The sequence below is a fragment of the Oncorhynchus nerka genome, linkage group LG19 (genome assembly GCF_034236695.1).
Source record: "Oncorhynchus nerka isolate Pitt River linkage group LG19, Oner_Uvic_2.0, whole genome shotgun sequence".
NCBI lineage: Eukaryota > Metazoa > Chordata > Actinopteri > Salmoniformes > Salmonidae > Oncorhynchus > Oncorhynchus nerka.
Window position 1 is genome coordinate 48121272 of NC_088414.1, and position 72089 is coordinate 48193360.

At 44.3% G+C, this 72089-nt stretch overlaps 1 protein-coding gene across 1 annotated transcript; it reads right to left on the reverse strand.

Annotated features, from left to right (window-relative positions):
- Positions 1–12553: 12553 nt before the first annotated feature.
- Positions 12554–44531, reverse strand: smpd1 (sphingomyelin phosphodiesterase 1). The gene is made up of 9 exons (XM_029655036.2): positions 43885–44531; positions 37122–37240; positions 36676–36877; positions 33617–33897; positions 33369–33539; positions 19827–19998; positions 18712–18788; positions 14593–14738; positions 12554–14352 (listed from the first exon to the last, which is right to left on the reverse strand). The coding sequence occupies exons 1-9, from the start codon at positions 44101–44103 to the stop codon at positions 13898–13900; spliced, it is 1842 nt and encodes a 613-aa protein (XP_029510896.1). The 5' UTR covers positions 44104–44531; the 3' UTR covers positions 12554–13897.
- Positions 44532–72089: the final 27558 nt, after the last annotated feature.

Here is a 72089-nt window from a genome sequence, read left to right on the forward strand (position 1 = left end):
GTGTTGTGTTCTGTCTGATTCTACAGGTCAGAGAGACGTGTTGTGTTAGCTGTCTGATTCTACAGGTCAGAGAGACGTGTTGTGTTAGCTGTCTGATTCTACAGGTCAGAGAGACGTGTTGTGTTTGCTGTCTGATTCTACAGGTCAGAGACGTGTTGTGTTGTGTCTGATTCTACAGGTCAGAGAGACGTGTTGTGTCTGATTCTACAGGTCAGAGAGACGTGTTGTGTCTGATTCTACAGGTCAGAGAGACGTGTTGTGTTAGCTGTCTGATTCTACAGGTCAGAGAGACGTGTTGTGTCTGTACAGGTTAGCGTGTTGTGTCTGATTCTACAGGTCAGAGAGACGTGTTGTGTCTGATTCTACAGGTCAGAGAGACGTGTTGTGTCTGATTCTACAGGTCAGAGAGACGTGTTGTGTCTGATTCTACAGGTCAGAGAGACGTGTTGTGTTAGCTGTCTGATTCTACAGGTCAGAGAGACGTGTTGTGTTAGCTGTCTGATTCTACAGGTCAGAGAGACGTGTTGTGTCTGATTCTACAGGTCAGAGAGACGTGTTGTGTCTGATTCTACAGGTCAGAGAGACGTGTTGTGTACAGGTCAGAGCTGTCTGATTCTACAGGTCAGGTCAGAGACGTGTTGTGTTGCTGTCTGATTCTACAGGTCAGAGAGACGTGTTGTGTTAGCTGTCTGATTCTACAGGTCAGAGAGACGTGTTGTGTTAGCTGTCTGATTCTACAGGTCAGAGAGACGTGTTGTCTGATTCTACAGGTCAGAGACGTGTTGTGTCTGATTCTACAGGTCAGAGACGTGTTGTGTCTGATTCTACAGGTCAGAGACGTGTTGTGTCTGATTCTACAGGTCAGAGACGTGTTGTGTCTGATTCTACAGGTCAGAGACGTGTTGTGTCTGATTCTACAGGTCAGAGACGTGTTGTGTTAACTGTCTGATTCTACAGGTCAGAGAGACGTGTTGTGTTAACTGTCTGATTCTACAGGTCAGAGAGACGTGTTGTGTCTGATTCTACAGGTCAGAGACGTGTTGTGTCTGATTCTACAGGTCAGAGACGTGTTGTGTCTGATTCTACAGGTCAGAGACGTGATTCTACAGGTCAGAGAGACGTGTTGTGTTAACTGTCTGATTCTACAGGTCAGAGACGTGTTTGTCTGATTCTACAGGTCAGAGAGACGTGTTGTTAACTGTCTGATTCTACAGGTCAGAGACGTGTTGTGTTAACTGTCTGATTCTACAGGTCAGAGACGTGTTGTGTCTGATTCTACAGGTCAGAGACGTGTTGTGTCTGATTCTACAGGTCAGAGACGTGTTGTGTCTGATTCTACAGGTCAGAGACGTGTTGTGTCTGATTCTACAGGTCAGAGACGTGTTGTGTTAGTGTCTGATTCTACAGGTCAGAGAGACGTGTTGTGTTAACTGTCTGATTCTACAGGTCAGAGAGACGTGTTGTGTTAGCTGTCTGATTCTACAGGTCAGAGAGACGTGTTGTGTTAGCTGTCTGATTCTACAGGTCAGAGAGACGTGTTGTGTTAGCTGTCTGATTCTACAGGTCAGAGAGACGTGTTGTGTTAGCTGTCTGATTCTACAGGTCAGAGAGACGTGTTGTGTCTGATTCTACAGGTCAGAGAGACGTGTTGTGTCTGATTCTACAGGTCAGAGAGACGTGTTGTGTCTGATTCTACAGGTCAGAGAGACGTGTTGTGTTAGCTGTCTGATTCTACAGGTCAGAGAGACGTGTTGTGTTAACTGTCTGATTCTACAGGTCAGAGAGACGTGTTGTGTTAGCTGTCTGATTCTACAGGTCAGAGAGACGTGTTGTGTTAGCTGTCTGATTCTACAGGTCAGAGAGACGTGTTGTGTTAGCTGTCTGATTCTACAGGTCAGAGAGACGTGTTGTGTTAGCTGTCTGATTCTACAGGTCAGAGAGACGTGTTGTGTCTGATTCTACAGGTCGTGATGTCTGATTCTACAGGTCAGAGAGACGTGTTGTGTCTGATTCTACAGGTCAGAGAGACGTGTTGTGTCTGATTCTACAGGTCAGAGAGACGTGTTGTGTCTGATTCTACAGGTCAGAGACGTGTTGTGTCTGATTCTACAGGTCAGAGACGTGTTGTGTCTGATTCTACAGGTCAGAGAGACGTGTTGTGTCTGATTCTACAGGTCAGAGAGACGTGTTGTGTCTGATTCTACAGGTCAGAGAGACGTGTTGTGTCTGATTCTACAGGTCAGAGACGTGTTGTGTCTGATTCTACAGGTCAGAGAGACGTGTTGTGTTAGCTGTCTGATTCTACAGGTCAGAGAGACGTGTTGTGTCTGATTCTACAGGTCAGAGAGACGTGTTGTGTCTGATTCTACAGGTCAGAGAGACGTGTTGTGTCTGATTCTACAGGTCAGAGAGACGTGTTGTGTTAACTGTCTGATTCTACAGGTCAGAGAGACGTGTTGTGTTAGCTGTCTGATTCTACAGGTCAGAGACGTGTTGTGTCTGATTCTACAGGTCAGAGAGACGTGTTGTGTCTGATTCTACAGGTCAGAGAGACGTGTTGTGTCTGATTCTACAGGTCAGAGAGACGTGTTGTGTCTGATTCTACAGGTCAGAGAGACGTGTTGTGTTAGCTGTCTGATTCTACAGGTCAGAGACGTGTTGTGTTAACTGTCTGATTCTACAGGTCAGAGAGACGTGTTGTGTTAACTGTCTGATTCTACAGGTCAGAGAGACGTGTTGTGTTAGCTGTCTGATTCTACAGGTCAGAGAGACGTGTTGTGTTAGCTGTCTGATTCTACAGGTCAGAGAGACGTGTTGTGTTAGCTGTCTGATTCTACAGGTCAGAGAGACGTGTTGTGTTTGCTGTCTGATTCTACAGGTCAGAGAGACGTGTTGTGTCTGATTCTACAGGTCAGAGACGTGTTGTGTCTGATTCTACAGGTCAGAGAGACGTGTTGTGTTAGCTGTCTGATTCTACAGGTCAGAGAGACGTGTTGTGTTAACTGTCTGATTCTACAGGTCAGAGACGTGTTGTGTTAGCTGTCTGATTCTACAGGTCAGAGAGACGTGTTGTGTTAACTGTCTGATTCTACAGGTCAGAGAGACGTGTTGTGTTAGCTGTCTGATTCTACAGGTCAGAGAGACGTGTTGTGTCTGATTCTACAGGTCAGAGAGACGTGTTGTGTTAACTGTCTGATTCTACAGGTCAGAGAGACGTGTTGTGTCTGATTCTACAGGTCAGAGAGACGTGTTGTGTCTGATTCTACAGGTCAGAGAGACGTGTTGTGTCTGATTCTACAGGTCAGAGAGACGTGTTGTGTCTGATTCTACAGGTCAGAGAGACGTGTTGTGTTAACTGTCTGATTCTACAGGTCAGAGAGACGTGTTGTGTCTGATTCTACAGGTCAGAGAGACGTGTTGTGTTAACTGTCTGATTCTACAGGTCAGAGAGACGTGTTGTGTCTGAACAGGTCAGAGAGGTGTCTGATTCTACAGGTGTCTGATTCTACAGGTCAGAGACAGGACGTGTTGTGTCTGATTCTACAGGTCAGAGAGACGTGTTGTGTCTGTTAGACGTGTTGTGTCTGATTCTACAGGTCACGTGTTGTGGATTCTACAGGTCAGAGAGCGTGTTGTTGTGTCTGATTCTACAGGTCAGAGACGTGTTGTGTCTGATTCTACAGGTTGTTGTGTCTGATTCTACAGGTCAGAGAGGACGTGTTTTGTCTGATTCTACAGGTAACGTGTTGTGTCTGATTCTACAGGTCAGAGAGACGTGTTGTGTCTGATTCTACAGGTCAGAGAGACGTGTTGTGTCTGATTCTACAGGTCAGAGAGACGTGTTGTGTCTGATTCTACAGGTCAGAGAGACGTTTTGTGTTGTGTCTGATTCTACAGGTCAGAGAGACGTGTTGTGTTAACTGTCTGATTCTACAGGTCAGAGAGACGTGTTGTGTTAGCTGTCTGATTCTACAGGTCAGAGAGACGTGTTGTGTTAGCTGTCTGATTCTACAGGTCAGAGAGACGTGTTGTGTTAACTGTCTGATTCTACAGGTCAGAGAGATGTGTTTTGTTAGCAGATTTCTGTCTGAATATTTCAAAACATTGTGTCCTGCTGAACAACCTCAGTGAGGTTCAGTGAGCCTGACAGTACACTTCACAAAATGGCCTCCTGTTCCCTTCGTAGTGCCACAGGGCCCTGGTCAAATGACATCCTATCCTGGGCCTCTTTAAAGTCACATAGATCACATCATTACTCTTTGTTTACAAAGACCTGCTCTACAAGCTTCTGACGTACCTGACGTCACTGTTAACAACCCCTAGCGGAGTATGTATGTCTGGTGGGCTATGTATGTACAGTTGAAGTCGGAAGCCAAATACATTTATTCAGTTTTTCACAATTCCTGACATTTAATCAGAGTAAAAATCCCTGTCTTAGGTCAGTTAGGATCACCACTTTATTTTAAGAATGTGAAATGTCAGAATAATAGTAGAGAGAATTATTTATTTCAGCTTTTATTTCTTTAATCACATTCCCAGTGGGTCAGAAGTTTACATACACTCAATTAGTATTTGGTAGCATTGCCTTTTTAAATTGTTTAACTTGGGTCAAACGTTTTGGGTAGACTTCCACAAGCTTCCCACAATAAGTTGGGTGAATTTTGGCCCATTCCTCCTGACAGAGCTGGTGTAACTGAGTCAAGTTTGTAGGCCTCCTTGCTCGTACACACTTTTCCAGTTCTGCCCATGTAACAGGGTTGATTATGTTATAGAAAGGTGTATTTAATGTTCAAGCATTCTTATTGGTTGGTTCAACTCTGACAATAAGGTGTGTTGTGATTGGCTTTTTCACACCTTCAATTGACTCTAATGATGGTAAGGATAACTCTTCTATATACACGGGGTACCAGGTAATAACATGGTTATATACAGGAAGTACCAGGTAATAACATGGCTATATACAGGGAGTACCAGGTAATAACATGGTTATATACAGGGAGGTAATAACATGGTTATATACAGGGAGTACCAGGTAATAACATGGTTATATACAGGAAGTACCAGGTAATAACATGGTTATATACAGGGAGTACCAGGTAATAACATGGTTATATACAGGGAGGTAATAACATGGTTATATACAGGGAGTACCAGGTAATAACATGGTTATATACAGGAAGTACCAGGTAATACCATGGCTATATACAGGGAGTACCAGTACTGAGTCGATGTGCACATATAAGTAGCGATAAAGTCACTTGACAACAGGATAGATAGTAGACCGTAACAGCAGTATACTGTAGGTAGGGGTAAAGGATAGATAATAGACAGTAACAGCAGTATACTGTAGGTAGGGGTAAAGGATAGATAATAGACAGTAACAGCAGTAGGTAGGAGTAAAGTGACGAGACAAATTGATTTTTGATACTATCGCAAATGTAAGCAGCATTCCCCAAGAGAACTTCAGCAGTAATACATTCATGAACTTCTTTGAGGAAAAGATCATGATTATTAGAAAGCAAATTACGGACTCCTCTTTAAATCTGCGTATTCCTTCAAAGCTCAGTTGTCTGCACAACTCTGCCAGGACCTAGGATCAAGAGAGACGCTGAAGTGTTTTAGTACTATATCCCTTGACACAATGATGAAAATAATCATGGCCTCTAAACCTTCAAGCTGCATACTGGACCCTATTCCAACTAAACTACTGAAAGAGCTGCTTCCTGTGCTTGGCCCTCCTATGTTGAACATAATAAATGGCTCTCTATCCACCGGATGTGTACCAAACTCACTAAAAGTGGCAGTAATAAAGCCTCTCTTGAAAAAGCCAAACCTTGACCAGAAAATATAAAAAACTATCGGCCTACATCGAATCTTCCATTCCTCTCTACATTTTTAGAAAAGGCTGTTGCGCAGCAACTCACTGCCTTCCTGTAAACAAAAAATGTATACGAAATGCTTCAGTCTGGTTTTAGACCCCGTCATAGCACTGAGATGGCACTTGTGAAGGTGGTAAATTACCTTTTAATGGCATCAGACCGAGGCTCTGCATCTGTCCTCGTGCTCCTAAACCTTAGTGCTGCTTTTGATACCATCGATCACCAGATTCTTTTGGAGAGATATCTGTCGGAACGATATCAGTTTGTCTCTGTGAATGGTTTGTCCTCTGACAAATCAACTGTAAATTTCGGGGTTCCTCAAGGTTCCGTTTTAGGAAAACTATTGTTTTCACTATATATTTTACCTCTTGGGGATGTTATTCGAAAACATATTGTTGACTTTCACTGCTATGTGGATGACACACAGCTGTACATTTCAATGAAACATGGTGAAGCCCCAAAATTGCCCTCGCTAGAAGCATGTGTTTCAGACATAACGAAGTGGATGGCTGCAAACTTTCTACTTTTAAACTCGGACAAAACAGAGATGCTAGTTCAGGGTCCCAAGAAACAAAGAGATCTTCTGTTGAATCTGACAATTACTCTTAATGGTTGTACAGTCGTCTCAAATAAAACTGTCAAGGACCTCGGCATTACTCTGGACCCTGATCTCTCTTTTGACGAACATATCAAGACTGTTTCAAGGACAGTTTTTTTTTTTTTTTCCATCTACGTAACATTGCAAAAATCAGAAACTTTCCATCCAAAAATGAGGCAGAAAAATTCATCCATGCTTTTGTTACTTCTAGGTTAAACTACTGCAATGCTCTACTTTCCGGCTACCCGGATAAAGCACTAAATAAACTTCAGTTAGTGCTAAATACGGCTGCTAGAATCCTGACTAGAACCAAAAAATTTGATCATATTACTCCAGTGCTAGCCTCTCTACACTGGCTTCCTGTCAAAGCAAGGGCTGATTTAAGGTTTTACTGCTAACCTACAAAGCATTACATGGGCTTGCTCCTACCTATCTCTCTGATTTGGTCCTGCCGTACATACCTACACGTACGCTACGGTCACAAGACGCAGGCCTCCTAATTGTCCCTAGAATTTCTAAGCAAACAGCTGGAGGCAGGGCTTTCTCCTATAGAGCTCCATTATTATGGAACGGTCTGCCTACCCATGTGAGAGACGCAGATCCGGTCTCACCCTTTAAGTCTTTACTGAAGACTCATCTCTTCAGTGGGTCATATGATTGAGTGTAGTCTGGCCCAGGAGTGTGAAGGTGAACGGAAAGGCTCTGGAGCAACGAACTGCCCTTGCTGTCTCTGCCTGGCCGGTTCCCCTCTTTCCACTGGGATTCTCTGCCTCTAACCCTATTACAGGGGCTGAGTCACTGGCTTACTGGGGCTCTTTCATGCCGTCCCTAGGAGGGGTGCGTCACTCGAGTGGGTAGTCACTGATGTGATCTTCCTGTCTGGGTTGGCACCCCCCCTTGGGTTGTGCCGTGGCGGAGATCTTTGTGGGCTATACTCGGCCTTGTCTCAGGATGGTAAGTTGGTGGTTAAAGATATCCCTCTAGCGGTGTGGGGGCTGTGCTTTGGCAAAGTGGGTGGGGTTATATCCTTCCTGTTTGGCCCTGTCCGGGGGTATCATCGGATGGGGCCACAGTGTCTCCTGACCCCTCCTGTCTCAGCCTCCAGTATTTATGCTGCAGTAGTTTGTGTCGGGGGGCTAGGGTCAGTTTGTTTTATCTGGAGTTCTTATCCGGTGTCCTGTGTGAATTTAAGTATGCTCTCTCTCGGAGGACCTGAGCCCTAGGACCATGCCTCCGGGACTACCTGGCCTGATGACTCCTTGCTGTCCCCAGTCCACCTGGCCGTGCTGCTGCTCCAGTTTCAACTGTTCTGCCTGCAGCTATGGAACTCTGACCTGTTCACCGGACGTGCTACCTGTCCCAGACCTATTATTTGACCATGCTGGTCATTTATGAACATTTGAACATCTTGGCCATGTTCTGTTATAATCTCTACCCGGCACAGCCAGAAGAGGACTGGCCACCCCTCATAGCCAGGTTTCTTCCTAGGTTTTGGCCTTTCTAGGGAGTTTTTCCTAGCCACCGTGCTTCTACACCTGCATTGCTTGCTGTTTGGGGGGTTTTAGGCTGGGTTTCTGTACAGCACTTTGAGATATCAGCTGATGTACAAAGGGCTATATATAGTGATTTTCATGGTGTCCAAAAGCCTTTAGAATTTTTCCATCTGTGTTCATTAATAATCCTTCAATTCACGAGAGGCCGAATATTCTCTCTCACCGGAGAATGCATCAGAGAGAACACAACAGCACCTCTGTCTCAGTCTGTAGAGAACACAACAGCACCTCAGTCTGTAGAGAACACAACAGCGTCTCAGTCTGTAGAGAACACAACAGCACCTCTGTCTGTCTGTAGAGAACACAACAGCACCTCTGTCTGTCTGTAGAGAACACAACAGCACCTCTGTCTGTCTGTAGAGAACACAACAGCACCTCTGTCTCAGTCTGTCGAGAACACAACAGCACCTCTGTCTGTCTGTAGAGAACACAACAGCACCTCTGTCTGTCTGTAGAGAACACAACAGCACCTCTGTCTGTCTGTAGAGAACACAACAGCACCTCTGTCTGTCTGTAGAGAACACAACAGCACCTCTGTCTGTCTGTAGAGAACACAACAGCACTCTGTCTGTCTGTAGAGAACACAACAGCACCTCTGTCTGTCTGTAGAGAACACAACAGCACCTCTGTCTGTCTGTAGAGAACACAACAGCACTCTGTCTGTCTAGAGAACACAACAGCACCTCTGTCTGTCTGTAGAGAACACAACAGCACTCTGTCTGTCTGTAGAGAACACAACAGCACCTCTGTCTGTCTGTCTGTCTGTCGAGAACACAACAGCACCTCTGTCTGTCTGTCGAGAACACAACAGCACCTCTGTCTGTCTGTAGAGAACACTCAGCACCTCTGTCTGTCTGTAGAGAACACAACAGCACCTCTGTCTGTCTGTAGAGAACACAACAGCACCTCTGTCTGTCTGTAGAGAACACAACAGCACCTCTGTCTGTCTGTAGAGAACACAACAGCACCTCTGTCTGTCTGTAGAGAACACAACAGCACCTCTGTCTGTCTGTAGAGAACACAACAGCACCTCTGTCTCAGTAGAGAACACAACAGCACCTCTGTCTCAGTAGAGAACACAACAGCACCTCTGTCTGTCTGTAGAGAACACAACAGCACCTCTGTCTGTCTGTAGAGAACACAACAGCACCTCTGTCTGTCTGTAGAGAACACAACAGCACCTCTGTCTGTCTGTAGAGAACACAACAGCACCTCTGTCTGTCTGTAGAGAACACAACAGCACCTCTGTCTGTCTGTAGAGAACACAACAGCACCTCTGTCTGTCTGTAGAGAACACAACAGCACCTCTGTCTGTCTGTAGAGAACACAACAGCACCTCTGTCTGTCTGTAGAGAACACAACAGCACCTCTGTCTGTCTGTCGAGAACACAACAGCACCTCTGTCTGTCTGTCGAGAACACAACAGCACCTCTGTCTGTCTGTCGAGAACACAACAGCACCTCTGTCTGTCTGTCGAGAACACAACAGCACCTCTGTCTGTCTGTAGAGAACACAACAGCACCTCTGTCTGTCTGTAGAGAACACAACAGCACCTCTGTCTGTCTGTAGAGAACACAACAGTCTGTCTTAGAGAACACAACAGCACCTCTGTCTGTCTGTAGAGAACACAACAGCACCTCTGTCTGTCTGTAGAGAACACAACAGCACCTCTGTCTGTCTGTAGAGAACAAACAGCACCTCTGTCTGTCTGTAGAGAACACAACAGCACCTCTGTCTGTCTGTAAGAACACAACAGCACCTCTGTCTGTCTGTAGAAACAACAGCACCTCTGTCTGTCTGTCGAGAACACAACAGCACCTCTGTCTGTCTGTCGAGAACACAACAGCACCTCTGTCTGTCTGTAGAGAACACAACAGCACCTCTGTCTGTCTGTAGAGAACACAACAGCACCTCTGTCTGTCTGTAGAGAACACAACAGCACCTCTGTCTGTCTGTAGAGAACACAACAGCACCTCTGTCTGTCTGTAGAGAACACAACAGCACCTCTGTCTGTCTGTAGAGAACACAACAGCACCTCTGTCTGTCTGTAGGAACACAACAGCACTCTGTCTGTCTGTAGAGAACACAACAGCACCTCTGTCTGTCTGTAGAGAACACAACAGCACCTCTGTCTGTCTTAGAGAACACAACAGCACCTCTGTCTGTCTGTAGAGAACACAACAGCACCTCTGTCTGTCTGTAGAGAACACAACAGCACCTCTGTCTGTCTGTAGAGAACACAACAGCACCTCTGTCTGTCTGTAGAGAACACAACAGCACCTCTGTCTGTCTGTAGAGAACACAACAGCACCTCTGTCTGTCTGTAGAGAACACAACAGCACCTCTGTCTGTCTGTAGAGAACACAACAGCACCTCTGTCTGTCTGTAGAGAACACAACAGCACCTCTGTCTGTCTGTAGAGAACACAACAGCACCTCTGTCTGTCTGTAGAGAACACAACAGCACCTCTGTCTGTCTGTAGAGAACACAACAGCACCTCTGTCTGTCTGTAGAGAACACAACAGCACCTCTGTCTGTCTGTAGAGAACACAACAGCACCTCTGTCTGTCTGTAGAGAACACAACAGCACCTCTGTCTGTCTGTAGAGAACACAACAGCACCTCTGTCTGTCTGTAGAGAACACAACAGCAGCTCTGTCTGTCTGTAGAGAACACAACAGCACCTCTGTCTGTCTGTAGAGAACACAACAGCACCTCTGTCTGTCTGTAGAGAACACAACAGCACCTCTGTCTGTCTGTAGAGAACACAACAGCACCTCTGTCTGTCTGTAGAGAACACAACAGCACCTCTGTCTCAGTAGAGAACACAACAGCACCTCTGTCTCAGTAGAGAACACAACAGCACCTCTGTCTCAGTAGAGAACACAACAGCACCTCTGTCTCAGTAGAGAACACAACAGCACCTCTGTCTCAGTAGAGAACACAACAGCACCTCTGTCTCAGTAGAGAACACAACAGCACCTCTGTCTCAGTAGAGAACACAACAGCACCTCTGTCTCAGTAGAGAACACAACAGCACCTCTGTCTCAGTAGAGAACACAACAGCACCTCTGTCTCAGTAGAGAACACAACAGCACCTCTGTCTCAGTAGAGAACACAACAGCACCTCTGTCTCAGTAGAGAACACAACAGCACCTCTGTCTCAGTAGAGAACACAACAGCACCTCTGTCTCAGTAGAGAACACAACAGCACCTCTGTCTCAGTAGAGAACACAACAGCACCTCTGTCTCAGTAGAGAACACAACAGCACCTCTGTCTCAGTAGAGAACACAACAGCACCTCTGTCTCAGTAGAGAACACAACAGCACCTCTGTCTTAGAGAACACAACAGCACCTCTGTCTCAGTAGAGAACACAACAGCACCTCTGTCTCAGTAGAGAACACAACAGCACCTCTGTCTCAGTAGAGAACACAACAGCACCTCTGTCTCAGTAGAGAACACAACAGCACCTCTGTCTCAGTAGAGAACACAACAGCACCTCTGTCTCAGTAGAGAACACAACAGCACCTCTGTCTCAGTCTGTATCTGATGCGGTCCCCCATAGCATTGAATGCAAGGCAAGCATCTGGCCTGTTAAAATAAGAGTGAACTCAGCTGTGGATGGTCCTGGCACTCACAAAAAAGAAAAGGAAGCCAGTTTAGATTTGGCTTCAGACTAATCGCCTCAGAAACCAAACATTACTGACTGAAAAAAATAATAACTGAATTGTTTCATCTTGTTAGCTAGCTAAAAATCATCCCTTTCCTAAATTAGCCATGGATGGAGATAGGGATTTGGACTTGTGGTTTTCCTTAATTCTCCGTACTGGCCAATGATTATAAAGGCGATTCTGATCCAGCCATTAATTCATACATTGTTGTGCTCCTGGCCTGAGAGGATGGAAGGTCAATATGTAGCTAGATGTAGAAGGCTAGATGTTAACTAGCCGGCCTGGTGTATTGTTGCCCATTAGGCTAGCGAGCATTTTAGCCAGGTAGCCTAGGACAACATAAAACGCTTGTACTATATGACAGTGTCACCATGGCATTGGCTTGAGCCAATTATTATTTACACAAAGCAATACGATATTTAGCTCATGTTGAGTGGACTGAATTGTTTTGTGTGTTTTAGTTAGGGTCAGTCGAATGAAGTTGAAATGGTGCTGGAATAGTGGAGGCAGCTCCTGTTTTCTTTGCGACTTTGTTCTTTTCTGGTAGTCTGAAACATTACCTTGCTTGACCATGCAACATGCTTTGTGAACTCCACAGGACAGAGGTTTCTCTCCGGTCCCAGCCTTTACATCTCTCAGCGTCGAGACCGATATGAACTAGCCACTATTTTACTCACAAGTTCTGATTAAGGCCGAAACGTCAACCATAATAGTTGTATCAATAAAAACAATGGTGAGCTTTGCACCCTTTCAATGATAATCTCTTTTAAATGCACCTCGATTCACATCGGTTGAGCGCCCGCCACTTCTTTCCACTGACTGGGCCAGAAAGATAAGGGCAACGAATTAAGTAAATCTCAAAATGCATCTTTATTCACAATGTTTTCATCTTTTTAATAATTACAGACATGTTACACACACAGGACAATCCACACCAGAAATTAAAGTGCTGAATGAGAGTGGAAGGTATTGGTGTAGTAGACTCTGAAAATCACCAGTATATTCATTTCACAACATATGCAAACAACTCACTGAAGACAAACACAGACCTGAAAATGGTTCAAGAATAAAATCTGGACACCAAGGTGAGTTAGCCGTTTTAAGAACTGCTTTCACAAAACCAGAAAATGAAGACCCGAGATTCTGATCATACTGTCAGTTATGCACCTTTTCAGAAAACGGCAATGTTCCCGTGTTCAGAGAGAGACAGCATTGATCATAAAACTCTGTATTTCTCAGCTCAAAAATCAGAAAATTACCTTTTTTTTTTTTTTAATGGCACATAGCCAACAATGGATTGAATCCTGGCCTTAATCTAAGTAACCAGTTCATCAATGTAAACTGGTTGCTAAGCAACTAGTGGATGCGACAGGCAACAACTGAAGTCGAATCAATCTCATTCTGGGGAAAACTTCACACCAAAATACTGACTTGATTTCAACACCAGCTGCTGCTCTCCCCCCTTCGGTCATTCCCGAAAACGCCCCGGGCTCAGCCGGTCATTCCCGAAAACGCCCCGGGCTCAGCCGGTCATTCCCGAAAACGCCCCGGGCTCAGCCGGTCATTCCCAAAAACGCCCCGGGCTCAGCCGGTCATTCCCAAAAACGCCCCGGGCTCAGCCGGTCATTCCCAAAAACGCCCCGGGCTCAGCCGGTCATTCCCAAAAACGCCCCGGGCTCAGCCGGTCATTCCCGAAAACGCCCCGGGCTCAGCCGGTCATTCCCAAAAACGCCCCGGGCTCAGCCGGTCATTCCCAAAAACGGCCCGGGCTCAGCCGGTCATTCCCGAAAACGCCCCGGGCTCAGCAAGCAGACACCTTCAACTCTCAACTCTGTCGCAACGTGAATGAAATCTATTAGGCTAAATGAATGCAGTAACACTATCAATGCAACCCAATGCAAGACTTCACTATGAACACTTCAGGACTCCTCAGTGAAGAGACTCAACGTTCTGTCTTTGTAAAAACAACTTGAAAACATTGTTTTTCCCCCCTCCCATTATTTTCACTAGCAGTAAAATGTCCTCTGACAACGCAGATACTGATTGGACAGACTGGTTGATGGTCTGGTTCAACCTGTGTTCCATGACATTTCACTTACCCAGAATCACATTCAATGTCTTGGAACAGTTGGTGACAACATGACCGACATTCAAAGTTACCAACCCCCCCCCCCCCCCCACCCCCATATCTCTGTTCAACACAGTGTCTTCCTAACAGCTGAAACCATATCTCCCCCGAACTCCAACAGGTCACACTGCTCCAGCTCGTCATATCTGCCGGAACGTAGGAAACAGACAACGGTTGTCTTACAGGCGTCTATACAGGGCTCTGACACATGGCCTTTATGTCTGAGGTACCAGAACCGCTGAAACACACGGTCGTCCTGGAGGAAGGTCCTGATCAGCCCGTCCCAGTCCGCCGGGAACAGGGATGAGACGCCGTAGGCTTCCGAAGCACGGTAGAGGAGGGTCCATTTGGGGTTTGGGTCAGGGTGGAAGACGGCGTGTTGTGAGGTGGTGGGGAGCAGGGAGGAGACCCCCCCTTCAGGCTGTCGGTTAGCCTCTGTAAGGTTTAAGATATACGTCTCGTGGTCCAGAACAAACCGGGAACTGCCCTTGTAGTTACCGTCGACCAGGTAGACCCGGTAACCTGGCAACCGGAGACAACATTTAGAGAAGCTCTATGATTTGTTTTCTGTCTCTAGTACATGACTAACAGTTTGAGACAGTTTCTTGTCCTCGCTCGTGACAGAGTAGAAGAGACCATACATTCTGATTGAGAGGCAACAAATTCAAGTGTGGGTGAGGGGATGTTAGGGCAGGGGTCTGGCAATCGGTGGCTATAGAGTCTGACCCGGGTTGAGGTGTGTGTGTGTGTGCGCGCATGTACCTGGGTTGAGGTTGACATAGGTGGTGATGGAGGGAGCGATGAAGGCCACGCCCACAGCCCTAGTCATCGTCGCCTCATCATAAAACATCTGAAACTCATCCATGTGCGTGTGGCCGAAGAACTGACCAGTGACCGTACCCTCATACCTAGACACAGACGGATACACACATTAAAACCACCCACAGCAGAACAAATGTGATCCAGAACTACAGTCAGCAAGAACTAGTTCATAAACCTCTCCCTCAGGAAAAGACTATTTTGTTGAAGCCCTGAACTAGCTCACCGGGGTTAATCTAGTCAAGGGCTTGCTGGTTAGTTGGTGTTCTCAGGAACGGGTCCCTGAGGAGAGGTGTGAGAACCAGTGACAGAACTGAATGTGGTCTGGAGTCCACATGACTATATAAAATAAATTATCTGACAGATTGGTACCAGTCTGGGATTTTTAATATATATATATATATATTTATTATCTCGCTCTCAACACGAGTTATTATATAGTAGATTATATAACCCCTGGCTGGAACACACTGAACAGAACAAAAAAAATTAAAAAACATGTTAAGTTGTGCACAACATTTGAGAGAAATTAGCTTTTTCTGCACATGGAACATTGCTGGAATGTTTTATTTCAGCTCATGAAACCAACACTTTACATGTTTAGTTTATATTTTAGTTCAGTTTATATTGGTATTGTAATGTAACCTAACATACTAAATGGAGTGGCACGGATGTTTTTTTGTAATACATAATACGTTTTGCTCTGAGACCAGGTTGTCCCTCTGCAGTATTCTGTGGGAATGAGCTGAACACACTGAACAAAACAAATTTAAAAAAACCATGTTAAGTGTTGGTCCCATGTTTTCTGAGACAAAATAAATAAGATCAGACATGTTCCAGACGTACAACAAGCTTCTCATTTACTGCACAAAATGTGTTTACATCCCTGTTAGTGAGCATTTCTCCATTTACCAAGATAATCCATCCACCTGACAGGTGTGGCATATCAATATGATTAAACAGCATGATCATTACACAGGTGCACTTTGTGCCGGGGGTCAATAAAAAGCCACTCTAAAAATGTGCAGTTTTGTCACACAACACAATGCCACAGATGTCTCAAGTTTTTGAGGGAGCGTGCAATTGGCACGCTGACTGCAGGAATGTCCACCAGAGCTGTTTCCAGAATTTTGAACATAGGCCAATTTAGGTCATTTTAGAGAATTTTGCAGGACATCCAACCGGCCTCACAACCACCTTCTTCACATGTGGGATCGTCTGAGACCAGCCACACTGACAGCTGATGAAACTGAGGAATATTTCTGTATGTAATAGAAAGTCCTTTTGTGGGGAAAAAAAAAAAACTCATTCTGATTGGCTCCAAAGTAGATGGGCCTATGCCCACCCATGGCGGTGCCTCTGCATGCAGTGGCTACCAAGGATAGGAGGACTGTTACATGAACACGCAGACAGTGATGGTGAGGGGCCAAAATGGTGATACAAAACAAATCCCTGCTAGGGGGAAATACAGGGTTTAACTAAGTAAAACAAAAGACTAATCTACATGATCAGTCTGTCAAATTTTAGTTAATATGAACCTAACTCACAGCTAAAAAAAAATGTAAAGAAAGCCAATGTTATGGGCTGATTAATTGGGTCTGATTTTAAGTTCATGCAGCAGGAGCCAAGGTAAGTTGCTAGCTAGCATTAAACTTACGTTAACATAATCACTAGTTAAACTAGTAATATCAACCATGTGTAGTTAACTAGCTTTGTCCTGTGTTGCAAATAATAAATGCGGTGCCTGTTAAATTTATCATCGAGCCTACGTCGCCAAACGGGTGATTTAACAAGCGCATTCGCTAAAAAAAAAACAACCACTGTCGTTGCACCAACGTACCTAACCATAAACATCAACGCCTTTCTTAAAATCAATACTCAAGTATATATTTTTTTTACCTGCATATTTAGTTAAGAAATTCATGTTAGCAGGCAATATTAACTAGGGAAATTGTGTCACTTCTCTTGCGTTCTGTGCAAGCAGAGTCAGGGTGTATGCAGCAGTTTGGGCCGCCTGGCTTGTTGCGAACGGTGTGAAGACCAAGAACGGTTCCATATTTCACTGAAAGAATAAATGTTTTGTTTTTCAAAATGATCGCTTCTGGATTTGACCACATTAATGACCAATGTCTCGTATTTCTGTGTGTTTATTATATTATAATTAAGTCTATGATCTGATAGAGCAGTCTGACTGAGCGGGGGTAAGCACCAGCAGGCTCGTGAGCATTCATTCAAACAGCACTTTTGTGCATTTGTCAGAAGCTCTTCGCAATACTTGAACAGTGCGGTTTATATGACTTCAAGCCTATCAACTCCCGAGATTAGGCTGGCAATACTCTAGTGCCTATAAGAACATCCAATAGTCAAAGGTTAATGAAATACAAAATGGTATAGAGAGAAATAGTGCTGTAATAACTACAACCTAAAACTTCTTACCTGGGAATATTGAAGACTCATGTTAGAAGGAACCACCAGCTTTCATATGTTCTGAGCAAGGAACTTAAACAGCTTCTTTTTTTTTTTCTTCATGGCACATATTGCACTTTTACTTTCTCCAGTGTTTTTGCATTACTTAAACATGTTTCATTGGAGACTAAATTGATTATGTATTATATTAAGTTAATTCGGTATAGTTGTAATTGTCATCATTACAAATAGACATAAATAAATTCATCCGATTAATCGGTATTGTCTTTTTTTGGTCCTCCAATAAGCGGTATCGCTGTTGAAGTTCAACACAACAAAAGCAATATCTTTGGGGCTACACTGAACATATTTACATAGTACACGTTCTGCCTGTGGACATCTGTTGTACAATGTGCCAGCAGAGCATGAGACCAGTCGTTGGTATAATTGATCTCTTTCAGGCAGGTAGTCACCTGGCATAGCCCTTTATACCACTGTATTGTAGAGGGAAAGAGTGTGGTCTTTCACCTCTATAGTGGCATCCAGTTTAAGACAGGCTCAGCTACACTTAACAACGCCTCAACGCCTCTCATTCAAAAATAATCTACAGCTACACTTAACGGTTTAACAAACAACGCATCATTTTCACCTAATTCTCTCATTCTGAAAATGTACCACATACTGTAGAGGGATTGTCAACTTCAGATTCAGGTAAACTACTAACGTTAACGCGTTATAACTTGAGGAACGGCAAGGAGTCGTACCGTTACCAGTTAGTAACCTAACCAATTCGTTATTGTATTAACGTTACCTTACCTTACGTAACACGTCAGCTGCCTGACAATCAGCCAGCTAATTTTTCACACCATAAACTAAATGATTTGATCAGTTAAATTGGCTAATGTTGCTCAACATTTCTCTGGATTATCTAACGGAGAAACCGATCCAGCTAACCAGATACTTAACGATGCTAATCATACTTGTTCACCACTTTCTCCTTCAGCTCAAACTCTCCAAAAGCCGGTTGTTTTTCGGTTACAGCTCATGAAGTCCGCTTCATCACCTTCTCGCCCCGGTCTCTCACCCACCCGCTACCTCGCCCCGGTCTCTCACCCACCCGCTACCTCGCCCCGGTCTCTCACCCACCCGCTACCTCGCCCCGGTCTCTCACCCACCCGCTACCTCGCCCCGGTCTCTCACCCACCCGCTACCTCGCCCCGGTCTCTCACCCACCCGCTACCTCGCCCCGGTCTCTCACCCACCCGCTACCTCGCCCCGGTCTCTCACCTACAGTTACCTCGCCCAGTTACCTCGCCCCGGTCTCTCCTACCGTCTCTCCTACCGTCTCTCCTACAGTTACCTCACCCCGGTCCCACCTACCGTTACCTCAGTTACCGTTAAGGGAGACACGCTGCTGTAACGGGACAAGTCTCTTCTTTCAGTCGGGCGCTGCGTTCTGTTGTCATGTGAAAGACTGGCTGAGCCTTGGAAACAGCGGGGATTGGTCCAAACGCACTTCACTCATTCACTGACAGCCAATAGTGATTCAAAGACCCCAGCCCCCCAAACTTCCCATCGGGATCTACATGAATCACTTAGGTCCCCTATATTGGATTCAAAATGGCGAATTTCGCATCCCTGACCATCTCTTCCTACCGGTTGATGATGTGGTAGTAGTTCCAACTCCAGCTGCTCAAACAGAGACCAGGGGGGATGTGACCGATGATGTGGACCTGAGACAGAGACAAGGGGGGGGAGGGGGACCAGTGAGACGAGGTAGGGAGGGGGACCAGTGAGACGAGGGGGACCAGTGAGACGAGGGGAGGGGGGGCAGTGAGACGAGGGGGAGGGGGCAGTGAGACGAGGGGGGGGGGGGGGCGGCGGCGGCCAGTGAGACGAGGGGAGGGGGGCAGTGAGACGAGGGGAGGGGGCAGTGAGACGAGGGGAGGGGGGGCAGTGAGACGAGGGGAGGGGGACCAGTGAGACGAGGGGAGGGGACCAGTGAGACAAGGGGGAGGGGGACCAGTGAGACAAGGGGGAGGGGGACCAGTGAGAGCCATGAGAGAGAGAAAGATACAATGGTTACAGGTTAGTTACACCCCTATTCTCAACCCTCACTCCCTCCTTCCCAAATCCTCCTCCCGTCTGTAGCCTGCAGTATATTGACCAGACCGTGGAGTAGGTTATCACTCTCTCCTCACCCTCTCTCCCTTCTACTCACTGGTCTACAGTATTTTGACCAGACAGTGGAGTGGGTTATCACTCTCTCCTCACTGGCCTGTAGTATATTGACCAGACAGTGGAGTGGGTTATCACTCTCTCCTCACTGGCCTGTAGTATATTGACCAGACAGTGGAGTGGGTTATCACTCTCTCCCCACTGGCCTGTAGTATATTGACCAGACAGTGGAGTGGGTTATCACTCTCTCCTCACTGGCCTGTAGTATATTGACCAGACAGTGGAGTAGGTTATCACTCTCTCCTCACCCTCTCTCCCTTCTACTCACTGGTCTACAGTATTTTGACCAGACAGTGGAGTGGGTTATCACTCTCTCCTCACTGGCCTGTAGTATATTGACCAGACAGTGGAGTGGGTTATCACTCTCTCCTCACTGGCCTGTAGTATATTGACCAGACAGTGGAGTGGGTTATCACTCTCTCCTCACTGGCCTGTAGTATATTGACCAGACAGTGGAGTGGGTTATCACTCTCTCCTCACTGGCCTGTAGTATATTGACCAGACAGTGGAGTGGGTTATCACTCTCTCCTCACCCTCTCTCCCTTCTCTTCACTGTCCTGTAGTATGTGGATCAGCCACTGGAGCTGGTTAGCAGGGTCAGTAGAGTTGACCATCAGCCAGTAATTTTCCCTGGCACAGAAGTTCATGTTCAGAGACACCACTCGAAGACCTGGCTGGACCTCTACCGTGTAGAACCCACCATGCCTGGAGAGAGGAGAGAGGGGGGGGGGAAGAGGGAAATTCATTTTAGAATAAGGCTGTAACGTAACAAGATGTGGAAGAGTAGGGGTCTGAACACTATGTATGAGTTCTGCTGGTCCAGGGATTGTTAGATCTGGCATATGTCTGAAATGCAGTCGGGGAGGGGGAAGGAGATACCTAGTCAGTTGTACAACTATATGCATTCAACTGAAATGTGTCTTCCACAGTTTTCCCCACATATCGGCTAACCTCATCATGAGGGTTTAACATATCGGCTAACCTCATCATGAGGGTTTAACAGATCGGCTAACCTCATCATGAGGGTTTAACAGATCGGCTAACCTCATCATGACCTCATCATGAGGGTTTAACAGATCGGCTAACCTCATCATGAGGGTTTAACAGATCGGCTAACCTCATCATGAGGGTTTAACAGATCGGCTAACCTCATCATGACCTCATCATGAGGGTTTAACAGATCGGCTAACCTCATCATGAGGGTTTAACAGATCGGCTAACCTCATCATGAGGGTTCAACAGATCGGCTAACCTCATCATGAGGGTTCAACAGATCGGCTAACCTCATCATGAGGGTTCAACAGATCAGCTAACCTCATCATGAGGGTTCAACATATCGGCTAACCTCATCATGAGGGTTCAACATATCGGCTAACCTCATCATGAGGGTTTAACAGATCAACTAACCTCATGAGGGTTTAACAGATCAGCTAACCTCATCATGAGGGTTTAACAGATCAGCTAACCTCATAATGACCTCATCATGAGGGTTCAACAGATCAGCTAACCTCATCATGAGGGTTTAACAGATCAGCTAACCTCATCATGAGGGTTTAACATATCGGCTAACCTCATCATGAGGGTTTAACAGATCAGCTAACCTCATCATGACCTCATCATGAGGGTTTAACAGATCAGCTAACCTCATCAGGGTTTAACAGATCAGCTAACCTCATCATGAGGGTTTAACAGATCGGCTAACCTCATCATGAGGGTTTAACAGATCAGCTAACCTCATCATGACCTCATCATGAGGGTTTAACAGATCAGCTAACCTCATCATGAGGGTTTAACAGATCGGCTAACCTCATCATGAGGGTTTAACAGATCGGCTAACCTCATCATGAGGGTTTAACAGATCGGCTAACCTCATCATGAGGGTTTAACAGATCGGCTAACCTCATCATGAGGGTTTAACAGAGCTAACCTCATGAGGGGCTAACCTCATCATGAGGGTTTAACAGATCGGCTAACCTCATCATGAGGGTTTAACAGATCGGCTAACCTCATCATGAGGGTTTAACAGATCGGCTAACCTCATCATGAGGGTTTAACAGATCGGCTAACCTCATCATGAGGGTTTAACAGATCGGCTAACCTCATCCTCATCATCATGAGGGTTTAACAGATCGGCTAACCTCATCATGAGGGTTTAACAGATCGGCTAACCTCATCATGAGGGTTTAACAGATCGGCTAACCTCATCATGAGGGTTTAACAGATCGGCTAACCTCATCATGAGGGTTTAACAGATCGGCTAACCTCATCATGAGGGTTTAACAGATCGGCTAACCTCATCATGAGGGTTTAACAGATCGGCTAACCTCTCATGAGGGTTTCAGATGCTAACCTCATCATGAGGGTTTAACAGATCGCTAACCTCTAACCTCATCATGATGAGGGTTTAACAGATCGGCTAACCTCATCATGAGGGTTTAACAGATCGGCTAACCTCATCATGAGGGTTTAACAGATCGGCTAACCTCATCATGAGGGTTTAAGGGTTTAACAGATCGGCTAACCTAACCTCATCATGAGGGTTTAACAGATCGGCTAACCTCATCATGAGGGTTTAACAGATCGGCTAACCTCATCATGAGGGTTTAACAGATCGGCTAATCATGAGGGTTTCATCGGCTAACCTCATCATGAGGGTTTAACAGATCGGCTAACCTCATCATGAGGGTTTAACAGATCGGCTAACCTCATCATGAGGGTTTAACAGATCGGCTAACCTCATCATGAGGGTTTAACAGATCGGCTAACCTCATCATGAGGGTTTAACAGATCGGCTAACCTCATCATGAGGGTTTAACAGATCGGCTAACCTCATCATGAGGGTTTAACAGATCGGCTAACCTCATCATGAGGGTTTAACAGATCGGCTAACCTCATCATGAGGGTTTAACAGATCGGCTAACCTCATCATGACCTCATCATGAGGGTTTAACAGATCGGCTAACCTCATCATGAGGGTTTAACAGATCGGCTAACCTCATCATGAGGGTTTAACAGATCGGCTAACCTCATCATGAGGGTTTAACAGATCGGCTAACCTCATCATGAGGGTTTAACAGAGGGTTTAACAGATCGGCTAACCTCATCATGAGGGTTTAACAGATCGGCTAACCTCATCATGAGGGTTTAACAGATCGGCTAACCTCATCATGAGGGTTTAACAGATCGGCTAACCTCATCATGAGGGTTTAACAGATCGGCTAACCTCATCATGAGGGTTTAACATCGGCTAACCTCATCGGTTTAACAGATCGGCTAACCTCATCATCATGAGGGTTTAACAGATCGGCTAACCTCATCATGAGGGTTTAACAGATCGGCTAACCTCATCATGAGGGTTTAACAGATCGGCTAACCTCATCATGAGGGTTTAACAGATCGGCTAACCTCATCATGACCTCATCATGAGGGTTTAACAGATCGGCTAACCTCATCATGACCTCATCATGAGGGTTTAACAGATCGGCTAACCTCATCAGGGTTTAACAGATCGGCTAACCTCACCATGAGGGTTTAACAGATCAGCTAACCTCATCATGAGGGTTTAACAGATCATCATCATGAGGGTTTAACAGATCAGCTAACCTCATCATGAGGGTTTAACAGATCAGCTAACCTCATCATGAGGGGTTTAACAGATCGGCTAACCTCTAACCTCATCATGAGGGTTTAACAGATCGGCTAACCTCATCATGAGGGTTTAACAGATCGGCTAACCTCATCATGAGGGTTTAACAGATCGGCTAACCTCATCATGAGGGTTTAACAGATCGGCTAACCTCATCATGAGGGTTTAACAGATCAGCTAACCTCATCATGACCTCATCATGAGGGTTCAACAGATCAGCTAACCTCATCATGAGGGTTTAACAGATCAGCTAACCTCATCATGAGGGTTTAACAGATCGGCTAACCTCATCATGAGGGTTTTTAACAGGGATCGGCTAACCTCATCATGAGGGTTTCTAACCTCATCATGAGGGTTTAACAGATCAACCTAACCTCATCATGAGGGTTTAACAGATCGGCTAACCTCATCATGAGGGTTTAACAGTCATCATGAGGGTTTAACAGATAGCTAACCTCATCATGAGGTTTAACAGATGGTTTAACAGATCGCTAACCTCATCATGACCTCATCATGGGTTTAACAGATCAGCTCAACCTCATCATGACCTCATCATGAGGGTTTCAACAGATCAGGGTTTAACTAACCTCACTCATGAGGGTTTAACAGATTGGCTAAACAGATCAGCTAACCTCATCATGAGGGTTTAACAGATCGGCTAACCTCATCAGACTACCTAACAGATCAGCTAACCTCATCATGACCTCATCATGAGGGTTCAACAGATCAGCTAACCTCTCATCAGCTAACCTCATCATGAGGGTTTAACAGATCAGCTAACCTCATCATGACCTCATCATGAGGGTTTAACAGATCAGCTGACCTCATCATGAGAGTTTAACAGATCAGCTGACCTCATCATGAGGGTTCAACAGATCGGCTAACCTCATCATGAGGGTTTAACAGATCAGCTAACCTCATCATGAGGGTTTAACAGATCAGCTAACCTCATCATGACCTCATCATGAGGGTTCAACATATCGGCTAACCTCATCATGAGGGTTTAACAGATCAGCTAACCTCATCATGAGGGTTTAACAGATCAGCTAACCTCATCATGAGGGTTTAACATATCAGCTAACCTCATCATAGGATACAACAACCTGATACCTGGATAGGTGTGTAACATAAACTACGTCAATCTAGTGCCCAAATGCAGTCATTGACATAGCACACAACCATTGGTTGACGCATACAACGACTGAGCAGGGGAATACAACCACTACCTCAGAACTACAGAGGACTGTCTGGATCCTACCAACCACTACCTCAGAACTACCTCACCACTACAGAGGACTGTCTGGATCCTACCAACCACTACCTCACCACTACAGAGGACTGTCTGGATCCTACCAACCACTACCTCAGAACTACCTCACCACTACAGAGGACTGTCTGGATCCTACCTCACCACTACAGAGGACTGTCTGGATCCTACCAACCACTACCTCAGAACTACCTCAGAACTACCTCACCACTACAGAGGACTGTCTGGACCCTACCAACCACTACCTCAGAACTACCTCACCACTACAGAGGACTGTCTGGATCCTACCAACAGCTACCTCAGAACTACCTCACCACTACAGAGGACTGTCTGGATCCTACCAACAGCTACCTCAGAACTACCTCACCACTACAGAGGACTGTCTGGATCCTACCAACCACTACCTCACCACTACAGAGGACTGTCTGGATCCTACCAACCACTACCTCACCACTACAGAGGACTGTCTGGATCCTACCAACCACTACCTCACCACTACAGAGGACTGTCTGGATCCTACCAACCACTACCTCACCACTACAGAGGACTGTCTGGATCCTACCAACCACTACCTCACCACTACAGAGGACTGTCTGGATCCTACCAACCACTACCTCACCACTACAGAGGACTGTCTGGATCCTACCAACCACTACCTCAGAACTACAGAGGACTGTCTGGATCCTACCAACCACTACCTCACCACTACAGAGGACTGTCTGGATCCTACCAACCACTACCTCACCACTACAGAGGACTGTCTGGATCCTACCAACCACTACATCACCACTACAGAGGACTGTCTGGATCCTACCAACCACTACCTCACCACTACAGAGGACTGTCTGGATCCTACCAACCACTACAGAGGACTGTCTGGATCCTACCAACCACTACCTCACCACTACAGAGGACTGTCTGGATCCTACCAACCACTACCTCAGAACTACAGAGGACTGTCTGGATCCTACCAACCACTACCTCAGAACTACCTCAGAACTACCTCACCACTACAGAGGACTGTCTGGACCCTACCAACCACTACCTCAGAACTACCTCACCACTACAGAGGACTGTCTGGATCCTACCAACAGCTACCTCAGAACTACCTCACCACTACAGAGGACTGTCTGGATCCTACCAACCACTACCTCACCACTAGAGGACTGTCTGGATCCTACCAACCACTACAGAGGACTGTCTGGATCCTACCAACCACTACCTCACCACTACAGAGGACTGTCTGGACCCTACCAACCACTACAGAGGACTGTCTGGATCCTACCAACCACTACAGAGGACTGTCTGGATCCTACCAACCACTACCTCAGAACTACCTCACCACTACAGAGGACTGTCTGGATCCTACCAACCACTACCTCAGAACTACAGAGGACTGTCTGGATCCTACCAACCACTACCTCACCACTACAGAGGACTGTCTGGATCCTACCAACCACTACAGAGGACTGTCTGGATCCTACCAACCACTACCTCACCACTACAGAGGACTGTCTGGATCCTACCAACCACTACCTCACCACTACAGAGGACTGTCTGGATCCTACCAACCACTACCTCACCACTACAGAGGACTGTCTGGATCCTACCAACCACTACCTCAGAACTACAGAGGACTGTCTGGATCCTACCAACCACTACCTCACCACTACAGAGGACTTTCTGGATCCTACCAACCACTACCTCACCACTACAGAGGACTGTCTGGATCCTACCAACCACTACATCACCACTACAGAGGACTGTCTGGATCCTACCAACCACTACAGAGGACTGTCTGGATCCTACCAACCACTACCTCACCACTACAGAGGACTGTCTGGATCCTACCAACCACTACCTCACCACTACAGAGGACTGTCTGGATCCTACCAACCACTACCTCAGAACTACAGAGGACTGTCTGGATCCTACCAACCACTACCTCAGAACTACCTCACCACTACAGAGGACTGTCTGGATCCTACCAACCACTACCTCACCACTACAGAGGACTGTCTGGATCCTACCAACCACTACCTCACCACTACAGAGGACTGTCTGGATCCTACCAACCACTACAGAGGACTGTCTGGATCCTACCAACCACTACCTCAGAACTACCTCAGAACTACCTCACCACTACAGAGGACTGTCTGGATCCTACCAACCACTACCTCAGAACTACCTCACCACTACAGAGGACTGTCTGGACCCTACCAACCACTACCTCAGAACTACCTCACCACTACAGAGGACTGTCTGGATCCTACCAACCACTACCTCAGAACTACCTCACCACTACAGAGGACTGTCTGGATCCTACCAACCACTACCTCAGAACTACCTCACCACTACAGAGGACTGTCTGGATCCTACCAACCACTACCTCACCACTACAGAGGACTGTCTGGATCCTACCAACCACTACCTCACCACTACAGAGGACTGTCTGGACCCTACCAACCACTACAGAGGACTGTCTGGATCCTACCAACCACTACAGAGGACTGTCTGGATCCTACCAACCACTACCTCACCACTACAGAGGACTGTCTGGATCCTACCAACCACTACAGAGGACTGTCTGGATCCTACCAACCACTACCTCAGAACTACCTCACCACTACAGAGGACTGTCTGGATCCTACCAACCACTACCTCACCACTACAGAGGACTGTCTGGATCCTACCAACCACTACCTCACCACTACAGAGGACTGTCTGGATCCAACCACCAACCACTACCTACCAACCACTACCTCACCACTACAGAGGACTGTCTGGATCCTACCAACCACTACCTCACCACTACAGAGGACTGTCTGGATCCTACCAACCACTACCTCACCACTACAGAGGACTGTCTGGATCCTACCTCACCACTACAGAGGACTGTCTGGATCCTACCAACCACTACCTCAGAACTACCTCAGAACTACCTCACCACTACAGAGGACTGTCTGGATCCTACCAACCACTACCTCAGAACTACCTCACCACTACAGAGGACTGTCTGGATCCTACCAACCACTACCTCAGAACTACCTCACCACTACAGAGGACTGTCTGGATCCTACCAACCACTACCTCACCACTACAGAGGACTGTCTGGATCCTACCAACCACTACCTCACCACTACAGAGGACTGTCTGGATCCTACCAACCACTACCTCAGAACTACCTCACCACTACAGAGGACTGTCTGGATCCTACCAACCACTACCTCACCACTACAGAGGACTGTCTGGATCCTACCAACCACTACCTCACCACTACAGAGGACTGTCTGGATCCTACCAACCACTACAGAGGACTGTCTGGATCCTACCAACCACTACCTCACCACTACAGAGGACTGTCTGGATCCTACCAACCACTACAGAGGACTGTCTGGATCCTACCAACCACTACAGAGGACCTCAGAACTACCTCACCACTACAGAGGACTGTCTGGATCCTACCAACCACTACCTCAGAACTACCTCACCACTACAGAGGACTGTCTGGATCCTACCAACCACTACCTCCCCACTACAGAGGACTGTCTGGATCCTACCAACCACTACCTCACCACTACAGAGGACTGTCTGGATCCTACCAACCACTACCTCACCACTACAGAGGACTGTCTGGATCCTACCAACCACTACCTCAGAACTACCTCACCACTACAGAGGACTGTCTGGATCCTACCAACCACTACCTCACCACTACAGAGGACTGTCTGGATCCTACCAACCACTACCTCAGAACTACCTCACCACTACAGAGGACTGTCTGGATCCTACCTCACCACTACAGAGGACTGTCTGGATCCTACCAACCACTACCTCAGAACTACCTCAGAACTACCTCACCACTACAGAGGACTGTCTGGATCCTACCAACCACTACCTCAGAACTACCTCACCACTACCTCACCACTACAGAGGACTGTCTGGACCCTACCAACCACTACCTCAGAACTACCTCACCACTACAGAGGACTGTCTGGACCCTACCAACCACTACCTCACCACTACAGAGGACTGTCTGGATCCTACCAACCACTACCTCACCACTACAGAGGACTGTCTGGACCCTACCAACCACTACAGAGGACTGTCTGGATCCTACCAACCACTACAGAGGACTGTCTGGATCCTACCAACCACTACAGAGGACTGTCTGGATCCTACCAACCACTACCTCACCACTACAGAGGACTGTCTGGATCCTACCAACCACTACAGAGGACTGTCTGGATCCTACCAACCACTACCTCAGAACTACCTCACCACTACAGAGGACTGTCTGGATCCTACCAACCACTACCTCACCACTACAGAGGACTGTCTGGATCCTACCAACCACTACCTCACCACTACAGAGGACTGTCTGGATCCTACCAACCACTACCTCAGAACTACAGAGGACTGTCTGGATCCTACCAACCACTACCTCACCACTACAGAGGACTGTCTGGATCCTACCAACCACTACCTCAGAACTACAGAGGACTGTCTGGATCCTACCAACCACTACCTCAGAACTACCTCAGAACTACCTCACCACTACAGAGGACTGTCTGGACCCTACCAACCACTACCTCAGAACTACCTCACCACTACAGAGGACTGTCTGGATCCTACCAACAGCTACCCAGAACTACCTCACCACTACAGAGGACTGTCTGGATCCTACCAACCACTACCTCACCACTACAGAGGACTGTCTGGATCCTACCAACCACTACAGAGGACTGTCTGGATCCTACCAACCACTACCTCACCACTACAGAGGACTGTCTGGATCCTACCAACCACTACAGAGGACTGTCTGGATCCTACCTCACCACTACAGAGGACTGTCTGGATCCTACCAACCAACCTCAGAACTACCTCAGAACTACCTCACCACTACAGAGGACTGTCTGGATCCTACCAACCACTACCTCACCACTACAGAGGACTGTCTGGATCCTACCAACCACTACCTCAGAACTACCTCACCACTACAGAGGACTGTCTGGATCCTACCAACCACTACCTCACCACTACAGAGGACTGTCTGGATCCTACCAACCACTACCTCACCACTACAGAGGACTGTCTGGATCCTACCAACCACTACCTCACCACTACAGAGGACTGTCTGGATCCTACCAACCACTACCTCAGAACTACCTCACCACTACAGAGGACTGTCTGGATCCTACCAACCACTACCTCACCACTACAGAGGACTGTCTGGATCCTACCAACCACTACCTCACCACTACAGAGGACTGTCTGGATCCTACCAACCACTACCTCAGAACTACCTCACCACTACAGAGGACTGTCTGGATCCTACCAACCACTACCTCACCACTACAGAGGACTGTCTGGATCCTACCAACCACTACCTCACCACTACAGAGGACTGTCTGGATCCTACCAACCACTACAGAGGACTGTCTGGATCCTACCAACCACTACCTCACCACTACAGAGGACTGTCTGGATCCTACCAACCACTACAGAGGACTGTCTGGATCCTACCAACCACTACCTCAGAACTACCTCACCACTACAGAGGACTGTCTGGATCCTACCAACCACTACCTCAGAACTACCTCACCACTACAGAGGACTGTCTGGATCCTACCAACCACTACCTCACCACTACAGAGGACTGTCTGGATCCTACCAACCACTACCTCACCACTACAGAGGACTGTCTGGATCCTACCAACCACTACCTCACCACTACAGAGGACTGTCTGGATCCTACCAACCACTACCTCAGAACTACCTCACCACTACAGAGGACTGTCTGGATCCTACCAACCACTACCTCACCACTACAGAGGACTGTCTGGATCCTACCAACCACTACCTCAGAACTACCTCACCACTACAGAGGACTGTCTGGATACCAACCCTACCTCACCACTACAGAGGACTGTCTGGATCCTACCAACCACTACCTCAGAACTACCTCAGAACTCACCACTACAGAGGACTGTCTGGATCCTACCAACCACTACCTCAGAACTACCTCACCACACTCACCACTACAGAGGACTGTCTGGATCCTACCAACCACTACCTCAGAACTACCTCACCACTACAGAGGACTGTCTGGATCCTACCAACCACTACCTCACCACTACAGAGGACTGTCTGGATCCTACCAACCACTACCTCACCACTACAGAGGACTGTCTGGACCCTACCAACCACTACAGAGGACTGTCTGGATCCTACCAACCACTACAGAGGACTGTCTGGATCCTACCAACCACTACCTCACCACTACAGAGGACTGTCTGGATCCTACCAACCACTACAGAGGACTGTCTGGATCCTACCAACCACTACCTCAGAACTACCTCACCACTACAGAGGACTGTCTGGATCCTACCAACCACTACCTCACCACTACAGAGGACTGTCTGGATCCTACCAACCACTACCTCACCACTACAGAGGACTGTCTGGATCCTACCAACCACTACCTCAGAACTACAGAGGACTGTCTGGATCCTACCAACCACTACCTCAGAACTACAGAGGACTGTCTGGATCCTACCAACCACTACCTCAGAACTACAGAGGACTGTCTGGATCCTACCAACCACTACCTCAGAACTACCTCAGAACTACCTCACCACTACAGAGGACTGTCTGGACCCTACCAACCACTACCTCAGAACTACCTCACCACTACAGAGGACTGTCTGGATCCTACCAACAGCTACCTCAGAACTACCTCACCACTACAGAGGACTGTCTGGATCCTACCAACCACTACCTCACCACTACAGAGGACTGTCTGGATCCTACCAACCACTACAGAGGACTGTCTGGATCCTACCAACCACTACCTCACCACTACAGAGGACTGTCTGGATCCTACCTCACCACTACAGAGGACTGTCTGGATCCTACCTCACCACTACAGAGGACTGTCTGGATCCTACCAACCACTACCTCAGAACTACCTCAGAACTACCTCACCACTACAGAGGACTGTCTGGATCCTACCAACCACTACCTCAGAACTACCTCACCACTACAGAGGACTGTCTGGATCCTACCAACCACTACCTCAGAACTACCTCACCACTACAGAGGACTGTTTGGATCCTACCAACCACTACCTCACCACTACAGAGGACTGTCTGGATCCTACCAACCACTACCTCACCACTACAGAGGACTGTCTGGATCCTACCAACCACTACCTCAGAACTACCTCACCACTACAGAGGACTGTCTGGATCCTACCAACCACTACCTCACCACTACAGAGGACTGTCTGGATCCTACCAACCACTACCTCACCACTACAGAGGACTGTCTGGACCCTACCAACCACTACAGAGGACTGTCTGGATCCTACCAACCACTACAGAGGACTGTCTGGATCCTACCAACCACTACCTCACCACTACAGAGGACTGTCTGGATCCTACCAACCACTACAGAGGACTGTCTGGATCCTACCAACCACTACCTCAGAACTACCTCACCACTACAGAGGACTGTCTGGATCCTACCAACCACTACCTCAGAACTACCTCACCACTACAGAGGACTGTCTGGATCCTACCAACCACTACCTCCCCACTACAGAGGACTGTCTGGATCCTACCAACCACTACCTCACCACTACAGAGGACTGTCTGGATCCTACCAACCACTACCTCACCACTACAGAGGACTGTCTGGATCCTACCAACCACTACCTCAGAACTACCTCACCACTACAGAGGACTGTCTGGATCCTACCAACCACTACCTCACCACTACAGAGGACTGTCTGGATCCTACCAACCACTACCTCAGAACTACCTCACCACTACAGAGGACTGTCTGGATCCTACCTCACCACTACAGAGGACTGTCTGGATCCTACCAACCACTACCTCAGAACTACCTCAGAACTACCTCACCACTACAGAGGACTGTCTGGATCCTACCAACCACTACCACTACAGAGGACTGTCTGGATCCACTACCTCACCACTACAGAGGACTGTCTGGACCCTACCAACCACTACCTCAGAACTACCTCACCACTACAGAGGACTGTCTGGATCCTACCAACCACTACCTCAGAACTACCTCACCACTACAGAGGACTGTCTGGATCCTACCAACCACTACCTCACCACTACAGAGGACTGTCTGGATCCTACCAACCACTACCTCAGAACTACCTCACCACTACAGAGGACTGTCTGGATCCTACCAACCACTACCTCACCACTACAGAGGACTGTCTGGATCCTACCAACCACTACCTCACCACTACAGAGGACTGTCTGGACCCTACCAACCACTACAGAGGACTGTCTGGATCCTACCAACCACTACCTCACCACTACAGAGGACTGTCTGGATCCTACCAACCACTACCTCACCACTACAGAGGACTGTCTGGATCCTACCAACCACTACATCACCACTACAGAGGACTGTCTGGATCCTACCAACCACTACCTCAGAACTACCTCCACTACAGAGGACTGTCTGGATCCTACCAACCACTACAGAGGACTGTCTGGATCCTACCAACCACTACCTCACCACTACAGAGGACTGTCTGGATCCTAACAACCACTACCTCATAACTACCTCCACTACAGAGGACTGTCTGGATCCTACCAACCACTACCTCAGAACTACCTCACCACTACAGAGGACTGTCTGGATCCTACCAACCACTTACCTCAGAACTACCTCACCACTACAGAGGACTGTCTGGATCCTACCAACCACTTACCTCAGAACTACCTCACCACTACAGAGGACTGTCTGGATCCTACCAACCACTACCTCACCACTACAGAGGACTGTCTGGATCCTACCAACCACTACCTCAGAACTACAGAGGACTGTCTGGATCCTACCAACCACTACCTCAGAACTACCTCACCACTACAGAGGACTGTCTGGATCCTACCAACCACTACCTCACCACTACAGAGGACTGTCTGGATCCTACCAACCACTACCTACAGAGGACTGTCTGGATCCTACCAACCAACCTGGGATCAGTTTCCGATAAGTACAAATCTGGGATCAGTTTGATGTTTTTGTCTAGTTAAATAAAGGTTAAATAAAATAAAATTCTAAATGAAGAACTATGGTGAACTAGAAGATTCTCTAGTTAAATCATTATCAGACCTAAGAGTCTTCAGGGCCTGTTCTGGTAACCATGGCGCCCACTCCTCGGCCATGGTGTCATAGAGCCAGCGTGACGACCGGTTGCCATGGACGAACGGCGGGGGGAAACTGTTGACCGGGGTGCTCTCATGATTACCGATCGCCGGGTACACCTTCAAGTTACCTAGGTGACTACAGAGAGTAAAATAAGGTGGTCAGTTACCATTCAACACACACACACACCACACACATACAGAGAGATTGTGTACCTGTGTATCAGTCTGGTGATTACGGTGAGTTCAGACAGTTGCTGCTTCCTGGTTTGAGACCAGATGTTATGAGCAGGTATGTCTCCTGTCCAGTAGACCCAGTCCCACGGTCCGGTTCGCGCTGCGTTCTCCAACATGTTCTCCACAGTTCTCAGGGGCAGGTCACATTTACTGTAGGAGCCCCAGAACCCAGCCGCTCTCTGATTCCAGCTGGGAGATCCAGACTCATTACGACAGCACAGCGGGTCCTTACAGTCAGCAGAGCTGCCCACTGCATACTCCTGTTCACAAATAACACCAGGATGTGGACATTACGGTTGTATTTTAATGTTGCGAAAGCAGCAGCTACTCTTCCTGGGGTCCATATAAAACAAGACATTATAAAACAGGAATAATGTTTGGCCACATTGAATGACGCGTGAAGCGATTTTGCGTTAGCTGAAGGTGAAGCTAAATGTATTTCTGTAATGGGTGGTCAAAAAGGCCATGTCTATCAGAGAGGTCTACCATCACAAACAATGGAGAAAATGCATCCCATGACATTTTACCATGGAAACAGCTGTTCTATCATTTAGCCTACAGTAGCAGCCAAAAGAGTGGTGTTCAATGTAGACCTACATTCCAGGAGACGTTTTGGGGGGGGTAACAAAATGATGGGTGTGACAACCTGTTAATCCTCTTGTCCTTTAGACAAGGTGATTGATTATGTGTTTGATGCAAGAAACCACTTTACAAAATAAAATGCATTATTCCCCATACCATAGTTTGTACCTTCAGACACATGAAATGGTTCACAATGGGAACAGTTGGCCTACTACCCGGCGCGCAGGGCAGCCGAATCAAACGACCAACATATCTGTATTCCTAGTCAGGTGAAATCCGTAGATTAATGAATTGATTTACATCGACTGATTTCCTTACACCAACTCACTCATTAAAATGGTTCCCTTTATATTTGTCCAGGATACATAACCGAGCAGAAATTTACAATAAGCATTTTAGATATGCAACTCCGAAGTTGAACTTTCTAAATTAGTGGCAGAATTCCTTCCCCCTCCTTTAGACAAGCAAGCATTCACATTCGCTTGTAAAAATGTCCAAACGCACCAACAATGACATTTGGCAGAATATTAGTTTATTTGTGTGTGCTCGTTAGCATATTTAGTTAGCAGCCTCCATTGAAATCCATTATTACTTGTGCTAATTTTGCTACTATTGTAATGACAGGCAGGGAGCAGGTCTCGAACCCTCGACCTTCTAGCCCAAAGTCCAGTGCGAACGGCAGTGTCGGTTTCCGCGCTTGTAAACCCAGGGTCGTTTCAGTATTCTGGTAACAGACACCCCCTCCCCTCCTCCCCCCCATGGGCTTTTTGGAATGTGTTGGCGCCCCCTTGTGTACTAAACCGGTAACTTTAAGTCCTAGGACGAGAGGTGATCATCTGGATACCACTCAACCGTACTTCACTGACATTTCACGGAGTTTGTCAACGTTTAGTTAAAGTCAATGAAATGATTGGCAAGGTCAAAAGTTTGTTATTAAAAATGACCCATCAACTTCAATGAACGACAGATTAATTGGGTTTTCTGCCCATGATATCATTTAAACTACCTACCCCCCCCATTGGGTTATGTCATTCATCTTGGTAAAATAATTTTTTTTTGTTGAGTTTAGTAACATCTCAATGGACAGTACGTCAACCAATCAGCTGAGCAGCCTGACTTGTTTGGATCTCGTTAGGCTCAAACCATTGGCCTTGTCATTGCCACAATTATGGTCACTACAGCCAATGGATCTCTTTAGGCTCAAACCATTGGCCTTGTCATTGCCACAATTATGGTCACTACAGCCAATGGATCTCTTTAGGCTCAAACCATTGGCCTTGTCATTGCCACAATTATGGTCACTACAGCCAATGGATCTCTTTAGGCTCAAACCATTGGCCTTGTCATTGCCACAATTATGGTCACTACAGCCAATGGATCTCTTTAGGCTCAAACCATTGGCCTTGTCATTGCCACAATTATGGTCACTACAGCCAATGGATCTCTTTAGGCTCAAACCATTGGCCTTGTCATTGCCACAATTATGGTCACTACAGCCAATGGATCTCTTTAGGCTCAAACCATTGGCCTTGTCATTGCCACAATTATGGTCACTACAGCCAATGGGAACGGATATTTCTTTGGAGCAAAGGCTCTGGCAAATTAGTGAAGATATAATCAATACAAGCGATGTCACAAATCCAAACCTAATTGATACTCAATCTAGCTGGTTGAGTGATAAACCTGGGTTATATTACACGCGTTAGAAGTTCTCTTCATTCGGACACCTAGTTTACTAACCAGTCAATGTTCAGGTCACCCAGAAAAAAAAGACCTCTTTATCATCATACACCATCAAGCATTGCACACGTTATCCAAATACTGACTGTTAACACTTGGTGGCCTTCAGCAGCAGCCCAAAATAAAGATACTTTATATATGAGGCAGGTGAACTTGTAACCACAACACTTAACATGAGCTTCACAGAAATGTGGCTATGAAACATAGAGCGCCACCTCCGCCATTGGCATTCCTGTCTTTTCTGCACATGTTGTATCATTGTATAGCTACTGCTTTATCAAAAGGAATGATCAAGGTGAGTAGATACCCAGAGGCACACCCCAGAGGCACACCCCAGAGGCACACCCCAGAGGCACACCCCAGAGGCACACCCCAGAGGCACACCCCAGAGGCACACCCCAGAGGCACACCCCAGAGGCACACCCCAGAGGCACACCCCAGAGGCACACCCCAGAGGCACACCCCAGAGGCACACCCCAGAGGCACACCCCAGAGGCACACCCCAGAGGCACACCCCAGAGGCACACCCCAGAGGCACTCCCCAGAGGCACTCCCCAGAGGCACTCCCCAGAGGCACTCCCCAGAGGCACACCCCAGAGGCACTCCCGACAGAACTGGTCAACATATTAATGAATTAGATGAGCTAGTTCAGGACTACAACCACAGTGAAACGTCTTCCGAGGAGAGAAAAACGGCCCTACCACATTTTGACTAACCTGATCCCAGTGTATGTCTGTGAGGAAGAGGACCCTGCTCTGTGGTGCTCCAGGCTTGGGGGGTGCGGGCGGGGTGACTGGGGGTTTGGGGATCCGGGGTAGGGTTACGTTCCAGGGAGCATAGATATCGAAGCGTCCGCATGACCTCCCAACCAGCAGAGCACAGGCCTCTGACGGCCACAACAGAGACTGTTGCAAGGCCCTGAAAAACAGGAGGAAGGACATAACCATTATTTACAACTGCCCGTCTCCATGGAAACACAGGCATGTGGTCCAGGTGCAGCGAGCACATCACCTCTTTAAATAAATGAGGACAGCATCTCTTCAGAGGCTAGGTGTATTCACTCACTGTCCCACCATGCACTGCAGCAAACTAATAGAACACCAGGAAAAATGATTTTTATTTTTGAAAGATATCAGATAATCAGGACCAATCCCAAGCCTACCTGATGAAGTCATCTCTGAACAGCTCTGTGATTTGACGACAGACCCGCTCTTCAGCCAGGTGGAGACGGATACAGGCCTCACCCACAGCCCGCGCCACACGTTCCTCATTAACGTCACTCTACATGGGACAGGAAGTAGTGAGGAGAGAGGTTAGACTGATACAGGCCTCTCACCACATCACTGTACCTGGGAGAGGAAAGAGGTTAGACTGATACAGGCCTCTCCCACAGCCTGCTCATCACTGTACCTGGGAGAGGAGAGAGGTTAGACTGATACAGGCCTCTCCCACAGCCTGCTCATCACTGTACCTGGGAGAGGAGAGAGGTTAGACTGATACAGGCCTCTCCCACAGCCTGCTCATCACTGTACCTGGGAGAGGAGAGAGGTTAGACTGATACAGGCCTCTCCCACAGCCTGCTCATCACTGTACCTGGGAGAGGAGAGGTTAGACTGATACAGGCCTCTCATCACATCACTGTACCTGGGAGAGGAGAGAGGTTAGACTGATACAGGCCTCTCATCACAGTGCTGTACCTGGGAGAGGAGAGAACCACCAATTTCCTCAGATAAGAGATATAAATTAAGGTTAAGGTTGCAATAAAAATATATAATAATCAAAATCCTGATGGGAGGAGTCCAGATTCTCTGCTTCTTCCCTCCTGATTTCGTGAATCTACTAACCAGGTTCTCAACCCTATTGGTTGACAGACGAGAGAAAGACATTTCATTGGCTCCTTTCTGGTTCATCCACAGCAAGTGAACTAAACAGACCAGACCCAGCTGGTACCTGGTTCCTCTACAGTCAATGAACTAATCAGACCAGACCCAGCTGGTACCTGGTTCCTCTACAGTCAATGAACTAATCAGACCAGACCCAGCTAGTACCTGGTTCCTCTACAGTCAATGAACTAATCAGACCAGACCCAGCTGGTACCTGGTTCCTCTACAGTTAATGAACTAAACAGACCAGACCCAGCTGGTACCTGGTTCCTCTACAGTCAATGAACTAATCAGACCAGACCAAGCTGGTACCTGGTTCCTCTACAGTCAATGAACTAAACAGACCAGACCCAGCTGGTACCTGGTTCCTCTACAGCCAATGAACTAATCAGACCAGACCCAGCTGGTACCTGGTTCCTATTATACAGTCAATGAACTAAACAGACCAGACCCAGCTGGTACCTGGTTCCTATTATACAGTTAATGAACTAATCAGACCAGACCCAGCTGGTACCTGGTTCCTCTACAGTCAATGAACTAATCAGACCAGACCCAGCTGGTACCTGGTTCCTATTATACAGTTAATGAACTAAACAGACCAGACCCAGCTGGTACCTGGTTCCTATTATACAGTCAATGAACTAAACAGACCAGACCCAGCTGGTACCTGGTTCCTCTACAGTCAATGAACTAAACAGACCAGACCCAGCTGGTACCTGGTTCCTCTACAGTCAATGAACTAAACAGACCAGACCAAGCTGGTACCTGGTTCATATTATACAGTTAATGAACTAATCAGACCAGACCCAGCTGGTACCTGGTTCCTATTATACAGTTAATGAACTAAACAGACCAGACCCAGCTGGTACCTGGTTCCTATTATACAGTTAATGAACTAAACAGACCAGACCCAGCTGGTACCTGGTTCCAGTCAATGAACTAAACAGACCAGACCCACAGTTAATGAACTAAACAGACCAGACCCAGCTGGTACCTGGTTCCTATTATACAGTTAATGAACTAAACAGACCAGACCCAGCTGGTACCTGGTTCCTCTACAGTTAATGAACTAAACAGACCAGACCCAGCTGGTACCTGGTTCATATTATACAGTTAATGAACTAAACAGACCAGACCCAGCTGGTACCTGGTTCCTATTATACAGTTAATGAACTAAACAGACCAGACCCAGCTGGTACCTGGTTCCTATTATACAGTTAATGAACTAAACAGACCAGACCCAGCTGGTACCTGGTTCCTCTACAGTTAATGAACTAATCAGACCAGACCCAGCTGGTACCTGGTTCCTCTACAGTCAATGAACTAATCAGACCAGACCCAGCTGGTACCTGGTTCCTCTACAGTCAATGAACTAAACAGACCAGACCCAGCTGGTACCTGGTTCCTCTACAGTCAATGAACTAATCAGACCAGACCCAGCTGGTACCTGGTTCCTCTACAGTCAATGAACTAATCAGACCAGACCCAGCTGGTACCTATTATACAGTTAATGAACTAATCAGACCAGACTCAGCTGGTACAGTTAATGAACTAATCAGACCAGACCCAGCTGGTACCCTGTTAATGTTCTGGTACCTGGTTCCTCTACAGTCAATGAACTAATCAGACCAGACCCAGCTGGTACCTGGTTCCTCTACAGTCAATGAACTAATCAGACCAGACCCAGCTGGTACCTGGTTCCTATTATACAGTTAATGAACTAATCAGACCAGACCCAGCTGGTACCTGGTTCCTCTACAGTCAATTAACTAATCAGACCAGACCCAGCTGGTACCTGGTTCCTCTACAGTTAATGAACTAAACAGACCAGACCCAGCTGGTACCTGGTTCATATTATACAGTTAATGAACTAAACAGACCAGACCCAGCTGGTACCTGGTTCCTATTATACAGTCAATGAACTAAACAGACCAGACCCAGCTGGTACCTGGTTCCTATTATACAGTTAATGAACTAATCAGACCAGACCAAGCTGGTACCTGGTTCCTCTACAGTCAATGAACTAATCAGACCAGACCCAGCTGGTACCTGGTTCCTATTATACAGTTAATGAACTAAACAGACCAGACCCAGCTGGTACCTGGTTCCTATTATACAGTTAATGAACTAAACAGACCAGACCCAGCTGGTACCTGGTTCCTCTACAGTCAATGAACTAAACAGACCAGACCCAGCTGGTACCTGGTTCCTCTACAGTCAATGAACTAAACAGACCAGACCAAGCTGGTACCTGGTTCATATTATACAGTTAATGAACTAATCAGACCAGACCCAGCTGGTACCTGGTTCCTCTACAGTTAATGAACTAAACAGACCAGACCCAGCTGGTACCTGGTTCCTATTATACAGTTAATGAACTAAACAGACCAGACCCAGCTGGTACCTGGTTCCTCTACAGTCAATGAACTAAACAGACCAGACCCAGCTGGTACCTGGTTCCTATTATACAGTTAATGAACTAAACAGACCAGACCCAGCTGGTACCTGGTTCCTCTACAGTCAATGAACTAAACAGACCAGACCCAGCTGGTACCTGGTTCCTCTACAGTTAATGAACTAAACAGACCAGACCCAGCTGGTACCTGGTTCATATTATACAGTTAATGAACTAAACAGACCAGACCCAGCTGGTACCTGGTTCATATTATACAGTTAATGAACTAAACAGACCAGACCCAGCTGGTACCTGGTTCCTCTACAGTCAATGAACTAAACAGACCAGACCCAGCTGGTACCTGGTTCCTATTATACAGTTAATGAACTAAACAGACCAGACCCAGCTGGTACCTGGTTCCTCTACAGTCAATGAACTAAACAGACCAGACCCAGCTGGTACCTGGTTCCTCTACAGTTAATGAACTAAACAGACCAGACCCAGCTGGTACCTGGTTCATATTATACAGTTAATGAACTAAACAGACCAGACCCAGCTGGTACCTGGTTCATATTATACAGTTAATGAACTAAACAGACCAGACCCAGCTGGTACCTGGTTCCTCTACAGTCAATGAACTAAACAGACCAGACCCAGCTGGTACCTGGTTCCTATTATACAGTTAATGAACTAAACAGACCAGACCCAGCTGGTACCTGGTTCCTCTACAGTCAATGAACTAAACAGACCAGACCCAGCTGGTACCTGGTTCCTCTACAGTTAATGAACTAAACAGACCAGACCCAGCTGGTACCTGGTTCATATTATACAGTTAATGAACTAAACAGACCAGACCCAGCTGGTACCTGGTTCATATTATACAGTTAATGAACTAAACAGACCAGACCCAGCTGGTACCTGGTTCCTATTATGCAGTTAATGAACTAAACAGACCAGACCCAGCTGGTACCTGGTTCCTCTACAGTCAATGAACTAATCAGACCAGACCCAGCTGGTACCTGGTTCCTCTACAGTCAATGAACTAATCAGACCAGACCCAGCTGGTACCTGGTTCCTCTACAGTCAATGAACTAATCAGACCAGACCCAGCTGGTACCTGGTTCCTCTACAGTCAATGAACTAATCAGACCAGACCCAGCTGGTACCTGGTTCCTATTATACAGTTAATGAACTAATCAGACCAGACCCAGCTGGTACCTGGTTCCTCTACAGTCAATGAACTAATCAGACCAGACCCAGCTGGTACCTGGTTCCTATTATACAGTTAATGAACTAATCAGACCAGACCCAGCTGGTACCTGGTTCCTCTACAGTCAATGAACTAATCAGACCAGACCCAGCTGGTACCTGGTTGCGCTACAGTCAATGAACTAATCAGACCAGACCCAGCTGGTACCTGGTTCCTATTATACAGTTAATGAACTAATCAGACCAGACCCAGCTGGTACCTGGTTCCTCTACAGTCAATTAACTAATCAGACCAGACCCAGCTGGTACCTGGTTCCTCTACAGTTAATGAACTAAACAGACCAGACCCAGCTGGTACCTGGTTCATATTATACAGTTAATGAACTAAACAGACCAGACCCAGCTGGTACCTGGTTCCTCTACAGTCAATGAACTAAACAGACCAGACCCAGCTGGTACCTGGTTGCTCTACAGTTAATGAACTAATCAGACCAGACCCAGCTGGTACCTGGTTCCTATTATACAGTCAATGAACTAAACAGACCAGACCCAGCTGGTACCTGGTTGCTCTACAGTTAATGAACTAAACAGACCAGACCCAGCTGGTACCTGGTTCCTCTACAGTCAATGAACTAATCAGACCAGACCCAGCTGGTACCTGGTTCCTATTACACAGTTAATGAACTAAACAGACCAGACCTCGCTGCCATCTCATTGGTGTCTAAGCAGACCGGAAACGTTACCCTATGACAACCCTTCTTGGTTGTTATGGGGATGATGCAGGACGTTGAGATCTGACTATCTGCAGTGTCAACCAAAAGAACACCGTTAGCCTCAGTGACGTTCACTCACCACCAGGCCAAACCACAGAGCAGTCTTCTCGTCAGGCCTCTAATCTGTGTTACTTTCAGTTGTCACTTTTTTAAAGTGTGATCTTGGTTGCTCGTCATTTCAGCTACCTTAGATGGTTGACAGACAGATGAACAGGCCTGGAGTGCTTGCTACTAGGATGAAGTATCGTGGAACATCCAACCCTGTCTGAATAACCTCATCTAGCCCCTGTATCAGTTGTGTTGCTAAACCACCAACCCTGTCTGTTTAACCCCATCTAGCCCCTGTATCAGTTGTGTTGCTAAACCACCAACCCTGTCTGAATAACCTCATCTAGCCCCTGTATCAGTTGTGTTGCTCAACAACCAACCCATCTATTCTGCCCGACCAAGCACCAAGGCAGTAACTGCTCAGAGTGGAACTGAGAAAATGGCTTTTAATTTACCTTTGGTTTCACAGTAACTTTATCCAGTTACTGGCTAACATGACCCCCATTGTCTCCTAAACACAATAGAGGCAGGATACTTGTCCACATGATTAGGCATATTGAAATGTAGTAAAAAAAAATTACATTGCTCATTTGGTCAAAAATGTGTTAGTTACTGTCTTTTTGCTTGGTAGGCCAATATTGCTTGCCCATTGGCATTGCCAGTTTGATAAAGCTCTGCCAACTCAAGGTCACATAGATAAACCGTTTTAGTTCACAGAACCGGGTCAAGGCTAGGTGCTGCACTAAGTCACGTGATCAGCTGCACTAAGTCACGTGATCAGCTGTAAATGCCAAGACCCTTGTGACTTCTGGAACGCGTCTCAACTGAGTCATGGTTTTATGAAGACAGCTTCCTTGGCACACTGCTTTGTTTGAACTCAGTGAAAAGTCAGTTCTGCAGATGTTGTTCCTTCCCTTTTAGATCAGGGACCAACTGCAGATGGATGCAGTGAATGTAGAACAGAGAAACTGGTCTGGAACTCGCAGGGAAAGCATTGGACATCCCCATCCTACAGGTTTTAGGTTCTCCCTCCCTGCCCCACGTGCTAGTACCGACATGCAGTCCTTCCCCCTCCCGTCCTTCCCCCTCCAGTCCTTCCCCCTGCAGTCCTTCCCCCTGCAGTCCTTCCCCCTGCAGTCCTTCCCCCTCCAGTCCTTCCCCTCCAGTCCTTCCCCCTCCAGTCCTTCCCCCTGCAGTCCTTCCCCCTCCAGTCCTTCCCCTGCAGTCCTCCCCCTGCAGTCCTCCCCCTGCAGTCCTCCCCCTGCAGTCCTCCCCCTGCCGTCGTTCCCCTGCCGTCGTTCTCCCTGCAGCGTTCTCTCGTTCTCCCTGCAGTCGTTCTCCCTGCAGTCGTTCTCCCTGCAGTCGTTCTCCCTGCAGTCGTTCTCCTGCCCTACATGCACCAATCGCTCCAGGCGTTTACAGTGTACTAATCGTGTTAGCGCAGGTTATTAGTTCAAGAGCCCTAAGATTGCATTGAGAGAATAGGGTGCAAGGGCCATATAGGGAATAGGGTGCCATAGGGCTCTGGTCTAAAGTAGTGCACTATATAGGGAATAGCGTGCCATAGGGCTCTGGTCTAAAGTAGTGCACTATATAGTGAATAGGGCTCCATCTTACCAGCAGAGCGACATCCAGGATGGTGAAGAGGACTTTGCACACCGGACAGGTCAGGTTCCGCCAGTTGAACCCGACCCGGAGACGCCCGACCTCTTCCAGAAACGTTATTCCCGGTTTCCCCTCGTCCTGCACGGGGAACGAGGTCCCCAACCGTACGGAGCACAACACCAGAACACAACACAGCAAACCCGCGGCGCAGGGGATAGGTGCGAAGCGCATTGTTCTGCTCAACAGCGAAGTCAGCTCGCCGAAAGGGATTCAAAACAATGTTTCAGTCCAATAGTTGAAAAATAAATTACAAAAATAAACCATCCAAATAGCTTTTTTTCTAAAACCTCTAGTTGCTTAGTTAACTAGTCAGCTATCACGCAATAACCACGTTTGCATTCGCAGCTGTTGTGTTCTGTTTGGTTGCGACACCGATGTAATAAAAAAAACCAGGAAGCGCTGTGATGACAGCTTTGTTTCCCTCTTTATAAAAGTCTACTGCGCTGCAATAAATAGAATCGATAAGTGACAAACTCGAGTGCTGCTGAATCGAGAGAGCAACCTTCGGGTCTAACACCCTAAAACTGCTGAACAACAAACAAACACAGACGAATGGCCCGATGACTGCCTTGTTTTTTATGAGCCAGTACAGAGGTCAGCTGACTGATCACATGACAGAACCGGTTTACAGTGTGATGTAAATGGGTTCTCTGGGTCAGATTGGAGCCATTCAATTGGTTAATTACTACTAATCAGTCAATGAATCGTTGTGTTCGTCCGTGGATTTTTAACGTCAACATTACATACCTTAAATAAATAAAAAATAATGAGGATTAAAACACAATAATGCCTGAAGGCTTCTTTCCTTTATGGTCCAAGGGGTTATATTTAATGACACGTGTTATATTTAATGACACGTGTTATATTTAATGACACGTGTTATATTTAATGACGTGTGTTATATTTAATGACGTGTGTTATATTTAATGACGTGTTATATTTAATGACATGTGTTATATTTAATGACACGTGTTATATTTAATGACATGTGTTATATTTAATGACATGTGTTATATTTAATGACACGTGTTATATTTAATGACATGTGTTATATTTAATGACACGTGTTATATTTAATGACATGTGTTATATTTAATGACATGTGTTATATTTAATGACACGTGTTATATTTAATGACACGTGTTATATTTAATGACACGTGTTATATTTAATGACACGTGTTATATTTAATGACACGTGTTATATTTAATGACACGTGTTATATTTAATGACATGTGTTATATTTAATGACATGTGTTATATTTAATGACACGTGTTATATTTAATGACATGTGTTATATTTAATGACACGTGTTATATTTAATGACATGTGTTATATTTAATGACATGTGTTATATTTAATGACACGTGTTATATTTAATGACACGTGTTATATTTAATGACGTGTGTTATATTTAATGACGTGTGTTATATTTAATGACGTGTTATATTTAATGACATGTGTTATATTTAATGACACGTGTTATATTTAATGACATGTGTTATATTTAATGACATGTGTTATATTTAATGACACGTGTTATATTTAATGACATGTGTTATATTTAATGACACGTGTTATATTTAATGACATGTGTTATATTTAATGACATGTGTTATATTTAATGACACGTGTTATATTTAATGACACGTGTTATATTTAATGACACGTGTTATATTTAATGACACGTGTTATATTTAATGACACGTGTTATATTTAATGACACGTGTTATATTTAATGACGTGTGTTATATTTAATGACATGTGTTATATTTAATGACATGTGTTATATTTAATGACACGTGTTATATTTAATGACACGTGTTATATTTAATGACACGTGTTATATTTAATGACACGTGTTATATTTAATGACGTGTGTTATATTTAATGACGTGTGTTATATTTAATGACGTGTTATATTTAATGACATGTGTTATATTTAATGACACGTGTTATATTTAATGACATGTGTTATATTTAATGACATGTGTTATATTTAATGTGTTATATTTAATGACATGTGTTATATTTAATGACATGTGTTATATTTAATGACACGTGTTATATTTAATGACATGTGTTATATTTAATGACATGTGTTATATTTAATGACACGTGTTATATTTAATGACACGTGTTATATTTAATGACACGTGTTATATTTAATGACACGTGTTATATTTAATGACACGTGTTATATTTAATGACACGTGTTATATTTAATGACGTGTGTTATATTTAATGACATGTGTTATATTTAATGACATGTGTTATATTTAATGACACGTGTTATATTTAATGACACGTGTTATATTTAATGACGTGTTATATTAAATGACATGTGTTATATTTAATGACACGTGTTATATTTAATGACACGTGTTATATTTAATGACATGTGTTATATTTAATGACGTGTTATATTTAATGACGTGTTATATTTAATGACACGTGTTATATTTAATGACGTGTTATATTTAATGACGTGTTATATTGAATGACATGTGTTATATTAAATGACGTGTTATATTTAATGACATGTGTTATATTTAATGACGTGTTATATTTAATGACATGTGTTATATTTAATGAATGACACGTGTTATATTTAATGACATGTGTTATATTTAATGACACGTGTTATATTTAATGACACGTGTTATATTTAATGACGTGTGTTATATTTAATGACATGTGTTATATTTAATGACACGTGTTATATTTAATGACACGTGTTATATTTAATGCCATGTGTTATATTTAATGACATGTGTTATATTGAATGACATGTGTTATATTTAATGACGTATTATATTTAATGACATGTGTTATATTAATGACACGTGTTATATTTAATGACATGTGTTATATTGAATGCCATGTGTTATATGTTATAAGCGTTATATGGGAATGGTTAGTAAGGTCTACTTTTCCATCAATAAGAAAACTATTACTTTTTTTCTTCTTCAAACCTGATCAATTTAGCATTTCCAACGTGCAGCATGTACTATTTAATCTAGTCTCCTCTTCAGAAACACAGACATTGAGGGTCTACAGGCTACAGATAAGCATGATGCAACAACAGCCATTTTGTTCTTTTACTTTTGTTTGTCCTAGGGGTAGTGTTCCAAATCGAACCCTATTCTGTATATATAGTGCACTAGGGAATTAGGGTGCCCTTTGGGATGCATTCCCAGTCAACCATCTGCCAAAGACTGAATGATATTTTATACATTTATTTTATTTCACCTTTATTTAACCGGGTAGGCCACTTGAGAACTTGAGAAGTTCTCATTTACAACTGCGACCTGGCCAAGATAAAGCAAAGGAGTTTGACACAAACAACAACGCAGAGTTACACATGGAATAAAACAAAACATACAGTCAATAACACAACAGAAAAGTCTATATACAGTGTGTGCAAATGAGGTAAGATTAGGGATGTAAAGGCAATAAATAGGCCATAATGGAGCGAAATAATTACAATTTAGCAGCTAAACACTGGAGTGAGACGTGCAGAAAATGAATGTGCAGGTAGAGATACTGAGGTGCAAAGAAGCCAAAATAAAAATAACAACAATGAGATGAGGTAGTCGGATGGGATATCATTGTTGTTATTTTTATTTTGGAAACACTAAACAATGATATCCCATCCGACTACCTCATCTCATTGTTGTTATTTTTATTTTTGGCTTCTTTGCACCTCAGTATCTCTACCTGCACATTCATTTTCTGCGCGTCTCACTCCAGTGTTTAGCTGCTAAATTGTAATTATTTCGCCATTATGGCCTATTTATTGCCTTTCATTGTTTAGTGCTTCCATATTATTACATTTACATTTCAACTGGCAGCAAAAACAACCTAAAGGCACTATACTGGGTTCCAGAGTGCACCCTACTCCCTTTATAGATGTGATACTTTTTGACCACGGGGGCCAAAAGTAGTGCACTACGTAGGGAATATTATTTGGGACTCGTGGTTTTATAAGCATTGATAAGTTATATAAAGTCTGATGTAGAGCATTGTTAATGTCATAATAAACAACGCAAATAACCTCTATTTAAGTTGATTATTACTGATCTGTCTCACTAACCCACTGATCTGTCTCACCAACCCACTGATCTGTATAACTAACCCACTGATCTGTCTCACTAACCCACTGATCTGTCTCACTAACCCACTGATCTGTCTCACTAACCCACTGATCTGTCTCACTAACCCACTGATCTGTCTCACTAACCCACTGACCTGTCTCACTAACCCACTGACCTGTCTCACTAACCCACTGACCTGTCTCACTAACCCACTGATCTGTCTCACTAACCCACTGACCTGTCTCACTAACCCACTGATCTGTCTCACTAACCCACTGATCTGTCTCACTAACCCACTGATCTGTCTCACTAACCCACTGATCTGTCTCACTAACCCACTGACCTGTATAACTAACCCACTGATCTGTATAACTAACCCACTGATCTGTATAACTAACCCACTGATCTGTCTCACTAACCCACTGATCTGTCTCACTAACCCACTGATCTGTCTCACAAACCCACTGATCTGTCTCACTAACCCACTGATCTGTCTCACCAACCCACTGATCTGTCTCACTAACCCACTGATCTGTCTCACTAACCCACTGATCTGTCTCACTAACCCACTGATCTGTCTCACTAACCCACTGATCTGTCTCACTAACCCACTGATCTGTCTCACTAACCCACTGATCTGTCTCACCAACCCACTGATCTGTCTCACTAACCCACTGATCTGTCTCACTAACCCACTGATCTGTCTCACTAACCCACTGATCTGTCTCACCAATCCACTGATCTGTCTCACTAACCCACTGACCTGTATAACTAACCCACTGATCTGTCTCACCAACCCACTGACCTGTATCACTAACCCACTGACCTGTATAACTAACCCACTGATCTGTATAACTAACCCACTGATCTGTATAACTAACCCACTGACCTGTCTCACTAACCCACTGATCTGTCTCACTAACCCACTGATCTGTCTCACTAACCCACTGATCTGTCTCACTAACCCACTGACCTGTATAACTAACCCACTGATCTGTATAACTAACCCACTGATCTGTATCACCAACCCACTGATCTGTATAACTAACCCACTGACCTGTATAACTAACCCACTGATCTGTCTCACTAACCCACTGATCTGTCTCACTAACCCACTGACCTGTATAACTAACCCACTGATCTGTATATCTAACCCACTGACCTGTATAACTAACCCACTGATCTGTATAACTAACCCACTGATCTGTCTCACTAACCCACTGATCTGTCTCACTAACCCACTGATCTGTATCACTAACCCACTGACCTGTATAACTAACCCACTGATCTGTATAACTAACCCACTGATCTGTCACACTAACCCACTGACCTGTATCACTAACCCACTGATCTGTCTCACTAACCCACTGATCTGTCTCACTAACCCACTGATCTGTCTCACTAACCCACTGATCTGTCTCACTAACCCACTGATCTGTCTCACTAACCCACTGATCTGTCTCACTAACCCACTGATCTGTCTCACTAACCCACTGATCTGTATAACTAACCCACTGACCTGTATAACTAACCCACTGATCTGTCTCACTAACCCATTGATCTGTCTCACTAACCCACTGATCTGTCTCACTAACCCACTGATCTGTCTCACTAACCCACTGATCTGTCTCACTAACCCACTGATCTGTCTCACTAACCCACTGATCTGTCTCACTAACCCACTGATCTGTCTCACTAACCCACTGATCTGTATCACCAACCCACTGATCTGTATAACTAACCCACTGATCTGTCTCACCAACCCACTGACCTGTATAACTAACCCACTGATCTGTATAACTAACCCACTGATCTGTATCACTAACCCACTGACCTGTCTCACCAACCCACTGATCTGTATAACTAACCCACTGACCTGTCTCACCAACCCACTGATCTGTCTCACTAACCCACTGATCTGTCTCACTAACCCACTGATCTGTCTCACCAACCCACTGATCTGTATAACTAACCCACTGATCTGTATCACTAACCCACTGATCTGTCTCACTAACCCACTGATCTGTCTCACTAACCCACTGATCTGTCTCACTAACCCACTGATCTGTCTCACCAACCCACTGATCTGTCTCACTAACCCACTGATCTGTCTCACTAACCCACTGATCTGTCTCACTAACCCACTGATCTGTCTCACTAACCCACTGATCTGTCTCACTAACCCACTGATCTGTCTCACTAACCCACTGATCTGTCTCACTAACCCACTGATCTGTCTCACTAACCCACTGATCTGTCTCACTAACCCACTGATCTGTCTCACTAACCCACTGATCTGTCTCACTAACCCACTGATCTGTCTCACTAACCCACTGATCTGTCTCACTAACCCACTGATCTGTCTCACCAACCCACTGACCTGTCTCACTAACCCACTGATCTGTCTCACTAACCCACTGATCTGTCTCACTAACCCACTGATCTGTCTCACTAACCCACTGATCTGTCTCACTAACCCACTGATCTGTATCACTAACCCACTGACCTGTATAACTAACCCACTGATCTGTATAACTAACCCACTGATCTGTCACACTAACCCACTGACCTGTATCACTAACCCACTGATCTGTCTCACTAACCCACTGATCTGTCTCACTAACCCACTGATCTGTCTCACTAACCTAACCCACTGATCTGTCTCACTAACCCACTGATCTGTCTCACTAACCCACTGATCTGTCTCACTAACCCACTGATCTGTCTCACTAACCCACTGATCTGTCTCACTAACCCACTGACCTGTATAACTAACCCACTGATCTGTATAACTAACCCACTGACCTGTATAACTAACCCACTGATCTGTCTCACTAACCCATTGATCTGTCTCACTAACCCACTGATCTGTCTCACTAACCCACTGATCTGTCTCACTAACCCACTGATCTGTCTCACTAACCCACTGATCTGTCTCACTAACCCACTGATCTGTCTCACTAACCCACTGATCTGTCTCACTAACCCACTGATCTGTATCACCAACCCACTGATCTGTATAACTAACCCACTGATCTGTCTCACCAACCCACTGACCTGTATAACTAACCCACTGATCTGTATAACTAACCCACTGATCTGTATCACTAACCCACTGACCTGTCTCACCAACCCACTGATCTGTATAACTAACCCACTGACCTGTCTCACCAACCCACTGATCTGTCTCACTAACCCACTGATCTGTCTCACTAACCCACTGATCTGTCTCACCAACCCACTGATCTGTATAACTAACCCACTGATCTGTCTCACTAACCCACTGATCTGTCTCACTAACCCACTGATCTGTCTCACTAACCCACTGATCTGTCTCACTAACCCACTGATCTGTCTCACCAACCCACTGATCTGTCTCACTAACCCACTGATCTGTCTCACTAACCCACTGATCTGTCTCACTAACCCACTGATCTGTCTCACTAACCCACTGATCTGTCTCACTAACCCACTGATCTGTCTCACTAACCCACTGATCTGTCTCACTAACCCACTGATCTGTCTCACTAACCCACTGATCTGTCTCACTAACCCACTGATCTGTCTCACTAAACCACTGATCTGTCTCACTAACCCACTGATCTGTCTCACTAACCCACTGATCTGTCTCACCAACCCACTGACCTGTCTCACTAACCCACTGATCTGTCTCACTAACCCACTGATCTGTCTCACTAACCCACTGATCTGTCTCACTAACCCACTGATCTGTCTCACTAACCCACTGATCTGTCTCACTAACCCACTGATCTGTCTCACCAACCCACTGACCTGTCTCACTAACCCACTGATCTGTCTCACTAACCCACTGACCTGTCTCACTAACCCACTGACCTGTCTCACTAACCCACTGATCTGTCTCACTAACCCACTGACCTGTCTCACTAACCCACTGATCTGTCTCACCAACCCACTGATCTGTCTCACTAACCCACTGATCTGTCTCACTAACCCACTGATCTGTCTCACTAACCCACTGATCTGTCTCACTAACCCACTGACCTGTCTCACTAACCCACTGATCTGTCTCACCAACCCACTGATCTGTCTCACTAACCCACTGATCTGTCTCACTAACCCACTGATCTGTCTCACTAACCCACTGATCTGTCTCACTAACCCACTGACCTGTCTCACTAACCCACTGATCTGTCTCACCAACCCACTGATCTGTCTCACTAACCCACTGATCTGTCTCACTAACCCACTGATCTGTTGTCCTGGTCTCAACAAGACAAGCTGACCTATTGAACTCATTTGGATGCTGGTAAAATACTGCAATAATCCATCCATCAAAAAAACATAAATAGACTATAACAAAACCATAAAATATGAAACAGACAAAAACATAAATAGACTATAACAAAACCATAAAATATGAAACAGACAAAAACATAAATAGACTATAACAAAACCATAAAATATGAAACAGACAAAAACATAAATAGACTATAACAAAACCATAAAATATGAAACAGACAAAAACATAAATAGACTATAACAAAACCATAAAATATGAAACAGACAAAAACATAAATTAGACTATAACAAAACCATAAAATATGAAACAGACAAAAACATAAATAGACTATAACAAAACCATAAAATATGAAACAGACAAAAACATAAATAGACTATAACAAAACCATAAAATATGAAACAGACAAAAACATAAATAGACTATAACAAAACCATAAAATATGAAACAGACAAAAACATAAATAGACTATAACAAAACCATAAAATATGAAACAGACAAAAACATAAATAGACTATAACAAAACCATAAAATATGAAACAGACAAAAACATAAATAGACTATAACAAAACCATAAAATATGAAACAGACAAAAACATAAATAGACTATAACAAAAACCATAAAATATGAAACAGACAAAAACATAAATAGACTATAACAAAACCATAAAATATGAAACAGACAAAAACATAAATAGACTATAACAAAACCATAAAATATGAAACAGACAAAAACAGAACACATGAAGCACTAGTGTAGTGACTAGAAACAACTGGACTAGTGTAGTGATTAGAAACAACTGGACTAGTGTAATGATTAGAAACAACTGGACTAGTGTCGTGACTATGAACAACTGGACTAGTGTAGTGACTAGAAACAACTGGACTAGTGTAGTGACTAGAAACAACTGGACTAGTGTAGTGACTAGAAACAACTGGACTAGTGTAGTGACTAGAAACAACTGGACTAGTGTAGTGACTAGAAACTACTGGACTAGTGTAGTGACTAGAAACAACTGGACTAGTGTAGTGACTAGAAACAACTGGACTAGTGTAGGGATTAGAAACAACTGGACTAGTGTCGTGATTAGAAACAACTGGACTAGTTTAGTGACTAGAAACAACTGGACTAGTTTAGTGACTAGAAACAACTGGACTAGTTTAGTGATTAGAAACAACTGGACTAGTTTAGTGACTAGAAACAACTGGACTAGTTTAGTGATTAGAAACAACTGGACTAGTGTAGTAACTAGAAACAACTGGACTAGTGTAGTGATTAGAAACAACTGGACTAGTGTAATGACTAGAAACAACTGGACTAGTGTAGTGATTAGAAACAACTGGACTAGTTTAGTGACTAGAAACAACTGGACTAGTGTAGTGACTAGAAACAACTGGACTAGTGTAGTGATTAGAAACAACTGGACTAGTGTAGTGATTAGAAACAACTGGACTAGTGTCGTGATTAGAAACAACTGGACTAGTTTAGTGACTAGAAACAACTGGACTAGTGTAGTGACTAGAAACAACTGGACTAGTGTAGTGATTAGAAACAACTGGACTAGTGTAGTGACTAGAAACAACTGGACTAGTGTAGTGACTAGAAACAACTGGACTAGTGTAGTGACTAGAAACAACTGGACTAGTGTAGTGATCAGAAACAACTGGACTAGTTTAGTGACTAGAAACAACTGGACTAGTGTAGTGATTGTCACGGCTGTTGAAGGAGGAGGACCAAGGTGCAGCGTGGTGAGCGTACAATTAGAAAATATGACGGCAACAAAACAAATAACACCGTTAAAAACCCCGTGCCGCTAAAGGCTATGTGCCCTAAACAAAGTCAACTTCCCACAAAGACAGGTGGAAAAAGGGCTGCCTAAGTATGGTTCCCAATCAGAGACAACGATAGACAGCTGTCCCTGATTGAGAACCCTACCCGGCCAAAACATAGAAATACAAATAATAGAATATAGAATACCCACCCCAACTCAAACCCTGACCAAACCATAATAGAGACATAAACAGGATCTCTAAGGTTAGGGCATGACAGTGATTATAAACAACTGGACTAGTTTAGTGATTATAAACAGCTGGACTAGTTTAGTGATTTTAAAGTGGCTTGGCATTTTAAGAACAGTCCTTTGTCTTGGTATTTTGGCCATATATCAGACCACTCCTTCTTTAATTTTCCTTTTTTTTTAAAACATTTATTTATACAGGTTCTTTCTCATTGAGATAACATCTCTTTTCCAAGAGAGACCTGGTCCAATAGCAGCAGGGGCAACAAGTTTCAGACAAAACAACTTACATACACTAACACAACATTAAACAAAACTATAGACACACATACAGTACAACAATTACATGTTACGTTAAAACACACGAAAGTCTTGACTAAAAACAGCTGTCCTAAAAATAATTACACTCTTCTATGATATATACATCAATCAAAGTGTTTAAACTAGATCATCAAATTTTTAAATGTACAGGAGAGAATTCCAGGACCACGGAGCTGAGTAACTAAAACTATTTCTACCATGACCTGTTCTAATTGTAATTTTTGGTACTGTTAGAAACAAATGAGAACGGGACCGTAATTTATATTGATTTACTGACCTGATTAAAAAGAACAGAGATAAAGTGGCATTTTACCCAACATGGCCTTATAAATCAGTGTATACCAGAGTTTAAGCCTACGCAAGGTCAATGACAACCAGCCAACAGCGCTGTAGAAATCACAATGATGTGTTAGACGTTTCTGATTTGTAATGAACCTGAGGGCTGCATGATACACTGAATCAAGTGCTCTCAGGGTAGTGGTTGAGGCCTGCATATACAGTGGGGCAAAAAAGTATTTAGTCAGCCACCAATTGTGCAAGTTCTCCCACTTAAAAAGATGAGAGGCCTGTAATTTTCATCATAGGTACACTTCAACTATGACAGACAAAATTAGAAAAGAAATCCAGAAAATCACATTGTAGGATTTTTAATGAATTTATTTGCAAATTATGGTGGAAAATAAGTATTTGGTAACCTACAAACAAGCAAGATTTCTGGCTCTCACAGACCTGTAACTTCTTCTTTAAGAGGCTCCTCTGTCCTCCACTTGTCTGTCATAGTTGAAGTGTACCTATGATAAAAATTACAGGCCTCTCTCATCTTTTTAAGTGGGAGAACTTGCACATTTGGTGGCTGACTAAATACTTTTTTGCCGCACTGTATATAACATCACTAAAATCTAAAACTGCCAATAATGTACATCGTACCAGCTCCTTCCTGGCCTCAAAAGATAAACAAGCCTTATGCTGATAATAAAAACCTATTCTCAGCTTGAGCTTCCTTATCAAGTTCTCTATATAAACAGTGAAGCTCAGCTTATCATCAGCCCACACACCCAAATATTTGTACACGTTAACTTGCTCTATAGTATGTCCAGCCAATGTAGCAATGACATGATTAGTAACATGCCTGGCTTTTGAAAAAAACATGCATTTAGTTTTTCACGCAAATTTAGAACCAGCTTTAAATCATACAGATTCTGTTGTATCAGACGAAGGACTGTTCTTTGGGCATTTTCAAAAGCTAAAGATAAACTACTACCACTTGAATAAAGAACAGTATCATCTGCATAAAAATGAACATCCGCTGTTTCAATAAGATCCCCATGATCCCCAATAAGATCCACATGTTGTTGATATACAACTCAGTGATATACCAATGAACAACAGTGGGCCCAAAATAGAACCTTGCGGAACACCTGAGCACAACTCTATGGACTCAGATTTACAACCATCCGCCATTACACATTGTGTATGATTTGATAGGTCATTTATAAACCAATCTAGAGCATGACCAGTAATTCCACAACATTTTAACCTTTGCACTAACACAGCATGGTGCACGGTATCAAATGCCTTCGACAAATCAATAAAGACAGACAACACAATGTAACTTCTTATCAAGAGCACAGTGGATGTCCTTTAAAACCTTCACTGTTGCTGAAACAATGGTGTGTTGAACATATACCAGAACAGTCCATAGTCTGATACCAGAAGAGTCCATAGTCTGAACAGTCCTTAGTCTTATACCAGAACAGTCCTTAGTCTTATACCAGAACAGTCCTTAGTCATATACCAGAACAGTCCTTAGTCTTATACCAGAACAGTCCTTAGTCTTGGTATGTTGAACATATACCAGAACAGTCCTTAGTCATATACCAGAACAGTCCTTAGTCATATACCAGAACAGTCCATAGTCTTATACCAGAACAGTCCTTAGTCATATACCAGAACAGGCCTTAGTCTTATACCAGAACAGTCCTTAGTCTTGGTATGTTGAACATATACCAGAACAGTCCTTAGTCATATACCAGAACAGTCCATAGTCTTATACCAGAACAGTCCTTAGTCTTGGTGTGTTGAACATATACCAGAACAGTCCTTAGTCTTGGTATGTTGAACATACACCAGAACAGTCCTTAGTCATATACCAGAACAGTCCTTAGTCTTGGTGTGTTGAACATATACCAGAACAGTCCTTAGTCTTGGTGTGTTGAACATATACCAGAACAGTCCTTAGTCTTGGTATGTTGAACATATACCAGAACAGTCTTTAGTCTTGGTGTGTTGAACATATACCAGAACAGTCTTTAGTCTTGGTGTGTTGAACATATACCAGAACAGTCCTTAGTCTGATACCAGAACAGTCCTTAGTCTGATACCAGAACAATCCATAGTCTGATACCAGAACAGTCCTTAGTCTGATACCAGAACAATCCATAGTCTGATACCAGAACAGTCCATAGTCTGATACCAGAACAATCCATAGTCTGATACCAGAACAGTCCATAGTCTGATACCAGAACAGTCCATAGTCTGATACCAGAACAGTCCATAGTCTGATACCAGAACAATCCATAGTCTGATACCAGAACAGTCCTTAGTCTTGGTATGTTGAACATATACCAGAACAGTCCTTAGTCATATACCAGAACAGTCCATAGTCTTATACCAGAACAGCCCTTAGTCTTGGTATGTTGAACATATACCAGAACAGTCCTTAGTCTTGGTATGTTGAACATATACCAGAACAGTCCTTAGTCATATACCAGAACAGTCCTTAGTCATATACCAGAACAGTCCTTAGTATTGGTATGTTGAACATATACCAGAACAGTCCTTAGTCTTGGTATGTTGAACATATACCAGAACAGTCCTTAGTCTTGGTATGTTGAACATATACCAGAACAGTCCTTAGTCATATACCAGAACAGTCCTTAGTCATATACCAGAACAGTCCTTAATCATATACCAGAACAGTCCTTAGTCTTGGTGTGTTGCACATATACCAGAACAGTTCTTAGTCTTGGTGTGTTGAACATATACCAGAACAGTCCTTTGTCATATACCAGAACAGTCCTTAGTCTTATACCAGAACAGTCCTTAGTCTTGGTGTGTTGAACATATACCAGAACAGTTCTTAGTCTTGGTGTGTTGAACATATACCAGAACAGTTCTTAGTCTTGGTGTGTTGAACATATACCAGAACAGTCCTTTGTCATATACCAGAACAGTCCTTAGTCTTATACCAGAACAGTCCTTAGTCTTGGTGTGTTGAACATATACCAGAACAGTTCTTAGTCTTGGTGTGTTGAACATATACCAGAACAGGCCTTAGTCATATACCAGAACAGTCCTTAGTCTTATACCAGAACAGTCCTTAGTCTTGGTGTGTTGAACATATACCAGAACAGTCCTTAGTCTTGGTGTGTTGAACATATACCAGAACAGCCCTTAGTCATATACCAGAACAGTCCTTAGTCATATACCAGAACAGTCCTTAGTCATATACCAGAACAGTCCTTAGTCATATACCAGAACAGTCCTTCCTTGGTGTGTTGAACATATACCAGAACAGTCCTTAGTCTTGGTGTGTTGAACATATACCAGAACAGCCCTTAGTCATATACCAGAACAGTCCTTAGTCATATACCAGAACAGTCCTTAGTCATATACCAGAACAGTCCTTAGTAATATACCAGAACAGTCCTTCGTCTTGGTGTGTTGAACATATACCAGAACAGGCCTTAGTCATATACCAGAACAGTCCTTCGTCTTGGTGTGTTGAACATATACCAGAACAGTCCTTCGTCTTGGTGTGTTGAACATTTACCAGAACAGGCCTTAGTCATATACCAGAACAGTCCTTCGTCTTGGTGTGTTGAACATATACCAGAACAGTCCTTCGTCTTGGTGTGTTGAACATATACCAGAACAGCCCTTCGTCTTGGTGTGTTGAACATATACCAGAACAGTCCTTCGTCTTGGTGTGTTGAACATATACCAGAACAGTCCTTCGTCTTGGTGTGTTGAACATATACCAGAACAGTCCTTCGTCTTGGTGTGTTGAACATATACCAGAACAGTCCTTCGTCTTGGTGTGTTGAACATATACCAGAACAGTCCTTCGTCTTGGTGTGTTGAACATATACCAGAACAGTCCTTCGTCTTGGTGTGTTGAACATATACCAGAACAGTCCTTCGTCTTGGTGTGTTGAACATATACCAGAACAGTCCTTCGTCTTGGTGTGTTGAACATATACCAGAACAGTCCTTCGTCTTGGTGTGTTGAACATATACCAGAACAGTCCTTCGTCTTGGTGTGTTGAACATATACCAGAACAGTCCTTAGTCATATACCAGAACAGTCCTTCGTCTTGGTGTGTTGAACATATACCAGAACAGTCCTTCGTCTTGGTGTGTTGAACATATACCAGAACAGTCCTTCGTCTTGGTGTGTTGAACATATACCAGAACAGTCCTTAGTCTTGGTGTGTTGAACATATACCAGAACAGTCCTTAGTCATATACCAGAACAGTCCTTAGTCATATACCAGAACAGTCCTTAGTCATATACCAGAACAGTCCTTCGTCTTGGTGTGTTGAACATATACCAGAACAGTCCTTCGTCTTGGTGTGTTGAACATATACCAGAACAGTCCTTCGTCTTGGTGTGTTGAACATATACCAGAACAGTCCTTAGTCATATACCAGAACAGTCCTTCGTCTTGGTGTGTTGAACATATACCAGAACAGTCCTTCGTCTTGGTGTGTTGAACATATACCAGAACAGTCCTTCGTCTTGGTGTGTTGAACATATACCAGAACAGTCCTTAGTCTTGGTGTGTTGAACATATACCAGAACAGTCCTTAGTCATATACCAGAACAGTCCTTAGTCATATACCAGAACAGTCCTTAGTCATATACCAGAACAGTCCTTCGTCTTGGTGTGTTGAACATATACCAGAACAGTCCTTCGTCTTGGTGTGTTGAACATATACCAGAACAGTCCTTCGTCTTGGTGTGTTGAACATATACCAGAACAGTCCTTAGTCTTGGTGTGTTGAACATATACCAGAACAGTCCTTAGTCATATACCAGAACAGTCCTTAGTCATATACCAGAACAGTCCTTAGTCATATACCAGAACAGTCCTTCGTCTTGGTGTGTTGAACATATACCAGAACAGTCCTTCGTCTTGGTGTGTTGAACATATACCAGAACAGTCCTTCGTCTTGGTGTGTTGAACATATACCAGAACAGTCCTTCGTCTTGGTGTGTTGAACATATACCAGAACAGTCCTTAGTCTTGGTGTGTTGAACATATACCAGAACAGTCCTTAGTCATATACCAGAACAGTCCTTAGTCATATACCAGAACAGTCCTTAGTCTTGGTATGTTGAACATATACCAGAACAGTCCTTAGTCATATACCAGAACAGTCCTTAGTCATATACCAGAACAGTCCATAGTCTTATACCAGAACAGTCCTTAGTCATATACCAGAACAGGCCTTAGTCTTATACCAGAACAGTCCTTAGTCTTGGTATGTTGAACATATACCAGAACAGTCCTTAGTCATATACCAGAACAGTCCATAGTCTTATACCAGAACAGTCCTTAGTCTTGGTGTGTTGAACATATACCAGAACAGTCCTTAGTCTTGGTATGTTGAACATACACCAGAACAGTCCTTAGTCATATACCAGAACAGTCCTTAGTCTTGGTGTGTTGAACATATACCAGAACAGTCCTTAGTCTTGGTGTGTTGAACATATACCAGAACAGTCCTTAGTCTTGGTATGTTGAACATATACCAGAACAGTCTTTAGTCTTGGTGTGTTGAACATATACCAGAACAGTCCTTAGTCTGATACCAGAACAGTCCTTAGTCTGATACCAGAACAATCCATAGTCTGATACCAGAACAGTCCTTAGTCTGATACCAGAACAATCCATAGTCTGATACCAGAACAGTCCATAGTCTGATACCAGAACAATCCATAGTCTGATACCAGAACAGTCCATAGTCTGATACCAGAACAGTCCATAGTCTGATACCAGAACAGTCCATAGTCTGATACCAGAACAATCCATAGTCTGATACCAGAACAGTCCTTAGTCTTGGTATGTTGAACATATACCAGAACAGTCCTTAGTCATATACCAGAACAGTCCATAGTCTTATACCAGAACAGCCCTTAGTCTTGGTATGTTGAACATATACCAGAACAGTCCTTAGTCTTGGTATGTTGAACATATACCAGAACAGTCCTTAGTCATATACCAGAACAGTCCTTAGTCATATACCAGAACAGTCCTTAGTATTGGTATGTTGAACATATACCAGAACAGTCCTTAGTCTTGGTATGTTGAACATATACCAGAACAGTCCTTAGTCTTGGTATGTTGAACATATACCAGAACAGTCCTTAGTCATATACCAGAACAGTCCTTAGTCATATACCAGAACAGTCCTTAGTCATATACCAGAACAGTCCTTAATCATATACCAGAACAGTCCTTAGTCTTGGTGTGTTGCACATATACCAGAACAGTCCTTAGTCTTCTATAACAGTCCTTAGTCTTGGTGTGTTGAACATATACCAGAACAGTTCTTAGTCTTGGTGTGTTGAACATATACCAGAACAGTCCTTTGTCATATACCAGAACAGTCCTTAGTCTTATACCAGAACAGTCCTTAGTCTTGGTGTGTTGAACATATACCAGAACAGTTCTTAGTCTTGGTGTGTTGAACATATACCAGAACAGGCCTTAGTCATATACCAGAACAGTCCTTAGTCTTATACCAGAACAGTCCTTAGTCTTGGTGTGTTGAACATATACCAGAACAGTCCTTAGTCTTGGTGTGTTGAACATATACCAGAACAGCCCTTAGTCATATACCAGAACAGTCCTTAGTCATATACCAGAACAGTCCTTAGTCATATACCAGAACAGTCCTTAGTCATATACCAGAACAGTCCTTCGTCTTGGTGTGTTGAACATATACCAGAACAGTCCTTAGTCTTGGTGTGTTGAACATATACCAGAACAGCCCTTAGTCATATACCAGAACAGTCCTTAGTCATATACCAGAACAGTCCTTAGTCATATACCAGAACAGTCCTTAGTAATATACCAGAACAGTCCTTCGTCTTGGTGTGTTGAACATATACCAGAACAGGCCTTAGTCATATACCAGAACAGTCCTTCGTCTTGGTGTGTTGAACATATACCAGAACAGTCCTTCGTCTTGGTGTGTTGAACATTTACCAGAACAGGCCTTAGTCATATACCAGAACAGTCCTTCGTCTTGGTGTGTTGAACATATACCAGAACAGTCCTTCGTCTTGGTGTGTTGAACATATACCAGAACAGCCCTTCGTCTTGGTGTGTTGAACATATACCAGAACAGTCCTTCGTCTTGGTGTGTTGAACATATACCAGAACAGTCCTTCGCCTTGGTGTGTTGAACATATACCAGAACAGTCCTTCGTCTTGGTGTGTTGAACATATACCAGAACAGTCCTTCGTCTTGGTGTGTTGAACATATACCAGAACAGTCCTTAGTCATATACCAGAACAGTCCTTCGTCTTGGTGTGTTGAACATATACCAGAACAGTCCTTCGTCTTGGTGTGTTGAACATATACCAGAACAGTCCTTCGTCTTGGTGTGTTGAACATATACCAGAACAGTCCTTCGTCTTGGTGTGTTGAACATATACCAGAACAGTCCTTCGTCTTGGTGTGTTGAACATATACCAGAACAGTCCTTAGTCTTGGTGTGTTGAACATATACCAGAACAGCCCTTAGTCTTGGTGTGTTGAACATATACCAGAACAGTCCTTCGTCTTGGTGTGTTGAACATATACCAGAACAGTCCTTCGTCTTGGTGTGTTGAACATATACCAGAACAGTCCTTAGTCATATACCAGAACAGTCCTTCGTCTTGGTGTGTTGAACATATACCAGAACAGTCCTTCGTCTTGGTGTGTTGAACATATACCAGAACAGTCCTTCGTCTTGGTGTGTTGAACATATACCAGAACAGTCCTTCGTCTTGGTGTGTTGAACATATACCAGAACAGTCCTTCGTCTTGGTGTGTTGAACATATACCAGAACAGTCCTTAGTCTTGGTATGTTGAACATACACCAGAACAGTCCTTAGTCATATACCAGAACAGTCCTTAGTCTTGGTGTGTTGAACATATACCAGAACAGTCCTTAGTCTTGGTGTGTTGAACATATACCAGAACAGTCCTTAGTCTTGGTATGTTGAACATATACCAGAACAGTCTTTAGTCTTGGTGTGTTGAACATATACCAGAACAGTCCTTAGTCTGATACCAGAACAGTCCTTAGTCTGATACCAGAACAATCCATAGTCTGATACCAGAACAGTCCTTAGTCTGATACCAGAACAATCCATAGTCTGATACCAGAACAGTCCATAGTCTGATACCAGAACAATCCATAGTCTGATACCAGAACAGTCCATAGTCTGATACCAGAACAGTCCATAGTCTGATACCAGAACAGTCCATAGTCTGATACCAGAACAATCCATAGTCTGATACCAGAACAGTCCTTAGTCTTGGTATGTTGAACATATACCAGAACAGTCCTTAGTCATATACCAGAACAGTCCATAGTCTTATACCAGAACAGCCCTTAGTCTTGGTATGTTGAACATATACCAGAACAGTCCTTAGTCTTGGTATGTTGAACATATACCAGAACAGTCCTTAGTCATATACCAGAACAGTCCTTAGTCATATACCAGAACAGTCCTTAGTATTGGTATGTTGAATATATACCAGAACAGTCCTTAGTCTTGGTATGTTGAACATATACCAGAACAGTCCTTAGTCTTGGTATGTTGAACATATACCAGAACAGTCCTTAGTCATATACCAGAACAGTCCTTAGTCATATACCAGAACAGTCCTTAGTCATATACCAGAACAGTCCTTAATCATATACCAGAACAGTCCTTAGTCTTGGTGTGTTGCACATATACCAGAACAGTCCTTAGTCTTCTATAACAGTCCTTAGTCTTGGTGTGTTGAACATATACCAGAACAGTTCTTAGTCTTGGTGTGTTGAACATATACCAGAACAGTCCTTTGTCATATACCAGAACAGTCCTTAGTCTTATACCAGAACAGTCCTTAGTCTTGGTGTGTTGAACATATACCAGAACAGTTCTTAGTCTTGTGTGTTGAACATATACCAGAACAGGCCTTAGTCATATACCAGAACAGTCCTTAGTCTTATACCAGAACAGTCCTTAGTCTTGGTGTGTTGAACATATACCAGAACAGTCCTTAGTCTTGGTGTGTTGAACATATACCAGAACAGCCCTTAGTCATATACCAGAACAGTCCTTAGTCATATACCAGAACAGTCCTTAGTCATATACCAGAACAGTCCTTAGTCATATACCAGAACAGTCCTTCGTCTTGGTGTGTTGAACATATACCAGAACAGTCCTTAGTCTTGGTGTGTTGAACATATACCAGAACAGCCCTTAGTCATATACCAGAACAGTCCTTAGTCATATACCAGAACAGTCCTTAGTCATATACCAGAACAGTCCTTAGTAATATACCAGAACAGTCCTTCGTCTTGGTGTGTTGAACATATACCAGAACAGGCCTTAGTCATATACCAGAACAGTCCTTCGTCTTGGTGTGTTGAACATATACCAGAACAGTCCTTCGTCTTGGTGTGTTGAACATTTACCAGAACAGGCCTTAGTCATATACCAGAACAGTCCTTCGTCTTGGTGTGTTGAACATATACCAGAACAGTCCTTCGTCTTGGTGTGTTGAACATATACCAGAACAGCCCTTCGTCTTGGTGTGTTGAACATATACCAGAACAGTCCTTCGTCTTGGTGTGTTGAACATATACCAGAACAGTCCTTCGTCTTGGTGTGTTGAACATATACCAGAACAGTCCTTCGTCTTGGTGTGTTGAACATATACCAGAACAGTCCTTCGTCTTGGTGTGTTGAACATATACCAGAACAGTCCTTAGTCATATACCAGAACAGTCCTTCGTCTTGGTGTGTTGAACATATACCAGAACAGTCCTTCGTCTTGGTGTGTTGAACATATACCAGAACAGTCCTTCGTCTTGGTGTGTTGAACATATACCAGAACAGTCCTTCGTCTTGGTGTGTTGAACATATACCAGAACAGTCCTTCGTCTTGGTGTGTTGAACATATACCAGAACAGTCCTTAGTCTTGTGTGTTGAACATATACCAGAACAGCCCTTAGTCTTGGTGTGTTGAACATATACCAGAACAGTCCTTCGTCTTGGTGTGTTGAACATATACCAGAACAGTCCTTCGTCTTGGTGTGTTGAACATATACCAGAACAGTCCTTAGTCATATACCAGAACAGTCCTTCGTCTTGGTGTGTTGAACATATACCAGAACAGTCCTTCGTCTTGGTGTGTTGAACATATACCAGAACAGTCCTTCGTCTTGGTGTGTTGAACATATACCAGAACAGTCCTTAGTCTTGGTGTGTTGAACATATACCAGAACAGTCCTTAGTCTTGGTGTGTTGAACATATACCAGAACAGTCCTTCGTCTTGGTGTGTTGAACATATACCAGAACAGTCCTTCGTCTTGGTGTGTTGAACATATACCAGAACAGTCCTTAGTCATATACCAGAACAGTCCTTGTCTTGGTGTGTTGAACATATACCAGAACAGTCCTTCGTCTTGGTGTGTTGAACATATACCAGAACAGTCCTTCGTCTTGGTGTGTTGAACATATACCAGAACAGTCCTTAGTCTTGGTGTGTTGAACATATACCAGAACAGTCCTTAGTCATATACCAGAACAGTCCTTAGTCATATACCAGAACAGTCCTTAGTCATATACCAGAACAGTCCTTCGTCTTGGTGTGTTGAACATATACCAGAACAGTCCTTCGTCTTGGTGTGTTGAACATATACCAGAACAGTCCTTCGTCTTGGTGTGTTGAACATATACCAGAACAGTCCTTAGTCTTGGTGTGTTGAACATATACCAGAACAGTCCTTAGTCATATACCAGAACAGTCCTTAGTCATATACCAGAACAGTCCTTAGTCATATACCAGAACAGTCCTTCGTCTTGGTGTGTTGAACATATACCAGAACAGTCCTTAGTCTTGGTGTGTTGAACATATACCAGAACAGTCCTTAGTCTTGGTGTGTTGAACATATACCAGAACAGTCCTTCGTCTTGGTGTGTTGAACATATACCAGAACAGTCCTTAGTCATATACCAGAACAGTCCTTAGTCATATACCAGAACAGTCCTTAGTCATATACCAGAACAGTCCTTCGTCTTGGTGTGTTGAACATATACCAGAACAGTCCTTCGTCTTGGTGTGTTGAACATATACCAGAACAGTCCTTAGTCTTGGTGTGTTGAACATATACCAGAACAGTCCTTAGTCTTGGTGTGTTGAACATATACCAGAACAGTCCTTCGTCTTGGTGTGTTGAACATATACCAGAACAGTCCTTAGTCTTGGTGTGTTGAACATATACCAGAACAGTCCTTCGTCTTGGTGTGTTGAACATATACCAGAACAGTCCTTAGTCTTGGTGTGTTGAACATATACCAGAACAGTCCTTCGTCTTGGTGTGTTGAACATATACCAGAACAGTCCTTAGTCTTGGTGTGTTGAACATATACCAGAACAGTCCTTCGTCTTGGTGTGTTGAACATATACCAGAACAGTCCTTAGTCTTGTTGTGTTGAACATATACCAGAACAGTCCTTAGTCATATACCAGAACAGTCCTTAGTCATATACCAGAACAGTCCTTAGTCATATACCAGAACAGTCCTTCGTCTTGGTGTGTTGAACATATACCAGAACAGTCCTTAGTCTTGGTGTGTTGAACATATACCAGAACAGTCCTTAGTCTTGGTGTGTTGAACATATACCAGAACAGTCCTTAGTCTTGGTGTGTTGAACATATACCAGAACAGTCCTTCGTCTTGGTGTGTTGAACATATACCAGAACAGTCCTTAGTCATATACCAGAACAGTCCTTAGTCTTGGTGTGTTGAACATATACCAGAACAGTCCTTCGTCTTGGTGTGTTGAACATATACCAGAACAGTCCTTAGTCTTGGTGTGTTGAACATATACCAGAACAGTCCTTCGTCTTGGTGTGTTGAACATATACCAGAACAGTCCTTAGTCTTGGTGTGTTGAACATATACCAGAACAGTCCTTAGTCTTGGTGTGTTGAACATATACCAGAACAGTCCTTCGTCTTGGTGTGTTGAACATATACCAGAACAGTCCTTAGTCTTGGTGTGTTGAACATATACCAGAACAGTCCTTCGTCTTGGTGTGTTGAACATATACCAGAACAGTCCTTAGTCATATACCAGAACAGTCCTTAGTCATATACCAGAACAGTCCTTAGTCATATACCAGAACAGTCCTTCGTCTTGGTGTGTTGAACATATACCAGAACAGTCCTTCGTCTTGGTGTGTTGAACATATACCAGAACAGTCCTTAGTCTTGGTGTGTTGAACATATACCAGAACAGTCCTTAGTCTTGGTGTGTTGAACATATACCAGAACAGTCCTTAGTCTTGGTGTGTTGAACATATACCAGAACAGTCCTTAGTCTTGGTGTGTTGAACATATACCAGAACAGTCCTTCGTCTTGGTGTGTTGAACATATACCAGAACAGTCCTTAGTCTTGGTGTGTTGAACATATACCAGAACAGTCCTTCGTCTTGGTGTGTTGAACATATACCAGAACAGTCCTTAGTCTTGGTGTGTTGAACATATACCAGAACAGTCCTTCGTCTTGGTGTGTTGAACATATACCAGAACAGTCCTTAGTCTTGTTGTGTTGAACATATACCAGAACAGTCCTTAGTCATATACCAGAACAGTCCTTAGTCATATACCAGAACAGTCCTTAGTCATATACCAGAACAGTCCTTCGTCTTGGTGTGTTGAACATATACCAGAACAGTCCTTAGTCTTGGTGTGTTGAACATATACCAGAACAGTCCTTAGTCTTGGTGTGTTGAACATATACCAGAACAGTCCTTAGTCTTGGTGTGTTGAACATATACCAGAACAGTCCTTCGTCTTGGTGTGTTGAACATATACCAGAACAGTCCTTAGTCATATACCAGAACAGTCCTTCGTCTTGGTGTGTTGAACATATACCAGAACAGTCCTTAGTCTTGGTGTGTTGAACATATACCAGAACAGTCCTTCGTCTTGGTGTGTTGAACATATACCAGAACAGTCCTTAGTCTTGGTGTGTTGAACATATACCAGAACAGTCCTTAGTCATATACCAGAACAGTCCTTAGTCATATACCAGAACAGTCCTTAGTCATATACCAGAACAGTCCTTCGTCTTGGTGTGTTGAACATATACCAGAACAGTCCTTAGTCTTGGTGTGTTGAACATATACCAGAACAGTCCTTAGTCTTGGTGTGTTGAACATATACCAGAACAGTCCTTAGTCATATACCAGAACAGTCCTTAGTCATATACCAGAACAGTCCTTAGTCATATACCAGAACAGGTGTGTTGAACATATACCAGAACAGTCCTTCGTCTTGGTGTGTTGAACATATACCAGAACAGTCCTTCGTCTTGGTGTGTTGAACATATACCAGAACAGTCCTTCGTCTTGGTGTGTTGAACATATACCAGAACAGTCCTTAGTCTTGGTGTGTTGAACATATACCAGAACAGTCCTTAGTCATATACCAGAACAGTCCTTAGTCATATACCAGAACAGTCCTTAGTCATATACCAGAACAGTCCTTCGTCTTGGTGTGTTGAACATATACCAGAACAGTCCTTCCGTCTTGGTGTGTTGAACATATACCAGAACAGTCCTTAGTCTTGGTGTGTTGAACATATACCAGAACAGTCCTTAGTCTTGGTGTGTTGAACATATACCAGAACAGTCCTTCGTCTTGGTGTGTTGAACATATACCAGAACAGTCCTTAGTCTTGGTGTGTTGAACATATACCAGAACAGTCCTTCGTCTTGGTGTGTTGAACATATACCAGAACAGTCCTTAGTCTTGGTGTGTTGAACATATACCAGAACAGTCCTTCGTCTTGGTGTGTTGAACATATACCAGAACAGTCCTTAGTCTTGGTGTGTTGAACATATACCAGAACAGTCCTTCGTCTTGGTGTGTTGAACATATACCAGAACAGTCCTTAGTCTTGTTGTGTTGAACATATACCAGAACAGTCCTTAGTCATATACCAGAACAGTCCTTAGTCTTACCAGAACAGTGTTGAGTCATATACCAGAACAGTCCTTCGTCTTGGTGTGTTGAACATATACCAGAACAGTCCTTCGTCTTGGTGTGTTGAACATATACCAGAACAGTCCTTAGTCTTGGTGTGTTGAACATATACCAGAACAGTCCTTAGTCTTGGTGTGTTGAACATATACCAGAACAGTCCTTCGTCTTGGTGTGTTGAACATATACCAGAACAGTCCTTAGTCATATACCAGAACAGTCCTTCGTCTTGGTGTGTTGAACATATACCAGAACAGTCCTTCGTCTTGGTGTGTTGAACATATACCAGAACAGTCCTTCGTCTTGGTGTGTTGAACATATACCAGAACAGTCCTTAGTCTTGGTGTGTTGAACATATACCAGAACAGTCCTTAGTCATATACCAGAACAGTCCTTAGTCATATACCAGAACAGTCCTTAGTCATATACCAGAACAGTCCTTCGTCTTGGTGTGTTGAACATATACCAGAACAGTCCTTCGTCTTGGTGTGTTGAACATATACCAGAACAGTCCTTCGTCTTGGTGTGTTGAACATATACCAGAACAGTCCTTAGTCTTGGTGTGTTGAACATATACCAGAACAGTCCTTAGTCATATACCAGAACAGTCCTTAGTCATATACCAGAACAGTCCTTAGTCATATACCAGAACAGTCCTTCGTCTTGGTGTGTTGAACATATACCAGAACAGTCCTTCGTCTTGGTGTGTTGAACATATACCAGAACAGTCCTTCGTCTTGGTGTGTTGAACATATACCAGAACAGTCCTTCGTCTTGGTGTGTTGAACATATACCAGAACAGTCCTTAGTCTTGGTGTGTTGAACATATACCAGAACAGTCCTTAGTCATATACCAGAACAGTCCTTAGTCATATACCAGAACAGTCCTTAGTCATATACCAGAACAGTCCTTCGTCTTGGTGTGTTGAACATATACCAGAACAGTCCTTCGTCTTGGTGTGTTGAACATATACCAGAACAGTCCTTAGTCTTGGTGTGTTGAACATATACCAGAACAGTCCTTAGTCTTGGTGTGTTGAACATATACCAGAACAGTCCTTCGTCTTGGTGTGTTGAACATATACCAGAACAGTCCTTAGTCTTGGTGTGTTGAACATATACCAGAACAGTCCTTCGTCTTGGTGTGTTGAACATATACCAGAACAGTCCTTAGTCTTGGTGTGTTGAACATATACCAGAACAGTCCTTAGTCTTGGTGTGTTGAACATATACCAGAACAGTCCTTAGTCTTGGTGTGTTGAACATATACCAGAACAGTCCTTCGTCTTGGTGTGTTGAACATATACCAGAACAGTCCTTAGTCTTGTTGTGTTGAACATATACCAGAACAGTCCTTAGTCATATACCAGAACAGTCCTTAGTCATTGAACAGTCCTTAGTCATATACCAGAACAGTCCTTCGTCTTGGTGTGTTGAACATATACCAGAACAGTCCTTCGTCTTGGTGTGTTGAACATATACCAGAACAGTCCTTAGTCTTGGTGTGTTGAACATATACCAGAACAGCCCTTAGTCTTGGTGTGTTGAACATATACCAGAACAGTCCTTCGTCTTGGTGTGTTGAACATATACCAGAACAGCCCTTAGTCTTGGTGTGTTGAACATATACCAGAACAGTCCTTCGTCTTGGTGTGTTGAACATATACCAGAACAGTCCTTCGTCTTGGTGTGTTGAACATATACCAGAACAGTCCTTAGTCTTGGTGTGTTGAACATATACCAGAACAGCCCTTAGTCTTGGTCTGTTGAACATATACCAGAACAGCCCTTAGTCTTGGTGTGTTGAACATATACCAGAACAGCCCTTAGTCTTGGTGTGTTGAACATATACCAGAACAGTCCTTCGTCTTGGTGTGTTGAACATATACCAGAACAGTCCTTAGTCTTGGTGTGTTGAACATATACCAGAACAGCCCTTAGTCTTGGTGTGTTGAACATATACCAGAACAGCCCTTAGTCTTGGTGTGTTGAACATATACCAGAACAGCCCTTAGTCTTGGTGTGTTGAACATATACCAGAACAGTCCTTAGTCTTGGTGTGTTGAACATATACCAGAACAGCCCTTCGTCTTGGTGTGTTGAACATATACCAGAACAGCCCTTCGTCTTGGTGTGTTGAACATATACCAGAACAGACCTTAGTCATATACCAGAACAGTCCTTAGTCATATACCAGAACAGCCCTTCGTCTTGGTGTGTTGAACATATACCAGAACAGCCCTTAGTCTTGGTGTGTTGAACATATACCAGAACAGCCCTTCGTCTTGGTGTGTTGAACATATACCAGAACAGCCCTTCGTCTTGGTGTGTTGAACATATACCAGAACAGTCCTTAGTCATATACCAGAACAGTCCTTAGTCATATACCAGAACAGCCCTTCGTCTTGGTGTGTTGAACATATACCAGAACAGCCCTTAGTCTTGGTGTGTTGAACATATACCAGAACAGTCCTTCGTCTTGGTGTGTTGAACATATACCAGAACAGCCCTTAGTCTTGGTGTGTTGAACATATACCAGAACAGCCCTTAGTCTTGGTGTGTTGAACATATACCAGAACAGCCCTTAGTCTTGGTGTGTTGAACATATACCAGAACAGCCCTTAGTCTTGGTGTGTTGAACATATACCAGAACAGTCCTTAGTCTTGTTGTGTTGAACATATACCAGAACAGTCCTTAGTCATATACCAGAACAGTCCTTAGTCATATACCAGAACAGTCCTTAGTCATATACCAGAACAGTCCTTCGTCTTGGTGTGTTGAACATATACCAGAACAGTCCTTAGTCTTGGTGTGTTGAACATATACCAGAACAGTCCTTAGTCTTGGTGTGTTGAACATATACCAGAACAGTCCTTAGTCTTGGTGTGTTGAACATATACCAGAACAGTCCTTCGTCTTGGTGTGTTGAACATATACCAGAACAGTCCTTAGTCATATACCAGAACAGTCCTTCGTCTTGGTGTGTTGAACATATACCAGAACAGTCCTTCGTCTTGGTGTGTTGAACATATACCAGAACAGTCCTTCGTCTTGGTGTGTTGAACATATACCAGAACAGTCCTTAGTCTTGGTGTGTTGAACATA

What these genes read in the sequence shown, in the direction of transcription:
- smpd1 (XM_029655036.2), bottom strand. Translation starts at nt 44,103, where the DNA reads ATGCGCTTCGCACCTATCCCCTGCGCCGCGGGTTTGCTGTGTTGTGTT. An exon ending in ATCACCAGACTGATACACAG is followed by an intron (nt 33,540 to 33,616) that starts GTACACAATCTC and finishes TACTCTCTGTAG; the next exon opens with TCACCTAGGTAACTTGAAGG. An exon ending in TACTACCACATCATCAACCG is followed by an intron (nt 14,739 to 18,711) that starts GTAGGAAGAGAT and finishes GTCTGTGTCTAG; the next exon opens with GTATGAGGGTACGGTCACTG.